Raw genomic sequence first — 59,129 nt, 5'->3', positions numbered from 1 at the left:
CATATTATGTATTTATACACAACAAAATGTAGTTATTTTAGGTTTAAAGCCCAGTCATTGGATGATGTGTTTGTCTCTTTACAGTATCCCTCTCCAATCTTTCTCATTAGACACTTAAAAAGAGTAAGACCCTTCTAAGTTTTAGTTCCAAGTTAAAAACCTTAGCATTGGAATTCCAGTGCCAAACAAAAGGGAAGAAGCTTAAGAATCCTTCTTAATTGTACACAATGAATGCAGTTTATATTTCTTCAAACCATTCAATTTCTCAATTTGGGAGACAAGGAGAACAAGTCAGTGTCTTAATGTGGATGTTGTACCTCGTATCGGCAAGAAGACAACATTGGAGAACACTATAAATGTGTTTGGATAGGAAATTTTACCGTTTTTAACACATTCAAACATATTAAATTTGAATTGATTTCATTTTTTAAATATTGTTTGGATACAGCAATTCAAATTTAGTGAATTTTAATTTTCTCATTTATTTCAATAACTACCAAATTCAATAAATTACTTAAATTTTAAACAACTGTTAAAAATTAAAAAAATATCAACGTTCATAATCTTTTGTAATTGATCTTGATTGATGTTGTTTTTTTGTCAAAGTTCTTAAAAGATTTTTTCATTTTATATTTGCAAATTTTGTTTTCAATTTATGTTGAACGAGAAAATTTTCAAGTTATGAAATCCTAAATTAGACTAGACCCAGTAAGATAACATTGGGTCATTTAAGGACAAGTCGAGTGAAATTAAGTCGACCTGAGTTCAGATAAAGTTGAGTTGATTTGGGTTCAACTTGAGCCAAGTAGACATTGACCTTGATCAAGCTCAGTTGGTCCTGTTCCAAGTTAAGTTGAGTTGACCTGAACCCACTTGATTCAAGTTGGCTTAGGCCCAAGTTAAGCTGAGTTGACTCAAACCCATGTCGAGTCGAGTTGGCTTGAACACATGTTGGGTTGAGTTGGTCCAAGTCGAGATTGAGCCAAGTTGGTCCAAGTCCAAATTAAGTTGAGTAAGCCTAGATTAGGGATGATAACGGGTCGAGTCAGACATGGATAGTGCCTACCCGCAATCCGACTTGCAAAAAAAATCCGTCCGCTACCCGCCGGGTATCCACTTAAAAAATATCCGCAGATATTTTTAAAACCCGCGAGTACCTATGGATTCCCGATACACGCAAATATTTAAAAATATATATATTTTATAAAACTTTTAATATAAAATTATAAAAATAAATTAAAATTTCAATTATAATTAAATTTGACATAATAAAATATACTGTTAATTTTAATTTTAATTAAATTTAACGTAATAAAATATAAATTAAATTTTAATTTTAATTTTTTGCAGGTAATGGTTACTAGCGGATACGGATAGTATAACACCCGCATCCAACTTGTTTATAAGCGAGTATTAAAATACTCGCTACTCGCAGGTAATAAATACCCACATGTACTAACTATCCGCCTTGGATTTTATCCGCGGACGCGAATATTTTTGTCATCCCTAGCCTGGATCTAGGTTGAGCTGAGTTGGTACAAACTCATGTTGAGTCAAGTTAAGGCATCCCACACTCACTTAAATTAAGTTTGGTCAACTTAAGAGTTATCTTTTGAAGGGATTGTACATGAGTTCTATGAACAATCCACCATGATTTGTATCTATTTTACCTTTATCCCTTAAAGAGTCAACATCAGTAAAATATTATCTAAAAGCTTGCAAACTTTATATTTATTTTTAGATCCACATTGTCAAAGTGTATTTTAAAACATTTTTTTTATGAGTAAGTTTTGTTTCTGATGCAGGTAATTTTTTGTGAAATTTCATTTAATCATTCCTGATTATAATATCTATGATATTCAAAATGTATAAATGTAACTTAATATAATATCATAAATTCATGATGTTATAAATAAAGATGTACACAATAAATAATATTCATAGATTAATTTAGCAATGTATTGAGTTCAAAGACCTTGAAAATGAACAATTCAATGAATAAATATGTCACACTTAGTCTTAAGATAAGTTAATATTGAATTCACTAACTCATAAAATGATGACTATTCAATTTTTGTTTTTTCTTCATGTTGGAATATGACATTTCTCATCTTTTCAATCAATAAATCATATATTTCACATACTAAATGAAAAATAGTTATATTTATATATGTTTTTCTAAGAATATCATAAATATAGGGACAATGAAAATAAATTATAATCAATCTTCATCTATATCAATAATAAAGTTTATTTCACAAATTATACACTATCCACATTGTAAGAAAATTATTCATAGTTAATAATCGTCATATGAGGTAATATTTTCAAAATTATTAAGCTCTTGAGCAGGTATTTTTGTTTATTTGAACTTATGCCAACAATATGGATATTATTTAGGTGTTTTAGAAGTACAATAACAATAATTCACACACCTTGATATTTGAAAGAATTAAATGAATATTATGTGCATCAGATCTTCAAAGGCAACTTATATGATCATATTTTTAAATATGCATGCTTTTATCACATGAGTTAAGATAATTAAATGAAAAAAAAAAAACAATGAAAGTATCTTTATGAAATTATTAACTATACATCAAAATAAGTTCAGGCAGGTCTCTATCATTAACACTCAAAGAATTAGATTTTATATTAGTATTTATAGTGACTAATTATTAAAATTAGAGACCTTTAGACAATAATTCCTTGTTAGCAAACAATTTAGAATCTAATTCACAAATTAATCATAATTTTATATTTATAATATATATTATTTTAGAATATCCAAATGAAAATAAAACATAAATATAACACAATAGTTTCCTTTAACGTTTTGTTATTTTCAATAAGATCAAAACCAAATACATTAACTATTTAAAAACAAATATTAAATACCATATTAATGTTTTGGAAAATTGACTTATGAAAACATATAAATATCTTCATTTCTTACTCAAATTATCTTGTTAAGTTATTTACTAATTATTTTTTGACAACTATATATTTTAATTTTTTTATTTAGTTTACTACCATTCATTTTTAGAATGGTATACAATAAGTTCTATTTTAACTAGAGTAAAAGTCAAATTTTATTTCCAAAAGATATATATTTATATTTATATATAAAGTGAATATTGTACATACTTTTATTTTTAATTTTACTATTTATTAAATAATCGTTTTTTTAAACTTAAAATAATTATTTTACTGTTTTTACCTTTTAAGTAATTATTTTGTTAAATTTAATTTTTTATTAAGTTAATTTTTTCTTTTAAATTAATATGTTTAAAATTAAAATAAGTACCTTTAATAAAAAAATCATCTACAAAATAAATAAAAATACATTTATATAAAATTTAAAAGATTATTTATATTTATTTTCAAAATTAAAAAAAGTGAACACATATGCACCAGCTTATGAAACAAAAACAAAAAGTAACTCAATTTTTAACCTTCTAAAAAATTTATTACAAAAAATTACATACTATTTATTCTCATAGTTCAAAACATTATAAAATACTACGATTCTTTAATTAACTCTATTTTACAATTATAATATTATATTATAATTATATAATATATATATATATATATTTTTTTTTCTCTTTAACCATATATGAATTATTAAAATATAAACTTCATCGCTATGGTGGTTTAAGAGAAGTGGTTAATCTTATCTCCTTCTCGTCACAACCTTCTAAAAATTAAATTAAATTTAAAAACTAAAAACTCAAATTGGTTTTAATTTTAAAATTCTTCAAAACTTTAAACTAAAAGCGATTTCAATTTTTCTTAATTTTTTTAATTACAATTGATTTGAAATGTATTAATGACAACTTCTATCATTCTTATTCAGGGAGTGCCTGAGTAATGTTCTATTTTTTCTTTTAAATATTTTGTTTTTCAATTCTTTTTGTTTGAGTTGTTCCTTTCTTCCTTAAGTATTTAAATAATATAAATCTCAATGGTCAAATATAAAAAAAAAACATAATAAAGTCTAAATTTTAACACAAATTCAATAAAGAAATGATTTTATTTTATAGATTCAACCTTATTAAAAATCTCCTCAATAATTAAAAAAAATCTGCTAAAGACAGGATATGCAATTTATGTATGTCAAAACAAAGAAACCACATAAATAAACACAAAATCTATATGATTGAATCCTTATTTAACACCTCCTTAAAAATTTCTGACAATTTTGCCCTCCTCAAACCACTTAAATAATGTACTGTGTAACGGTAATAATATCAAAACAGAAGGACATGAAAAGGAATTCAAAACACAAAAAAAAAAATCGTGATAATATATTAATAATTAATAATGATATTAATAATTAAGAACAAATATTTTAATAATAATAATAATTAGTAGATCCCTTCCTCTTCACCCTTTATTCCTATCAGAGGAAGCAACCAACAGAAGCATCGTCGTCATCACCACCCAAAATCTCAGTCAAAGCTTCACACCCTTATTCTTCTTCTTCTTCATCATATCTGCAATCTCTCTTTCTCTTTCAACCCTCTTTCTCAAAGTTCCAAAATTTCTATTCCGGCATGTCCCAGTTTCTCTTCTAACAACCTTCAATCCATTTTCAGTTATTTTTAAAAACCCCTTTTTTTCTTAATTTCAAATCGGAAACCCTAGCTCAAGAGACCCCAATTTTCGTCTCCACAATCGCCTTCTGAAGTTGGAGGGAAAAGCAAACAAATACAAAAGTTGGGGATTTACCCCCCAAACCCTAGTTCTGGATCTTGCTTCCGAGTTCAAATTTTCGCGCTTTTTCTTGCATTAGGTTCAGAATTTAGGATTTTGCAATTTCGCATTCGTCCGGCGTTTTTTCAGACGATTAAGCAGGTGAGTTGTCTTCAAGGTTGTATTTTGCATATGAAGAAGTTTCATCTAGTTAGTTCAGAGGGCAATATGAGCTGGTAGGTGTTTTGAGTGAGATTAAAAAAAGTTACTAGTGAAAGAGTATTTATTTGTTCTAGTTTTGGACTATGCTTATGGATCGGAATTAATTTACTAAGTTTGCGGCTTTCTGTTGTTACTTGTAATTTATTGCTACGGATATGGTATGGGACTAGAATTCTAACTAACATAAAATGATTGATCACAGCATATTTATACCCTAGTTTGGAATAGTCTTTATTGGAGAGAAGATCTACATTGATATCTAAGATTTTATCCCCTTATGTATGACTTTGGTTTTACCATTAGTATGGTAGAGAAGATCCTTTGGGAGGGTATGCTTGAAATTTTCTTATCTGCTTGGTTGTGTTATGTTTGCATTTGAGAAAGAGCTGTTTGGATTTGAATGATAACTCAGAATATAACGGTAAAGTTTTTCAAATCTTTACTCTTGCAGCCGGGTTGGGTTCAATCTTGTGAAAACCAGTCTTAGTGTTTAGAACCTAGTGTTTTATATTCTGTTGATTCCGGGAATATATATTTTTTTTTGTATCATTTATAAACAGTCTGTATCTATCGTATATTTGTAAAGTTACAAATCAAAATTCAGGGTGACAGTAATCTTTAGTGTCTTGGAGATTTCATTGCATAATACTTGTCCGTGCGTGTTAATCTTTTTTTTTTTTTTGTTTCAATTGTGCGTCCTGTTTCCTTTGTTTTTTGTAATGTAATTTTTTGTTTGCCTAATTGATATTGCAGTTTAGCTTTTACAGCTACTTGTGGTATGATGCCAAGGGCAGTATGCTGGTTATAGTTGGGGGAAATGCAAAGGTATCATGCTGGCAGCTGCACTAGTGCAGTTAATAACAGTGCAATAGGTGGACCATCTGCTAGGGACACCGGAAGATCTGATTCACCTTCTTTGCCTGCTAACTTCTCTGTAAGTTCAAGGTAAGGAACTTCCTCCTGACACTTTCCTCTTATTGCCATTTTCTTCTTATGAATGACTGCAAAAATGACATATGCTATCAAGGAACTACAAATTCCAAATAAATGTGGTATTGCTTTTATATATTTTCTTTTTCATTTATCTAGTAATTTGTGCCAATGATTTCTTTTTTTCTTTTCGCTTGATTAACATCCTTTTGAAAATTATGCAGTCATGTTAAAGAGTGGGGTTCATTTATTTCTTGAGTGATATGAATATTCCAAGTATTCATTATATCTTCATTTTTCAGTTCCTAGGCATTTGATCGCTTAAGAGTTTCCTCTGGTTTCAATGATCAATATTATTTTCCAGTTATTTTCCAGTTATTTTCTTTACTATTAATCTCTCTACTTTTGATAATCTGCTTTGATGGTTAAATGGGCAAGAAATATTAGGTTACATGTCCTTGCTTATAACCATAGATCTCAGATAGCAGGATAGTGGGTAGTGGAATATCTTCTAATATGATGTTTTGTGTTGCACATTAATTAAATTTATAATACGCACAGATAAATGCTGAAAAAAATAAACTGCCAAAACTAAATACATATTCATAGTAAACAATTAAAAGTTAGAATTTAAAGGCAAACACACCAAAGATTAAGATGAAGCATTTATGCATTGTAAACAATCAAAAGTCAGAACATCTGCTCGCATTTCTAAACCTCGGCTGGGTCAGGCTGGGTCAGACTGGTTGAACTGGTCTGTCCGAGATATGGAAGTATAATTGGTTTTTGTTGTTTTTTGGATTGGATGTGTTACCTACTTGGTATTATCATCATCAAACCGGTTAAGAATTGGATTTAACTGGTGTAAACAGGTCCTAAGTGGACCAATTTTAAGGAATTTGCACATGCCCCACTCTTCACCAGCCTGCTGCCCCTGCTTTGTTGAGTCCCACACCAACGCCATGCTGTTGAGTTGATCTTCTTGCTTTTCTTTTTTTCTAGCGGGGTCGGGTAGGGGGAAAATTGTGAAGTTTACAGGAAAAGTCATATATTCTATGAGAGATATGGAAAACTTTTCTTGGACCCAACTAAACTATATAAAACTGTGTTTTTAATTCTAAATGTTAAGTGGACTTTGAGTCCAACTCAACCTGACAAAATTGGCTCATAAGGTGACGTTTGCATCCACTTATATATTTTAAATTAGTCTTATCTTTAGTTGATGTAGGACTTCCAATTCATGTGGAGTCATATATATCTCAAGCCACTAGACATTAGTGGCTGGTCCAGGTGAAACAATAAATCCAACAAACAATAATTTTCGTTAGGATAGGCTCTCTAACCCATGATTCTAGTATCATGTTAAGAAGTGAACTTTAAATCTAATTTAACTTTACAAAATCGGCTTGTAATTTGAAGTTTGCACCTACTTATATTCTATAAATTGACCTTATCCTTAGTTGATATGAGACTTCCAACACTAAATATGGAGTGGTCATATATTTTTCATAATATAAATAAAGAACAGTGGCACTAATTTTGTAAACATTGGTATAAATTTTCGCCGCTCCCTGTATTTGTTTTATTTTTATTAATATAAGATTTCTCTTTTCCTTTTCCTTTTAAAGTTAGATTTGTTGTGGGGATGATTCTACCATATCAAACTTTCAAAATATTGTTAAGCATTTGAATAAGAGAGTACGACGTTGGTGGATTTTATTTTTATTTTAAAAAATTGATAGCTGTATGTAGTGGATTTGTTCTAAAAGTTCAGTCCAAATTTTGTTACAAAAGCTGCATAGTTTGTAAATCAATAACTTAAATTGCTGAGCGTGGGTTGGGACTTTTGTTTCGTTCCAACCATTTAGTTAATAATGACATTTAAAAAATTTATATTTCTTGCCTTTGAAACATTTTTTTTATTTGTTTGACTTAGTATTGCTAAATTTTCTTTTCTTATTGAGTTGTATTTTTTATGTTCACTAATAAAGTGGCATGTTATTTTCTTTGTATGCTAAATCGGATGCTGTTAATATTGAACACAATTTTATTTTTGTGTTTGCAGGCGACAACCCCCGTTAAACCCATTCAAGTTGAAGTGTGATAAAGAACCCTTGAACTCTAGGTAGTTCCTGGTCATAATATTGTGATTTTTAAAATTATTGTCCACTGTATTTCATGATTAACTTTGATTAACGAACAGTACCAGGCTCTATGGGGGCACATTTTCATATGCTGTTGTAATACAAAAAATTGCATGTATGATGTTTTCCCCTTCCCTGCATTGTTATCAGCTTATGCTTTTTCTTGTGTGGCTAAGAGACTAAGAGTAGTGAGTTTGAATAGTTAAATGGTTGGGCAGTTAAAGTTAGGAGGCCTTGGCTTAAATAGTGGGGGAGAGGGAAAGAAAGTGGGGATTCAGATTGTTATTTTTAGACATAGGGGTCTGGCATAGTTGTAGAAGGGGAGACTCATGGAAGGAGAATGCTCTTCTTTTTCGTAGGTGAAATTCCATTGGGGATTTGTTCTCTTTCTGTGTCAGCTCTAAATTTATCAGTTACTTTCTTATGGCTTTTGTAATGATTTGTCCAAATATTTTTATGCCATTTATTGGGCATGGCATAACTGAGCATACAAGCTCTGGATGATTTGGTTGAGTTCTTGAAGAGGATGATGGCCAACCAGTGTGCGATTTCATTCTCTGGTTGCTCATGTGGCAGTGACTTGAGGGGGATGGATTGCCCAGGGCTCAGGTAGAGAAGTGTATGAGGTGAACCTGAGGAAGCTGTCAATGAAGGTACAACTTGCATTTGTCAGCAGTTAAGGTGTGGCTAGTTTCAATTCTGGAGGAGTAAGATGGTAGATTTAATATAACCTGGGAAGGGTTGACAGTAACGTTGATACTAAGGTTTGCAGCTTGTTTGTTGTGTCAAACAGTATCTTTTGATGAGTATATACACATATTTTGAGGTCTTGGTGGTGCAGGCATTGGAGATACCTGACAAGCAATTCCTAGGGTATTTCTTAGGCGGATTGAGGTGTAGTTTGGTGGCAGATAGTTCAGATGCAGCTGTGCCTCCAAACTCATCTTTCAACCTCGGTCTTTTGCTCCAGAGGTGTACTTTAGGTATCTTCTTGGTGGAGGTGTTGTGTCGGTAGCAGGATCAGTTGTGTCAACTAGTGGGTTTACCCGATCTGTTGTAGTGAACACCATTGACAGGCCTTTTCAAGATATACACTGGGTCAAACATTGATTTGAGAAAAAGAGTGTGCAGGAAGGAAGTAAAGCAACAATGCAGTGAAACTGTCATACTGTGTTTTAAGGAGAAGGGAAGAGGGTTGATGTTTCCCGTAGGGCCAACTGATGTTCACAGTTCGGTTGCCAGGGAAAAGTAGGCTGATGGATAGTAGAGGTAGTAGACCAATTTGGAGTACTCAAAAGTTTTGGAATGGTTGAAGATGTCTGTGTTTTGCATATCTTCCTGTGTCTATCCTTTGATTGGTAATTATTCCTTGTAAGTTCCTTGTGATAGTCTGCCGAAGATCATGCTCAGTTGTTCCTTCTATGTTGTTTTAGGGATATTTTACCTGTCCAGTGAGCACTAATGACTGGGATCAGTACCTGGTAGGGGATTAGAAGGGAAGATTGTTGCCAAATCTCGGTTGTGCAATTTCATCCTTGCTGTCAAGGTTGAACATCAATAGGATGGTATTGATAGTGCTGAAAAGAGAGTATGTTTTTGGTTTAGTGGTTTCATTCAAAGCATCTTGGAGAAAAGTATGTCTCTAGTTGGATAGGGTTGAATGGACGTTTGAACACTTTCAATGTTAAACCACACATATCCCCTAATTAGTTAAACTAATGAAGTGGTTGGGTCATAGGTAGTTAAAGTTGTTAAGAGTGGGGGTCTTGATTTGGGATTAATTATATTTATTACTTTGGGAATGGAACGGTGGCTCAGTAGTTAATAGTAAAATGGAGAACCTTGAAGGGAGAAATCTCTTTTTTTCTTTTTTATAATTCAATAGACCTATGTAGCTTTGTTATTTAGATTTCTTACTACTCTTTCTTGTGAGGTTGTAATTCTACTCTAAGGCATTAAGCTTTGACCTTCTATTATCTTATATATTTACATGTGAAATCCTATTATTTCTCAGGCTTGGGGCACCAGACTTCCATCCCCAAACATCAAATTGTCCTGAGGAGACCTTGACCAGAGAATATTTGCAATCTGGATACAGGGACACAGTTGAGGGACTCGAGGTATGCCATTAGGTGCTTGTTGGGAATGCTCAAATTTTGAGAAGTAATTTTTTTTTTCTTTTCTTAAATATCTCATTAAGCTGACAAAAAACAATTATTTCATAAAAAAACTAGACAAAAGATGCATTAAAACTTACTTTAGTATTTATACCAAATCAAATATTATACTTCTGCAGTTATCCATTTTTTTCTCTAAGGTCTTAATATTTTATGCTGAACCCTTGTACTTTTTTGTGTAAATGGTTTTGGTAGTATGTGTCAAGGGTAACTGAAAATTTGGAACTGTAATCTGGCAGTTTCTTGTATTTTTCTTTCCTTTTTCTTTTTATCAAATTCTTCATCTATCTATAACATTAATAAACGGCATTCTTCTTTTTGGTGTTTACAAATTCTTAGGATTTTACACTTTATGTAACTACCTATAATAAAAAAAACTATCTACAAAATAAATAAAGAGTACCTACTATAAAATTATAAAAAGCCTTAAATACTCATTTGGTCCTTATTTTTGTCATGTTTATTTAATTTGGTCTTCTTTTTATTTACGTGATCAATTAAGTCATAATTTTGGTCAATTTTGTTTAATTAGGTCCATTCTTCTCACTGTGTCTAAATATTTAATAGAGCAGTAGACAAAATGAGTATTTAAACCTTATAAAAGTTATTCATATTGATGTTCATAATTATTTTTTATGAAACTTTTATAACTAATAATATTTTTTATTTTAATAATTATGATAGTAATTCTTTTTTATTTTTTATCATCTTAAAAAAAATTGGACGCATATGGAAGTAGTGCATGTGTTTCCACTTGGACTCTTTTTATAAAGGAAATAGGTTTATACTTACTTAACACCTTTCTTTTTCCATCTTAGTTAGGCTGCAGCAATCTTAACATATTCAAGTTTTGATGCTTTCCTTTTCTTTTCAGACATTTTTTTTCCCAAATAATTGATAAATAATTTTACTTTAAAACTATGGTACCAGCTATGGAGAATAATTACAAAACTTCATGATAAAAAGCAATCTAGTATTTGTCAAAAATGGGTTATTTATGTTGGCGGGTAGTATAATTACTATGTTGTGGTTGGTAGCTACTTGTAATAATTCTTACGTTGGTGTGATGATTCTGTTACATTTGGTTTATCTGCGTGTATCTTTGTCAGTGTCATTGATATGTATATCACAAATTCTCCCTTTAAATTACTCGTATGATTCTTATACTGTTCAAGGCAATTGATATAGTGATATGGTCACACGTGCATGCTTTAGAATCATAGCTCTCCTTGATGAGTAATGAAAATATAGAAGTCAATTTTGCTTGCATTAAAATACGATAGTTTCAATTCAACTGTTCTAACCTGCCCTTTTGTCTAGTATCTTCTATTTTCTGACATTGCCTTGCTCCTGTATCTGTCAGGAAGCCAGAGAAATTTCTCTGACACAGGTTCCACATTTTAACAAGAATGTTGTTCTTAATTGCAAAGAGGTGTGACTCTTTTCTCTTGTGTCTTTTTTGAGATATTTTTGCCCTCTTATTTTTGTTTATATGTCTGAGCTCTTAATTTACTGCAAATCTCCATATTTTTTGGTTTTCATTACAAGGCGATTGTGGATATAGATTAACTTGTAGTTTTTTCATCTAATTTCCAGGCTATTAGAAAACGTCTGAGGGCCATCAATGAATCTCGTGCTCAGAAGAGGAAGGTGATGATCTTTAATATGTCTTATGATCTATTTATCCTTGCTGAACATTACTTTTATATGTATGTATATAGTTGTGGTGCTTTTTCTAGCTTATTTTGGAATTAATGAACTCTACTTATCTTATTTTGTTATGAAGGTGTTTGATCTACATGTGTGTTTTGATTTGATAGGCTGGTCAAGTATATGGTGTAGCTCTTTCAGGATCTCAACTTGCCAGGTCTGGAATTTTCCCTGAACTAAGACCTTGTGGTGAGGACTTCCAGAAGAAATGGATTGAGGTATACTTGGTGATAGTCTTACTCCTACTGTTCTCTTCTCTGTGCAACTTGCTGTGGCACCTCACATTTGTTTCTAAAACAATTTTGGCAAATTTATATAAAGGAAGCACTGGGTTTTGAATGGCTAGTAACATAGTAGTAGATGGTTATATCTTGATGTGATTGGCTGCGTGATGTGAATATGGAGGGATCTGTAATTCTTATAAGCTGATATGACCAATTTATGAGAATTTTTATATGGCTTAATATGATCAATTTCTGAGGTTTTTGTTGTTAAAGCTGACAGGTTGTTATGGCTGTGAAGTCCTTGAATACTCTTTTTTGAACATTACTTGGTGGTTCAGTGTATATCGGTAACTCTTAAAAATTTTATTTACAGGGTTTATCTCAGCAGCACAAGCGGTTACGCTCTTTAGCTGATTATGTTCCTCATGGTTATAAAAGGGCATCACTTTTAGATGTTCTTATAAGGAATAACGTTCCATTGCTTAGGGCCACCTGGTTTATCAAGGTTACTTACCTCAATCAGGTAGGAATGTTTAAATGTTTGTATATGTACCTAGTTCCTTATACATTTTAATATGTGCTGATTATGATTGAGTTTTCCAGGTTCAACCTGGTTCTGTTGGTATTTCTTCTGGAACTGCTGACAAGATTCAACTGTCACGCTCTGATGTTTGGACCAAAGATGTTATCAATTACTTGCAAGCCCTTCTGGATGAATTTTTGTCAAAGAATGTTTCCCATTCTGCTTCTCATGGTCGAGAGCGATCACCACAAATACCTGGACCACTGCAGAACAAAAGTGATCCATTGTTATCTGTTTCTGATGGTGAAGGACCATCGTTACATTTTAGATGGTGGTATATTGTACGGCTTCTGCAATGGCATCATGCTGAAGGGCTGCTTCATCCATCTCTTGTCATTGATTGGGTGTTTACTCAACTACAGGTATTTACTTTCTACATTGTTTGTGTTTGATGAGTACAATGTGCTAATGAAACTAAAAATGTACTCTATATACCTTCCACTGATTTCAACTTTTGTGTTGATTTCTCACATTTCTGTTCCTTTCAGGAAAAAGATTTGCTTGAGGTTTGGCAGCTGTTATTGCCTATTATATATGGTTTTTTAGAAACTATTGTACAATCTCAAACTTATGTACGTACCCTTGCTGGACTAGCTCTTCGTGTCATTCGTGATCCTGCTCCAGGTGGTTCAGATCTAGTAGATAATTCCAGGAGGGCATACACAACTTGTGCTGTGATTGAGATGCTTCGGTATTTAATACTTGTGGTGCCAGATACTTTTGTTGCTTTGGATTGCTTTCCTTTACCTTCTTCTGTTATTTCACATACAATGAACGATGGGAATTTTGTACTAAAATCAACTGAAGCTGCAGGGAAGGTAAAAAATAGTTCAGATGATTTTGGTCGCATTATTTCACGCATTCAGAAACATACAGAGGATCTTGTTAAGGCTTCAATCCCAGGCTCTCCAGGCCATTGTCTGGCTAAAGTGGCAAAAGCCTTGGATAAAGCTCTTGTTCTGGGTGATTTGCATGTTGCATATAAATTTCTTTTTGATGATCTTTGTGGTGGAACTGTATCTGAAGGCTGGGTTGCAAAAGTCAGCCCTTGCTTAAGGTTATCTTTGAAATGGTTTGGGACTGTGAATACACCCCTTATATATTCTGTGTTTTTCCTTTGTGAGTGGGCAACATGTGATTTTAGGGATTTTCGTGGTTCCCCTCCTCATGACATTAAGTTTACTGGTAGGAAAGATCTTTCCCAGGTGCATATAGCTGTTAGGCTTTTAAAGATGAAGATTAAGGATGTGAAGATTTTGCTAAAACAAACAAACGAATATCGCAGAGCCAGTCGTTTTGCAAAGAATCTGGGTCAGCGGCCTAATTCGAATTATGTGGGCAAAGTATCCAGACTGAAATCTAGTTCAAAAAGCACAGGTTCTTCAGTTATATTTGAAAGCCCAGGACCACTGCATGATATTATAGTTTGTTGGATTGATCAGCATGTGGTACATAAGGGGGAAGGTTCCAAGCGCCTACAACTATTTATTGTGGAACTTATACGTGCTGGCATCTTTTATCCCTTGGCATATGTACGCCAGCTGATAGTCAGTGGGATCATGGATGCGAATGTAAATTTGGTTGACATGGAGCGACGGAGGAGACACTATTGCATCTTAAAGCAGCTACCTGGATGCTTTATCCATGATGTTTTGGAAGACTTAGGAATTGTTGATGGGGTGCATCTCAAAGAAGCATTGCAAATTTACTTGAACGAACGGCGCCTCATACTTCGGGGTCCTCTAAGTGAGTCCCATGATGATGCCAGTGGCACTGATTTATCTGCTCTAAAGAGAAAAAGATATCCTGCTTCAATAAAGGATGAAGCTTCCGGAATGACAGTTGATCAGAGAAATGTTATTTCTACCACAAAAAATGTAAAGGATAATGCTAACATTGAAGAACTAAAAACAGCTATTTCAGTACTGTTACAGCTACCTAATTGTTCATCTAATTTGAGTGCTACAGGATGTGATGAATCTGAAGGCACTGTTAAAAGATCTATTGGGTCTCAGAACAGCAAAATTGATCCAGTGGAGGGTACACCTGGGTGTGAAGAATGTAGCAGAACAAAGAGACAAAAGTTAAGTGAGGAAAGAAACTCATGTGTACAGGGGCATTCCCCAGTTCAATCTGATGATGACGATGCATGGTGGGTGAAAAAGGGAATGAAATCCCCAGAGCCTCTCAAAGTTGATCAACCACAAAAGTTAACCAAGCAGGTCACTAAGAGTCGGCAGAAGATTGTGCGTAAAACTCAGAGTCTTGCTCAACTGGCAGCTTCTAGAATTGAGGGTAGCCAAGGGGCATCAACTAGTCACGTTTGTGGAAGCAAAGTAAGCTGCCCTCACCATAAAACTGCTATGGATGTTGATGGGCAGAGGTCCGTGGATATCATCCCAACAAGTCATTTTGGAGATATAGTTTCCATTGGAAAAGCTCTAAAGCAGCTACGTTTTGTTGAGAAAAGGGCTATAGCCGTTTGGCTGCTGAGTGTTGTTAGGCAGGTAATTGAAGAGACGGATAAAAATATTGGTAAAGTTGGTCAGTTTGGCAGGCCTTCTTCTGGTGCTGACGATAGAAGCTCAATACGGTGGAAACTGGGTGAGGATGAACTTTCTGCAATACTGTATTTGATGGATATCTCCCATGATTTGGTATCAGCTGTCAAGTTCCTCCTTTGGTTGCTGCCGAGGGTTCTTAATAGCCCCAATTCCACAATTCATTCTGGGAGGAATGTGCTGATGCTAGCAAGGAATGCAGAAAACCAAGTTTGTGATGTGGGAGAGGCTATTCTGCTTTCATCACTGAGGAGGTTTGTAGCTCTGCAATCAATTATATTTTATATAGTTTTTGTTTGCTGTCTCTTGGAAAACAGAAATTTGCTCTCCCCCACATGATGTTTTCTTCCTTTTCAATGGCTTAGAACCTTTTAGATAAGTGGTACAAATACAATGCTTTATAAAGCACCTCGTAGTAGGCTGCTATATCTGTTTCTATTTCTTCTTATGCTCCCTTTTGTTGTCACCTTAATCAAGCCACTGTTTTAACATAATTATGCAAGTTTACTGAACGTTAAGTGATGTTTCTGTAATTTTTATGGTCCATCTCACTCTGAAATATTCATATTTTTGTAATTGAATCTGTGGTAGTGTTTTTGTTTTGTTTTTATGATCGTGTTGGTGAGTTTCTTTGTGGATTTTTTGAATGTTTTCCTTTTGTTGTTTATGCTTGTGTGGGACAATTTCTTTGTGGATTTTTGGAATGAGATTTTGACAAACTTTCCTCTGCAATTTATTTGATGTAGGTATGAGAACATTCTTGTTGCAGCAGATCTTATTCCAGAAGCCTTGTCATCTGCAATGCATCGAGCTGCCAAAATTGTTTCATCTAATGGAAGACTTTCAGGGTCAGGGGTCCTAGCTTTTGCTCGGTACTTGTTGAGAAAATACAGCAATGTGGCTAGTGTCATTGAGTGGGAGAAAACTTTTAAGGCTACATGTGACACGAGACTTTCCTCTGAACTTGACTCTTGTAGATCAGTGGATGGAGAGTTAGGGCTGCCCCTAGGTGTTCCAGCCGGAGTAGAAGACCATGATGATTTTTTCCGTCAGAAGATCAGTGGTGGTCGGTTGCAATCCAGAGTAGGTGCAGGCATGAGGGAGGTTGTGCAGCGTAATGTTGAAGAAGCATTCCACTTTCTTTTTGGAAAGGATAGAAAGCTCTTTGCTGCTGGTACTCTAAAAGGTCTTCCTCCTGTAGAAAAATGGGACAATGGATATCAAATTGCTCAACAAATTGTTATGGGTTTAATTGATTGCATAAGACAGACTGGGGGTGCTGCTCAAGAAGGAGATCCCTCTTTGGTCTCTTCTGCGGTTTCTGCAATTGTTGGCAGTGTTGGTCCAACTTTAGCAAAAATGCCTGATTTTTCATCTGGCAGCAATCATTCAAATATAACATCAACTTCAAATTTATTGAACTATGCCAGGTGCATTCTGCGAATGCATATAACCTGTCTAGGCCTGCTTAAGGAAGCCTTAGGAGAACGACAAAGCCGTGTATTTGATATTGCACTTGCTACTGAAGCTTCTACTGCTCTTGCTGGCGTTTTCACTCCTAGTAAAGCATCTCGTGCTCAGTTTCAAACATTTCCTGAAGTCCATGATTCTAGTAACACTATTTCAAATGATATGGGAAGCAACTCTAATAAAGTCGTGGTAGCAAAAACCACAAAAATTGCTGCTGCTGTTTCTGCGCTTTTTGTTGGTGCAATTATATATGGTGTTACCAGCCTGGAAAGAATGGTAACAGTTCTCAGATTGAAGGAGGGTCTCGATGCAGTACAATTTGTAAGAAGCACTAGATCCAATGCAAATGGAAATGCTCGTTCAGTTATGGCTTTTAATAAGATGGACAGTTCAATTGAAGTTCATGTCCATTGGTTTAGACTGCTAGTTGGAAACTGCAGAACAATATGTGAAGGGTTGGTGGTGGAACTCTTGGGCGAACCATTTATTATGGCTCTTTCAAGGATGCAACGGATGCTTCCTTTAAATTTGGTCTTTCCACCTGCTTATTCAATATTTGCCTTCATTAGGTGGCGGCCTTTCATTTTGAATGCTACAGTTCGTGAAGACATGAATCAAATTTATCAGTCTCTTATAGTGGCCATAACTGAAGCAATAAAGCATTTGCCATTTCGTGATGTATGTTTTAGAGATTGTCAAGGTCTTTATGATCTTATGTCCGCAGATAATAGTGATTCTGAATTTGCAAACCTGCTAGAGTTTAATGGTTCTGACATGCATTTAAAACTCACAGCATTTGTTCCTCTACGCTCTAGGCTTTTCCTTAACGCCATTATTGATTGTAAAATGCCACAATCTATTTATGCAAAGGATGATGGGAGCCGGATTTCTGGACCTGGTGAGTCTAAAGTTAAACCGACAGATAGTGGGTCTAAGCTTCAGGATATGCTTGTGCATGTTTTGGATACCTTGCAACCTGCCAAATTTCACTGGCAGTGGGTCCTCCTCAGGTTACTTTTAAATGAACAAGCCCTCATTGAAAAAGTGGAGAATCATGATGTGCCCTTGTCTGATGCTATAAAGTTGTCCTCACCTAGTCCTGAGAAGGCTGCTAGCGCTTCTGAGAATGAGAACAATTTTATTCAAATACTTCTCACTAGGTTACTGGTTAGACCTGATGCTGCACCCCTTTTTTCAGAATTGATTCATCTCTTTGGTAGGTCACTAGAGGATTCAATGTTGTTGCAAGCTAAATGGTTCCTTGGAGGCCAGGACGTCCTCTTTGGCCGGAAGGCCATTAGACAAAGGCTGCATAACATTGCTGTTAATAAAAAACTTTCTGTTAAGACCCAATTTTGGGAACCTTGGGGTTGGTGTAGTCCAACTACTGATTCATTGACTATCAAAGGGGATAACAAGAAGTTTGACAGCACCTCTCTTGAAGAAGGAGAAGTTGTTGAAGAGGGAACATATTTGAAAAGGTGCCAGCAGCAAGTGATTGAGAGGGCTCTTATTGAGTTGCTTCTTCCTTGCATAGATCAAAGCTCTGATGAAGCTCGCAATTCTTTTGCAACTGACTTGGTGAAACAGTTGAGTTATATCGAGACACACATAACTGCTATTACAGGTGGAAGTAAACCAGTGGGAAGTGCTCCTGCTGGAGTTGAAGGTCAGCCAAATAAAGTAAATAACCGCAAAAATTTGAGAACTGGAAACGCTACATTATCTAGACGACCAACAGTAGCAACAGATTCTTCTCCTCCTTCTCCTGCAGCCCTACGAGCTTCTATGTCATTACGGTTGCAGTTGCTCCTGAGATTTCTTCCTACTCTTTGCACTGACAGGTAAGAACGACGAGATATTGCATTGTCCAATTGGTTTTCGTTACAGGATTCTTGTCGCACTTGTTGAAGCGAAAGAAATTCTATGGTTTTTTGTTCTTAAAATGGATGAAAAAATGGAGTAAATTGCAATGCAATTTTCAGATTAAAAAAATACGGTTCTCTATAATACAATTTGGTATCATGTTTTTCCTTGCAACAATGGACTTGAGCTAAAATTAGGTGTTAAGTTAAATCAGTTAATTATGGCAGCTAGAAGTGAAATTATGGATATTTGTGCCATGAATCCAATGACTGTTTTTACTTTTATTTGTGCATGTGAAATGGAACTAGTACATCAATGTTAGTTGTGATTCTTAAGTTCCATATGTTCAATATTGTAGGGAGCCATCTGTGCGGAGCACGAGACAATTTCTTGCCTCTGTTATTTTTCGTCTCCTTGGTAGTCGGGTTGTGCATCAGGATGCAGACATTTCAGCAAATGCTGTGCCTCTGCCAACGAGGGAGGCAGAGTCATCTTCTGAAGTTGCTTCTGCTGCTTTTGTGGATTCTTCTTCTCAGAGTCTGTTTGATCGTTTGCTGTTGGTTTTGCATGGGTTGCTAAGTAGTTATCCTCCAAGTTGGCTCCGGCCAAAGCCTTCAAAGACAAGCAATGAACCTACAATTGATCGAGAGTTGTTGGAAACTTTGCAGGTTTGATCATTTAATCTATGAATGTATATAGTTTTATTTTCTGCGCTACCCCTTACATGGCTTTGCAGCCTTTTTAACACTAGTCTAATTTTCCTTGAGAAACTGGTTAGCAGATGAAATAGCCAACATAATATTCTTTTGAAGTGTATAATTATTTGTTTGTTCGGCTGTATGTATTGATTGTGTGCTTAAAAATTCTATACCATATTAGGTCTTAATTCAATGTGTAGTGTAATATCTTTTTTTTTTTATTGAGGTTTTTTATCAACATATTTGATAAACTCTAAATTTCTATCATCTCCAATAAATAATATTGGAACTATAGCCTCATTTTTCTTTGCTTTCACCCTGAAGTCATGGAATGACCCAACCCGTTATCTGTGCATCATGTTATACTGGAATTGTATTTACTCTACAAACTGTTATCCCATGTTGTACTGGTTTCATATCAGATATTGTGTTAGCCATATCCATGCTTCATAATGCTCTCCAATGGAAATATTTCTGTAACATACTTCTCAATCTGGAAATGTTATTACTTATCTAACGTCAACTGTCTGATGCAGAATGACTTGGATCGTATGCAACTACCAGATACTGTTCGGTGGCGAATCCAAGCTGCAATGCCGGTACTCATCCCTTCTATGCGGTGCTCTCTATCCTGCCAGCCACCATCTGTTTCAAATTCTGCTCTTATGTGCATTCAACCCGGCACTACAAATCCTGGGGTTAACTCCATTAGCTCAACTATCCCCCAGAGGGGTCCAGCTCTATCAAGGGTTGCATCTAATGTATCAGGGAAGCAAAAACGACAGGACAATGATTTGGAAATTGATCCTTGGACACTTTTAGAAGACGGCGCTGGCTCTGTCCCTCCGGCAGGTAACACCACTAGCATAGGAAGTGGTGATCATGTTAACATTCGAGCCGCTAGCTGGCTGAAAGGAGCTGTAAGGGTGAGACGAACAGACCTCACATATGTTGGTGCAGTAGATGACGATAGTTGATTAGCAATATTTTTTGTTGGTTTGGAGTATGCAACCCCACTGGCCAGTGCTTTTTGTGGTTTTTGATTTTTTATATTCAATACAAGAATGGCATGAAGATGCTGCCATTTTGTGCTTGCCCTTTGTTGGAAGCAGAAGGAGCATGGTTATGAAAGAAAATGGTTGTTGGAAGACAGCACATCCAATGGTTCTTTCTGGCTCTGGTTGACTACTAACCTGTGTTGATAATCACGCCCTTCTGGATTGTGCATTTGCTGGCGCAGTTCAGAGGTTTGTTGTACATATAGGAATGATTGTTTCTCTTTACCAATTGGTCTGAGTAATATAATCTCAAGTGATCAGTAGCTTTTTCATGCTCATTATATCTAATGAACGCTTGTGTGAGCACTGTCTATAGCTTTTTTAGGGTCACAAGCACACACAAGTGCAATCAATCATTGTTTCTTTTCTCATTCAAATTATCAAAGGTTATCTGGTTGATCTGGAGCATCACCATAGCATTCCATTATTTGCTTGCTAATCCAGAGATAGATTCATTTCTGTCTAAAATTTTACCAGTAAAAAAGTTGCTGTGTATGCATCATCAGCAGGGGAAAGAATATTATGTGTGTGTCTATACACGCCATAAATGTTATCTGAGCAAATTTTGTAGTGGACGACAAGGTTGCATTTTTTTTTTATTTAAGCAGGAGAAGGTTTTTTCTTTAGCAATTGTAATAATGTAGAATATGATGTCCATATTTTAAATATTATGACTTAGTTGTGATACCATGTCATTTCTTCGATTCTGGTTACGTCCTGTTTTTAAGTTGTTTCTTTTTAGGGTCCTAAAGTATGTAAAACATCGCATGATAACTAGTAAAATAACTGACACCGTCAATTCTTTAGTTACTCTCGGTTTATCTTTCCTGTTTTTTTTTTTTTTTAAATGTTGGCTTAATTACTAACATTTAATATAAATAATAATGTTATATTATCATTTATATTAAAAATTCTTACAAAATTATGACTCATAATGTAATGTTAAAAAGTTATTTTTAAAAATATGGCTAAATATATTTTTTGTTCTCTCAAATTTTATTAAATTTTGGAATTGATTTTTTTTTTTTTGAAATTTTATACTAATTTAATCCTTTATGTTTAAAAATGTGTGAATTTAATCTTTTTTACTAAATTTTATTAAATTTATTTGATATTTTAAACGTATTTTATGATAATATTTGAGTTAATATTATAATAAATCATAAAATGTGCTTGAAACGTCATGTAAAAACAAATTTGGTTAAAATGACTAAATTAAATTAATCAAAAATATTGAAAAAAAGACTAATTTTGAATTTTACTAAAATTTAGAGATAAAAACATATTTAATCTTTAAAAGTATTAGTATAATATTTATAGAAATAACAAATTTTACTTCAATTTGAGAAGGAATAACACTTTTAATTTGAAAAAATTGAGACGAAATGAATGTGCATGCTAATGAAAATTTGTTTTCAATATTTATTGTTATATATACACGTCGAAAATACATTTTCGTTATATTAACACTTGTCAAGAAATCACACTGAAATATAATCCGATGCAACTCAATAATCAATACCAAAGATGGGGAGAGAATTATGTTTTGTTTAGCGAGGAAGAAAAAGAGTGAACTTAGCTTGTTTAAGATCCAGTTTTCATATCTTACAATGAAAATATTTAAATTATATAATTCTTTTCATTCTTATGATTTTGTTAAACCAGACCTGAGCTAGCTACTAGGGCTGAGAAAGGAGTTTGAACGATAGTACAAGAAACCAGAAGGGAATAAAAAAACCAGTTTATTCTATAATAATGATGTAAACTAAAAAGAAAAACAGTTTCTGATCTTAAAATACAAACATGACATCCTTTAGCACACAAGCTGAATTGCAAACAATTCATATACTGTTCTTCAGGATGTTCCTAGTTCTCTGTTCAAGTAGTCAATGAACATTCTTTTTGCACTGTCTGCATCAGAAGGGGGTGGTGGCCCACTTAAACTTGTTTGCCCTGTCAATTTTATGAAGGTGCGTCGCATTCTACGTAGCTCCGGCAGCCCAACACACCTTGAAATGTTGATTACAGGCAAATCTTTTCCCACGGAAACACCGTTAAGTGGTCCTCCAAGCGCTTGAGATTGTGCTTCTACTATGGCATTTGTGACTTCTTGTGTTGCTTTGTCCAATTCATACAGAGAATTTGCATCAGAAAAACGTGAGGTTTGAGTGGCAATAGTTGGTTGCAGAATCTTAACATCCCTGGTTTTGGAGTCCACCTTTTTGGTTAAGTAGGAGACAGCATCTATAATGGCAGAGGAAGATTTCTCTGTCTCTTCTCTGTGTGGCCATAATTCAAACAATGGAGAATCCCACCTGTTTCTTCTTTCTGGTTTCTCAAACCTTCTCACCAAATCTTCAAAAATTGAATCCTCATAACTGGCTTCTCCTTTCTCCCTGCGCTCTTCATTCCATTTCCTACAAAAGGTTTCTTCTACGTCACAGTACACCACACAGTATCTGATTCCAGAAGCTCGAGCCAAGCACCATAGCTCGTATCTGTAACCCTTGATGCTATTCAAAGAATCTACTATGATGATGCTATCTTTGGACACAGACCTATCTACTTCTGACCTGAGCACCCCTCTTAAATTCTTCTCTGAAGGCATGTTTGCATAGCTTTGGTTTCGATCAAGATGAAAACAAGCTTCGTCTATGATTCTCACTTGATGTTTTGATTCTGATTCTTTTAGAGCTTCAACTAGACAGAGTGCAGCTTTGGACTTCCCACTACATGGCTGCCCACACATTACAACCAGTGCCATTTGAAAAAACAAATAGTCTGATGATACTGGTCTCTCTTTAAAGACACAACCTGCAATATATCAATGTAGGATAAGAAGTCAACAGCAGAAAAAACAACCCATCATGGACACACATCTCCACTGTAAATAATATGTAAGCTGATTATCATCACCCAATGAATATGGACATAATTCAAAAGAAAAAACCCAATGACAGTCAAAATGTGTAAAAAGAGTGACACACAACAATATGACCCAGTTTACATGAACTTGACGCAATGACCCAGTTTACATGAACTTGACGCAAGTACTAACAGAATAAGAAAATATGAAGAAATGAAATAAACTCCTCTTTACAATAAGCTTTTAGAGAAGTTATCAAAACAAGTTCCTCCGTAAGTTCTTTCTACAAGAGAAAAATAAGAAAAGTCGAAATTAGCTTCTACAAAAGTTAAAACTAGCTTGTGCGAGGGCTAATTTGTAGAAACTCTCCTGGTAAAGCTTTTCATTCTTTTAAATTTTACTAGCGTATAAGCTAATTTTCACTTACGAAGAAGTGAAGTTCATTTTTTTGTTCTTCTTGTGTTCTCTGGTAGAAGAGCTTATAGTGAAATTCATTCAAACAGGCGCAAGCTAATTCAAAATGAGCTAAGTTATGCATCCCAATGCCACTTCTATCAATCTACGTAAATCTCAAGAGAACCATGAGCGGTGGAGTTTTTTCTCAATTAACAAGAAAGAATTAATAATACCCAAATACTAACTCTACAATAATATACCTGCCACATTCACAGGTTCAAAACACAATCAAGTAACCAAGATTATCATCACATACAAACTACAATTTTTTTTTGTTTTATCTTTTAGATCAACAATTTGAGGCTTTTTTTCTCTTAATTAAAATAAAGGAATAAATAGCCACGTTGAACCCAAATGCAATTATTTTTATTTTGAGATGTGAAGATGGAAGCAAAGCTTATTCTCATTTCATATTACAACCAAGAGCTAAAAAAAAGGAATGACAGATTGAGATCCTAACATATAATCAGAAATAAAAGTGGTACCTTTGAATGAGAGATTCAGAAGTACACCGTCACCGTCAAACCCTCGCAACGTTTAACCTAGAGAGAGAATAACTATGTTGCTCCGACACGGACACACGTCGGAAGTGTGCACGGTGTCAGAGACAATTATTTGGGCCTGACACGGCCTTGTTTCTGGACGCGCAGAGAAGACACGCTATGAATGTAAAGAACGCTAGCGAAAGACACGGTGGCCTTGCACAGTTGCAGAGGGGAAGGGGGCGTGAAGGGAAGGAAGAATCAGAAACAAAAGACCTAACCTTTTTTTCTCATTAATTTAATACTTTAGTTATATTATATTTAATAAAGGAGTTTTTATTTTACGGATCTCAATTCAATCATCCTTTTCACCAATCACATCTTCATCTTATAAATCTTTCTTTCTTTTTTTCAATACAATATATTTTATGCAAAGAAATTTCGATTTATTTTATTATATAATTATTTAAATATCTAATAGTATTATTTTTAAATATAGTTATTTAAAATTTATAATTAATATAGTTTTTTTAATATTAATTAACATATTACTTATATTTATAATATTATGTAAATAAAAATATTAAAATATTTTTATCAATATAATTATTTAAATATTAATTAATGTATTATTTATATTTATATATTATTTAAATATAATTTATATATATATATATATATATATATATATATATATATATATATATATATATATATATATATATATATGTCATGCTATGCTTTGAAGGAAGGATATCGATACTAACACTTTAGAGTTCAGAATGGCAAAGTGGGTTAGCTCGGTCCGCTTTAGTCCGTTCTGCATTTTGATCCGCGGGAGTTAATCTGCCACGCAGTTTAATATCGGATTTACTTTTCTGGCCCGTCTCGTACCGTCGGTTGGTCCATGGGTCCGTGGGCTGGCTTGCATTTGTGATGATTGATTTTTTTTTTGTGTTGAGCAAAATATATATATATTTTTTTTCATAATAATTGACATTCATTTTCTATCCAAATAATTTTAATTAGTTTACCTAATCAAAAACAAGAAAAATAACAACGAACAGTGATGGACCTTGACCAATAATTTTTGGGAGCCAAAATAATATACTCAAAATTCAAAATTTATATATTTTAATTATTGTCATTTATACAATAAAAATAAAAATAAAATTAAATAAATAATTTAGTATAACCGTACATACACAAGAAATCACACATATACAAAGGATTGTCCTTCGTTCTTTCAGATTTTTAAACTCATCAATAATTGAATCAAAACTAAATTTTTCAACTATTTATTTTTCAATGCAAATATAAACACGTTCCAAAAAATTAATATAAAGCATGTTCCTCTAATTGAACAATATAATCATTTGTATCATGATTTAGGATACGTAAAGATAAGATATTGAATTTGAATTGTTTTCATCGTCACAAAAAACTTTCTTTTTATCACTTTAAAAATAAATATATTCTTCTATTCTTCATCAACATATCTATTTCTTTTTTAATTTTAAGATTAAAAAATAATTTATCATAATTTAATTAACATAAAAAATTAAGAGTCACTAAAAGAAAAAAAAAATCAATGGCAATCAAGTTTCAATTAAAAGATAGTTATGAAAAAACACATTGTACAATCTTTTTTCTCCCATAATCATAAAAAAAATGAATATAAGACTCATGTGGTAAATAGTAATGTTAACTATTGAACAAATATTTCAGTATTAAGTGATACAAGAGAATTACCTTTTTTCTTCATGAACGAAAAAAAACAAATAAATTTGTATTTAATTTTTTTTTCAAAACATATCAAAAAACATGTGAGAGTGTGAAATCATAATAAATTGTGAAAAACTTAAAAATAAAATGAGAAATAAAATAAAAAATATCTTAATAAATATTTTTATTCTTCATTACGTTTGATTTTATGTTTTATAATTTATTAACATTAAATATTATGTCTTATAAAATAAATAAAAAGATACCTAATTTAACTTCTATCAATTTTCAATGTTACATATAATTTAAAAAATTAAAAAAAATTTATATATATATATATATATATATATATATATATATATAATATAAAAAAAATAAAAATTAAGGAGGGGCCATGGCCCCTCCCTACCACACTAAAGCTCTGCCATTGATAACAAAGATTATAGCTAAAGTACAATAACAACATGTCACCTTACAAGAGATTTACCTAAAAATGCATAAAATGATATTCTATATTCAAGAACTAAAATCATTATCTTATATATAATGATTATAATAATAATAATAATAATAATAATAAAAGGAACTTAAAGAAACAATGTGATAAATAATATGAGAACTAAAAAAATGAGAACATATAATTTTGTAAGCGGGCCAGTCCGCTCTGCCCCGCCTTTAACCCGTGCAGGCTGTGGACCTATGCGAGACAGACCATTGTGGACCAGTGGGTTCAACATCCCAGTCCGCCGTCCTTTTTTTTGTGCAGGCCTAGCCGTCTGACACACCCCGAATTCCCATTCCTACTCAGAACTTCTCCAACAAAGTTAAATTCTATTTAGAGGTTATTTATTTGTATATAAAAATACTATTATCAAGATTGTTTAATTATCAAAATATATATTATTTTAAAATAAATATTTTTTTTAACAAAGATAATTAGAATGCCCTAAATGAGTAATTTGGGAGTGGAAATTGCAATTTTATATTGGAATAAAATTAATAGTTAAATCTTATACGAAAACATATTACTTATAAAAAATACATGGAAGATGCTAAATATAGAATATTTAAAAAGAAAATATATTTTGTTAACATATATTTTTAACATTGATATTGGTAAAAATTAATAATGTATGATAAATTTATTGGGTTTTACTATAATTATCTTTACAATTATAATAACGATTATTTATGATATGAAGAATGATGTGAAATTATTTTTTTTTTCTATTAAAATTCGACTCTCTTTTTATATATCAATTTTTGGTGGTTGAAATTAGTGCAATAAGATGTGATTAAGAAATTTAACTTTTTGAAAAATATATAAAGATTTAATTAATACTCAGATTAAATATTTAATTATTTTTTTAATTTTTTTATTTAATTATATCTCAATCTTCTTTCCAATCAATTGAATAATGTTATTGATTTCCTTACATTAACTTTAACCAAATTTAAATTGTGATGACTAGGCACACTAAACAAAATTACGAATAACATAAATATAATTAGAATTTTTTTTATTTTTATCATTGTTATTTTCTGTATATCACGGCACGGTACGAGTGAAATTCAATAAAGAACCTTCTCATTCTCTCCCGAAGTTTGGAAGAAAATTGGCACAAAAAACATGTAAGAACGGATGAAATTCCATCACACACGCGAAGCAACATCAAATGTTTTGCATTACCTTTACAAAGATGATCTATGTAAGAAACAATGATAATAAGAGACAAGGTGACAAGAAAAAAGTAACCTCAATTAATTACATATTTTAACTAACATATGTGAGCTGATTTTATTATCATCACCAGAATTTACTCGATGTAAAGACAATGTCTTTATAAAACATATTCAGTACCAAATAGCATTGCTCAAGCACAACTGTAAGATCAAATTGCAAATTTCAACTTGCACCTAATGAGTGAAAAACAAAACTGAATTTCTAAATGAATGCCACAGATATATTGAATAACACTAGCACATAAACTGATCCCAATATCAAGCATGACGCAGACACCCTAGTTCAAGTCTTAAAACCAATTCATAATGATAAGACATAAGGTTCCTCCTCGCTTCAAAAAACTGCGGGTTAAAGTGAACTGATAAGACTTGTTTAAACAACTTTTTCAGTGCTTAGGTCTTCTATCTAATCTTTTTCAAACCCATTTTTTAAATAATAGTTATAATTAAAAAAAAAATTAAAATAAAATTATTTTTACTACTGACTCATGATATTGACAATATATACACCATTATAATAATTGACAATAAATAAGAGGTATATAATTGACACACCTCTCTAATGATAATAGGTATATAATTGACAATAAAAATCTCAATTACATCCAATGAAAAAGAAAATTGAAAAGCTTATATCATTATAAAACATTGGAGAAAGACTCTTTTTTTAACCACAAAACTTACCGAAAGCACCATCTTTTATCATAATCTCTTAACAGCCCGACACAAATTCAAAGGGTCAAGAATCCAATATGGGTGAAAAAGGAGTGTTAAAAGAAGTTTCTCTTAAATTAGTTTTCTCTTTTAACGCAGTGCTCTTGTTACGTTCATCCCAAAATGCAGTGCTCTCGTCTCAACCGTGGCACCATGAAACAAAATCCAAGCATGAACAGGAAAAGAAATATTTAAAATTTAAGATTAGATTTATTTTTGGATGGTTATTCAAATCTTCGAATGAATCGCAAAGAAGAAGGAAAGAAGATTTAGGATTCTTGAAATTTTGAAATTTTGGGTGTTCAAATTGAATCGCAAAGTGGAAGGAAAGAAGATTTAGGATTCTTGAAATTTTGGGTGAAAGATAGAAGAAGCAAGGAGGAGAGAATTTAGGATGTCGAAATTTAAAATTAGATTCGAATTACTTTTTTATCTAAATATAATCTTATTTAAAATTTAGATTTTTAATTGTTAAATATATATATATATATATATATATATATAACTAAAAAAGTTATAAAATACAAATAGACAGAGAGTTTGATAGAAGTTGACAGATAAGTACGTTTACAAAATTTTTAATTCCGATATAAAATATTATATATGATCCAGTATGAAATATTATGCATTTTAAAAAATTATAGGATTATGAGACATGAAAGATATAAATTATATAACAAATATAAAAGATATATTAAATGAGAAATTTTTTATTTTATTTTATTCATGTAAAAAAATATAAAATATAAAATATAAAATATTTGTAATATTTTAATATTAATTTCTTAATTTAAAAATAATAATTAGTTTATAAAATTCAAAAATATTTTAAAAAAGAAAAATATTTTTAAAAATTAATTTAAATAAAAAAATATTAAAAAAATATTTTTAATAAGTCATATACTAAATTTTATAAGAGATTGAACACAAATAAAATAGTCTTTAAAAGTTTATTATTGAATCTTATTATAATGAATTTGAAATTAGTAAAGAGAAATTGGAATTAATTAACGTAATATTATTTTAAATCAGTTATCAAAACAGCTTGTCCATGTATCTTTTTAAATGATAAAAATAAAAAATAAGAAAAGTCAAATTAGTTTCTACAAAAGTTAAAATCAGCTTTTTTTTTTCTCTAACCAATATTCAACTAAAATAAAGGAATAAATAGTCACGTTGACCTGAAAAGGTTTCTTAGAAGAGGATACTTTCTACAACCCTACTGCAATTATTATTATTTTGAAATGGGAAGATGAAAGCAAAACTCATTCTCATTTCATGTTACAACCAAGTGCTCCAAAAAAGAATGACAAATTTGTTGGAAAAAAACTCACACATATTAAAAGAATAGAATATGCAATTCTGGTATTTTTTATTGACGAAGAATGAACTATTATATAATCAATTACAAACAAAATATTAACAAACCAAACTAAATCTTAATCTAATTTAATTTTATCTAATATGTCATATTATCAAACTAAATCTTAGATATTCCAACTAAAATAACAACTAATTTAAATTTAATTCACCAAATATAAAATACCCTATCACTTTGCTAAATAAAAACAACTCCCTAGTCTAACATATAATCTAAATATTATCTAATAAAATTAAAGATTATCTAACAAAATTAAAGATTATCCAACAAAACTCTCCTATAATCTTAATTTTTTTTTCTCTTATCCCGAACAATCTTCTATCTTCATAACCGACTTGCTTTTCTCTTTGACTAACTTTATCTCCTCTTTGTCCGACTTGATCTTTTCTTTGATCGACTTCATCTTAACCTTGACTGACTTACCCTTTGCTAGGTTCTTTATTGTGTTTGTGGCCGACTTGTCATCAACCAGGTTCCTCTGAATAGGCTGATATCTCTTTAAGAGATTGGACAATTTCCACGCCTTCTTCACACCAAACTCATCATCCGTTTCAAGTTGTTACTTCTCATATTGCATCTCTAGTACAACTCTCTGATCCTTCTCGGCACACAATTGCTCTTCTTGTTCAAGATTCGAGCTATCCACAATCCACACTAAGTTGTCCGAGCTAGCTAGACGCTCTATCAAGCTATCTAGGCTCTCTACCGAGCTATCTAGGCTCTCTGCTAAGCTTTTCAAGGTGATCACTTGCTCCCCCAAATGATATGGGCACTCCACTTGCTCCACCAACTTAATCAAGCTATTCGGACCCTCTAAGCTAACTGAGTTGACCTCATGCTCATTGGCAGAACTAGGTAATGACAAGGGGGAGCCACAACTCCCCCATTTTTTTTTTGAATTTTTGTACATATATTTATATATTTTTTAAAATTATATTATATATTATTTATATTAAGATTATATTATGAAAATTATAATAAAAGATAAATAAAATTTTTAATGGAGACATTAATTTATAAAAGAGATTAGGTTTTTTTTTTACTATAAAATCTTTCTATCATGTAAATTATCATGAAAGTGTGTGAAGAGAGATAAATACAAATTCTTGCATGATCTCTCACAGATCAAGGTTAGTATCTTATTATGATTTATGTATCGCTACCTATGGTAATTTTTTTTTAAGTTTTGAATTTATACAATATTACTTATTTAATTAAAGTAGTATGAGTTTTGTTATGTTTTGCATTGTGATAATTGTGATTTGTGAATATAAATTTTATTTTTTCTAAATAGGCGAGTGGTGATAAATTTATATTAGAAAGATTTTAATAAAGATGAAAAGAATGCATTTACGTTAACTAAACTTGAGAAATTTAATAAGAACCAAGAATTTAAGACGATAAAAACAAATCTCTAAAGTTCTCAGAAATCAAATTGATGAGATACGAATGATTTATCTAAAATGGTATTCATGGTTTGGTATAGTGATATAATAGCGAATGATAGTAATATTTTTTTGAATTCTACTATTATGTGTGTTTGTTTTAAGGAGAGGAAATGAAGAGAAAAAAATGAAGAGTTTTTCTTCTAAAGAAAAATTATATATAACAAATCTAATTTGGCCCCCCTACATTTTTAGTCCAAGTTCCACCACTGCTCATGCTCCACCGAGCTCTCCATATGCTCCATCGAGTTATCTTATATCTCCACACTCTTTGCTAAGCTTTCCAAGCTATCGGCACATCTTGACGACCTCTTCATGCTACTGGACTGATTTATGACACTCAACCTTCTTTCCGACTTCTCCACTTGTTTTTGCTCGTCCCCCGTGCTACATCCCATCATCAACAACACTGCTTCTTTTTCAACTTCTTCGAAAAGATTGGTTGTCTCTTCTCTTTCATTTTCAAATCACATTGCTTTAATTTGCTTACCGGACTCTTTCTCCACCACACCGTTCCAAACAGATCCCACACCGCCTTCACTGCCCACACGTTTCAAACACCATTTCTGCAAGATGCTCAACTCCAATTTGTACATCCGATTTTTCTTCTTTTCTACTTGGGCTGCTAGCCAACCGTGCTTGTCCTTAAGTACACTACCTGATTCTTTATCAAAATCGAGTTTCCTTTCTCCACTATCTGACCTATGCTTAAAATATTACTCTTCAGCTCAAGAACATAGTAGACATCCTTGATTTCTCGATCCCATCTATCCTTTTGCATGTGCCGTATTGTTCCATGCCCTTTAATCACCATCTTGGAATCATCTCCACTTGACACTAATTCGTCCTCCACCTTAGTGAGTTTGTTGAAGAAACTCTCATCTCCACACATGTGATTGCTTATTCCAGTGTCCAGATACCAAACTGAGTTGTTTAAACTAGAGCTGTCAAAACAGGTAACCCGACCCAACCTGGCTCGACCCACTATGGGTTGATCACTTAGTTAGCCAACCCAACCAGGCTCACTTATTAGCGAGCCAAAAAAATTCAAACTCGGCCTGGTCCACCACGGGTTAGTTAGTTAAACGGGTTGGCTCACGGGTTCACTTAATTAAAAAAAATACAATTTTTTATTTTTTTATTTAGTCAAAACTAAATTATAATTATAATTAAAATCTAAATAAACTTTAATACAATCCAAATACAAACCAAAATCACAAAAATACAAATTATCTATGTGTTGGCTAAAAAAAACAACCTAACATGCTCCAAATGCAAAACTCAACTTAATAAAAAACACTTGTGTGACCCTTTATTTGCGGGTTGGCTGGGTTGGTGCGCTAATGGCTTCAATTCGGGTGAGTCGGGTTCTAGATGAGTCAAGTCAAAAATCAACCCGTATTGAAATTTGTAAAAAAATTTAACCCAACCCGGCTTGAACCCGTGGTGAGCCGGGTTGGCTCGTAGGTTCTAACCCATTTTGACAGCTCTAGTTTAAACAACTTGGACTAAGCTCGTCACATGATCTCCTTTCCTTCACATAGTCCAAACGTAACTTGGCATCTGATTTACTGCTCTTGAGTTCGATATCTGAGTTTTGCATAATCGTTAAAATCCTTATCTCCTGCTCGTCGTCTTCCTTTGTGAGAAGATTTTTCTCCTTTTTTTCAGTTTGACAAAACTTCGCTATATGACCAACCTTGCCACAGTTGTAGCAACTTGCCGATCTGCATTCTCTTGCGTAGTGGTCGTACTTGCCACACCTGAAACATTTCACTTCTGACTTTGACAAATCTCTTTGGCCCCTTTCTTGAGCATGACCATGCCAATTTTGCTGCCTGGTTTGATATGTGCTCTCTTCAACATCATCTCTGTCACGTTCACCTCAACCTCGACCACCTCGTCCTCTACTTCTAGGACCTCGGCTCTGAGTATTTCGAGTTTCATTCAAATCAAATTATGCCTGTAGTGCTTGATCACGCGGTTCGTGCTTCTTCCCTCTCCTTTGTCACGGGCCTCCAATGACCCAGCAAGTTCTTCCACTAAGAGAATTGACAGGTCCTTCGACTCCTCGATGGCGCATACGATGCTCTCGAAATCATCTGTTAGTGATCTTACGATTTTCTCCACAACTCGACTTGCTGGCATTGGCTCTTCATTCCTGCCGAGTTGGTTGGCCACCTTCTCTACCCGAGTTATGTACTTGGTTACCTACTTTTTATCTTCCATCTTCAACCCTTCAAACTCTCCTCTGAGAGCTTGAAGCCGGACTTGTCTGACCCGGTCGTTCGCTCTGTATGCAACCTCCAGAATATCCCATGCTTCCTTTGAAGATGCAACGTTTGCAATATTCTCGAAGCACGACTCGTCCACAACATTGTACAAAAGATACAAAGTTGACTTGTCTCTCACTCGTGTCTTCTTTAGCGCGATAATCTGGGTGGTTGTCTGATTTGCATCATCTGCGGGTTCTTCGTACTTGGTCTCCACTATATCCCAAATATCTTGGGATCCCCGAAGAGTCTTCATTAGGGATGTCAAAAAAATCCGTACCCGCGGGTATGGGTATTTTTGATACCCGCATGCTAAACTTTACCTTATATATATATATATATATATATTAGTAAACAACATTTTGAATCTTCATCCAATAATGGTGGTCAGATTCTTACCCCACAAATGAGTAAATTACTTCCATATACTGTGGAGGTATTGATGTGTCTCTAAGACTGGTTATGGACCAACATGGAAGGTAATGAAATTAACACTTTTACTTAGATATTTTAATTAAGTGATTGTTAGAAATTTTTACTGAACTTCTTATGTTTTAAGGCTCTTCTAGATTAAAATTGGACAACATGAAACTTTATACAATGTTGCAAGAGGTGGACATTGATGAAGTTAGTAATTTCTTTAATATTTTATTCAAAAATAAACTACAGTATAAATTGGTAGTGATTTTTTATTTGTTTGTTTTTCTAGAATCAATCGGAGAAATGGGACTTGTTGATATAAGCACTAATTATGGTTAAATATTTATTTTTTAAAATATTTTTGTAAATACCCGCGGATACCCGTGGATACCCGCGGATATGAAAAAAATAAACGGGTACTCGCATAACGGATACCCGACGGATATGGGTACGGGTACAGGACAAATATTTATCCAGCGGGTAGTGTACGGGGGAGCTACTACCCGTACCCTACCCGCCCCGTTGACATCCCTAGTCTTCATCTACAAACACCAGTTATCATAATTGGTTTTCTTCATCAATTGCGACATCGTCATACCATTCACAACTTTAGTCATCTCTTACTTAGGTGCACTCCTTTTTTCCTTTCTCACACTATTTCACCCTCTCTTTCTTTCACTCGGTACTCAGAGCATAAAGCTCTTATACCACTTTGTTGAAAAAAACTCACACACACTAAAAGAATATGCAACGTAACTCACGGTGGTGTTTTTAATTGATGGAAAATGAGCTATTATATAGCTAATTACAAACAAAAAATTAACAAACCAAACTAAATCTTAATATAATCTAATCTTATCTAATATGCCATATTATCAAACTAAATTTTAGATATTCCAACTAACTAAAATAACAACTAATTAACTTAAATTTAATTCACAAAATATAAAATACCCTATCACTTTGTTAAATAAAAACAACTCCATAATCTAACACATAGTTTAAATATTATCTAACAAAATTAAAATTATTTAACAAAATTAAAGATTATCCAACAAAAATTGAGATCCTAATGTATAATAAAAAATAAAGTGGTACCTTTGCACATCAAGAATAAGTGCACCGTCACCATCAAACCCTGACAACTTTCAACATTCAACCCAGAGAGAGAATAAAATTTTGGAATGAAGAGAAAAGGGAGAAGGAAGAGAAAAGAGAGGAAAAGGAAGGAAATTTAGATTTTAGATCACCCTTCAATGGAGATTGATGCTAACACTCTTGGAACTTCTCCAACAAAGGTTAAATGTTTTTTACAGGTTATTAATTTGCATATAAATAACTATAAATAAGATTGTTTAATTATCAAATAAATATATATATATATATATATATATATATAATTTTAAAATAAATGCTTTTTAACAAAGATAATTAGAATGCCCTAAAAATATAATTTGGGGATCGAAATTACAATTATATATTGGAATAAAATTAATAGTTAAATCTTATACGAAAATATATGACTTACTAAGTTACAGAAAATACGTAAATGTTACATATCGAATATTTAAAAAGAAAAAATATTTTGTTAACATATATTTTTAACATTGATATTGATAAAAAATAATAATGTATGATAAATTTGTTGGCTTTTACTATAATTATCTTTACAATTATGATAACGATTATTTATGATATGAAGAATGATGTGAAATTATCATTTTTTTTTCTATTAAAATTTGACTCTCTTTTTATATATCAATCTTGGTGGTTGAAATTAGTGCTATAAAATGTAGTTAAGAAATTTAATTTTTGTAAAATATATAAAGATTTAATTGGTACTCAAATTAAATATTTAATTATATCTCAATTTTCTTTCCATTTGAATAATGTTGTTGTTTCCGTTACATTAGCTTTAACCAAATTTAAATTGTGATGACTAGACACACTAACAAAAAATACGATAACACAAATATAATTATAATTTTTTTTTACTATTTTTATTTTCTGTACATCACAGTAGGAATATATGAATAGAGAAGGAATTTAAATATTTTTGTTTCTGTTTTAAAATCAAATTTATAATTATGATGAAATTGTGTTTATTTTCATTATGTATACATTAAAATATTTGTCAAATGATTATTTCACAAAATAAAGAAAGTTAACTTTAAGTTTGATTTAATTTCACACTATCGAATTAGGAAAATAAGATTTAAATTTTATAATTTAAACATATTTGAGTTAATATAATTTTTTAATAAAAATACTAAATAAATAAAAAATATTATTATTTTAGGATAAGGATGAGTGTAAGAACAAAAACGAAATAACATATATGTATATCTTATAAGAAGTCATACATTATTCGTACTGATGCTAATATTTAATCAAATAAACCATTATTTGTTAATATCGAGACAGAAAAAACAAAATATTCTCTATATATATTCCTAATTATATTATAAAATAATTACTTTTATGTGAGAAAAAAAAAAGAGAACAAAGTTGGATGAAACATTACTTCATTATTTTTTAGATCTAGACACACCAATAAGTTGCCAATATGACTTAAGACAAATTGTTTTATAAAAAAATCCAGAAAATTATAAAGAAAAAATAAATTAGTTTTTTAAAGATAAAATTAATTTATGGACTAAATAAAAACTTAAAATTTAGAGGGTAATTATATGAAAAAATAATTTTTTTTATTCAATCTCCATCCCAGGATGACAATCTAACTAAATGGGAGAGTCATGTAAAAAAAATTATTATAATTTACACTTCTTAATAAAGAAAACAAGTTAATATTACTTTTGTATGTATAAATTTCCTCTGTTGAAATAATTTTATTTTATCATCCAAACAAAATTAATTACATATTATTTTTAAAATATCATTCTCTAAATTGTGATTGGTATTAGTACGCGAATATCAATAGACAAAAAGTACCAATAAAAAGACGAAATGATCATTTCTTTTTTAACCTAAAGTCTAACAAAATCTGAAATGGACATATTTTAATCTTCATAGACGAATACATTACATAACCAGTCTTTTCTTTTAAAATGCGGTATAATTAAAAAATTATTAATCATTTTAGAAGTATTATCTGAGACAAAATTAATTTTAATCTAATTAAAATTATCAGATAAATTTAAACTAATTTAAAAAATATGTCCAATGCATGTTTAAATGAAAATCCCGAGTATTTTTACTCCTCTTGCTGTAAGGTTAGACTCAAATTTGGATTATCATAAAAATCAATTTTAGTTTTAATTAACAACACTGATCCCCGAAAGTTCGAAAGAAACTCGAGAAAGACAGTCATCTTCAAACTACAGTAGTGAAAAATGATCTAAATTACATGGAACAACAATGTGATAACCTCTCAAAAACTCGAAAATATCACAATGCTGATCAAACCAAATGGAGATTTTCTAAGACAGATACATCTTTTCAATAATTTTCCTATGGACATGTCAGCATCACATTCCTTAATACTCTTGTGTAATTGTACTGCCACTTTTCACATATCAGAGACGGACCAAAGATAAGCTTCTCTATCTCTAGCTTGTCTCTCATTTGTTCTCTTAAACATATCCTTCTCGAACCCTGAAAATGATATAAGTCAATCATTTAAGGCTATTTACATCAGAAAAGGGAAGGAAAAATCAAACTACAAAAAGTACAGGGAATATGAACCAACCATTACTGCGATCAACACCATCCCAATGTCGTCCGGGTCTTATTCCATACCGATTTGGTGCGGCGTCTAAACCTCTTTTTAACCAGCTGTGATTTGGAATATCCTGTGGGACTACAAAGCCTAATTCTTTCATCTTCTCATTCTCCCCCAAGTTTGGAAGAACAGGCTCTGGATATTTTTTCTGCAAATGGCAATTGGCACAAAAACATGTAAGTACTGATGAAACTCCATCTCACGCACCAAGCAACATGAAATGTTTTGCATTACCTTTACTAGATGTGCCATGGGATCACCCCACCTTAATCTCTCCTTAAACATTTTGTCTAGTTCAGGATCATCTCTGTAAGAAACAAATGCAAATACAACATAAGAGACACGGAGACAATAAGGAAAAAGGAACCTTAATCGATGACATCAGCTCACACAGTTAAACATCAGCATTGCATCTCAATGACAGTCCAGAACTTGCTCTCGATGGGATTTTAACTAACAAATAATTTATAAATAAATTTCCAAGCTGGTACATGGTAAACTAAGTAATTATAAACAACACTGATTACCCCCTAAAAAAATGAAACTATGTTGAACATGTGTAAAAAGGACCATCTCATGATAATCCAGAAATGATGCAGGAATTACTTCCAAATATATACAATGATGGACATTAATTTCTATTTAACTCAGTCTAAATACATGAATGTGGACCAAAAGTAAAACTTTTATCTTCTGGATCCTAAAGTAAAATATGTATTGAAGAAGATGGATAATGACAAAGCTATTGGGCTCGATATTATAATCACTGAGGTGTTAAAGAGTCTAGGAGAGAGAGACACGAGTTGGCTCACAAAATTCTTTAACAAGATTACCAGGTTTAAGAAAATTTGAAACGAGTAGAGAAGTATTAAAATCCCTATTTATTACAAAGGAGATATATAACTTGCACAGATAAGGGGATTAATCTCATTGGGTATTAACACAAGCTAGGAGAAGTTTATTCGAGCCAACAATTGCTTGTTATGTTGCATTCATTTTAATAGCTGAATCAAGAATAATTTGATTCAAAATATGAAAGTTTTACTTGACGTGTCAAATTATTTATTCCATTATCCATATCAGCCTTAATCTAAGACTTATCAGATCTTAACATCCTTTTAGAAAGAAGAGCTTCAATAATTCACAGATAGTTTTCATGGAGAATCCAAGCATATCAATATTAAACATGTACTTGTTACGTGGGATGAGTGTGTTAGTGCTTCATGAGTTTGGAATTTTAGTTTTGCAAATATATTCATGTTTCATGAATTTTTTATGCATATTTATGTGTAATGTACACCTTATATCATTATAATTTTAAGAATAATTGTCACCAACTCAATGTATCCCTTTTATACATGGTATTTTTTATACCCCATATTATGTTTGTGCATCATAGGTTGCTATGATAAAAAATATAGAACAATCTAGAAATCATGTTTCTAAGTACTTTATATATATACATACCTGGTCCGTGCAAAAGGCTTCTCCTTTTCAAGTTCTAGTTCCTTCAGCCTAGCCTCAGCTTCACGCTTTTGAGCTAAGCCTTTGCCCCATTCTATTTCTATCTCCTGAAAATCACAAAGATACCTAAAAATTCAGCTTAGCAGTTTTTATCGGAAACATGAATAACATAACTGTTCTGACATACAGTTGAGATTTTAGAGAACTTAGTGAGTCTCTTGCCGATCACTTCTGTATACATTGTATTCATATATAAAAGGTAGCATACAAAAAAAAAAGAAAAAAGAGAAAAAGAGATAGGGGTCCGCCTATAACCCTTCAACATAATACATCAAAAAATAGCTTTGTAAAAAGCTGAACAGATAAGAGAGATTATTTTAACACATTTTAGAAGTAACATTCATCTTCAATCATAGGGACCAAATGACAACAAATATGACATGGTTTCTTGTCCTTTTGATGTAATTGTAATAGTAGTAGATATAATATCCTTATAAATCTAGAAACAATACAACAATGCTACAAAAATAACGCAGAGTACCAAATACCTTGGGTTTTTCTTCTACTTTCTGTTTTGATTTTAAGTATTCCTCCTTTGAAATGCGTACTCCTGCAAAATTCAGCATGATTCAAAATTTCTTTGCACACAAAGACAACAAATCAAATACATTGAACAGAAACATCAACAAACAACTGACTAAAATTCTGACCTCTTATTTTATCACGATATACAGGTTCAGCACCCCGTCCACTTATGGAAGGGTCCATCTGGTTAAATCTGCGCAAAACATAGTTATCAATGCCATGAAGCAATGTGAAGCAACTGACACCAAAACTTGCATAGAAAGACAGGGAATGACGAGCATTTATACTTGTATAAATGAAAGAAGGGTTTCAATTTCAAGAAAGGGGAATTGCAAGATTAACCCCGTCCCTCCTCTCCAAAACAAACCTTATACAATGAAAAAAAAAGGTGACAAATGGGATTTTTTTTTACTGCTTTTATGAATGACATCTGCAACTTTTGTGAGTTTAAATGTTTTTTGGTATGAGGAAACATGACATAATCAGGAAAAAATTATGGCCCAGAAATGCCACTCAGCCACAATAGATAATAACTATAGCATAACAGAAAGCATTTTTAGTCAGAATAAGGTTTACCAGGCATGTTAGTGACATAATAATAGTCCTGGGCTTCTTTGTAATATAGCTTAAGATTTTGGAAGAATTGGTCTTAGAAATGAAATATTTTATTAGTGACCTATATCTTGATAACTGAATTTTAATATTGATTGTTAAAAAGGCAAAAAATACATTAACACATACTAAAATTAATAGTAACAAACAGCTAACAGAAAAAGGAAACGAGCATTTCACTTAAATTTTGTAAATAAATAGGATAACAAAAAGATCACATGCTTGCTGCATTTAGTTTTAAGTGTTTAACTAAACCCTAAAACTAACAGACTAGAAAAAATTGATTGTGTATGCTGTTTCATGAGACTGATAACTTCTCCCAAGTCACATCAGAAAAACTCCTATTCAAGTGTAGCTATAGTCAATAAGAAATAAACAGCCCGTGTTTCTGATCATGGTGGTAACACTTTTGCGAAAGCCAAGTAGAACTATCTCAGTATTCCATACTTCCATAACCACACAAAAAACAAGCTTAGTACTACAACACCATGGCATTAAGCAAGGATAATAACAAATATCTATCAAGTAAACATTAACATGTGATTGGAAAACATTATAAAACAACTGAACAATTACCTCAACATATCATCCCTCTTCTTTTTCTCGATCTCGTCACTGATATCCTTACCAGAAATTAGACCTGTTTTACTAGCTGGATTTGATGATTCCTGAGTATTTCTCCTTGGTGGAGCTAGTTCAAGATCCAAAGATGGATGTGAACCAACTTTAACTGAAATACTAGATGAACCCTGTCTTCCAACATTCTTCTGAATTTTCCTTGGGGGTGAAAGGTCTGACACTTCAGATCCATGTAAAGCATCTTGAGAAGGAGAATCATGACGACTGCGTCGAGGAGGAGATAGATCTTGAGGTGAATGGCGCTGAGAATCAGAAAAACCAGGTCTTGCAACATTCTTCTTGATTTTCCTTGGAGGTGAAAGGTCGAGTGCCACAGATCCACGCAAAACATCTTGAGAGGGAGAATCATGACGACTTCGTCTAGGTGGAGAGATATCTTGCAAATCATAACTCTCAAAACCACGATGGCCTCGTCGAGGTGGAGAGAAATCTTCAGTTGAACGTCCACGAGAAATATCAGGCAGACTAGTTCTTGCAGCATTCTTCAGAATTTTCCTCGGAGGCGAAAGGTCCGATGCCACAGATCCATGCAAAGCATCTTGAGGGGGAGAATCATGACCTCGTCGAGGGGGAGAGATGTCTTGCAAACTAGAAGTCCTATAATCAGGTGATGGGGTGTCATTGCGTTTTGACCATTGACCAGGTGATAAATCAACACCTTTTCTTTTACGGGGAGGAGACATGTCATTGTTTGAGTCAAGTGAATTTTCAGGTTTAGAGGAAAGCGAAACCCAACCACTTCCATCTTCAGATATAGCATTATATGGACGTCTGGCCCTCAGCTGCTCAAGCCTCTTCATACGCTTCACATCAATGTCTTCATCAACTAGTGGTTTCTCTTCGTCTACATAAACCAATAAAATATGGCTATATGAGATAATAGTATACACAAAAATTACTAATGGTAAATTCATGGTAAATTCTCTTATATGAGTGAACAGTTATGTTTGTATTACACACCAGATGAGTTATCATTGTTTTCTTCTGCAAGTTCAACGGGTTTCTGCCACATGGGATCTTCATCCACGACTAATAAGCCAGTGGTTTGTGGTTGACTTCTCTTCTTCTGCTTCTTCTTTTTCTTCTTCTCTACTTCTGTGTTACTTTCATACCTTTTCAAATAATCCTTCAATGAATTGGACCCCATTTTTAAGACAACAATGTCCACAGTTCAGCCTCTATAGTTACCTACCATAATGTAATGTTCTATTAGATGATGCTTCAAATACTTTCAGTATGAAATAGCAAAACTCAAACTCTAATATATATATATATATATATATATATATATATATATATATATATATATATATATATAACATCCAATCAACTCATGAATGACTTCAAGCTAAGATTTAAAAACCACTTTCTACAATCGGAAGAGTATAAACATCACATTGTCACAACAAAGCAAGGTGTGAGATATCCACTTAAAGCTAATAAAGATAACATCAAGACAAAACTGAAGGTCTGGTTATTTGAAAATACGATGCAGGACTGAATAAGAGCTAGGATTCAATAGGCTAAGCTAAAGAGTCTAGTTGGTCAGTGAAATGCAGAAGTTGGTGAATTAAAGGCATGAATGAGAAATAGAGAATATTTATTAGAATCTTATGAATCATGGTTCAATCCTGCAACTTGGCTACCTAAATAATCATATTGTTGGAATACAGTGCAGAGGAACCAAACTTTGTGCAACAAACCTAATTCCTTACTCGAAATTGCAGTTCCCCTTCTTCCCAGTGCAGCAACCACACCCTCGCCAGTCCACGACCCAAATCGCAAATGCAGTTACCCTTCTTCCCGGTGCACGAACAAAACCCTAGCCAATGCACGAGCCAAATCGCAAATCCAGTGCACAAACCCTAAATCCAATTCCTTTGGAGAAAATGAATTCCCCTTCTCCCCAACACTACTCTTTGGAATAACTTCTTACGAAATCCCACCTTCCCGCTCTCTGTTTTGTAGTCTAAAAAGAAACCCCCAAAGCCCTCCAAAATTCAAGCAACACAGATAATAAGAGAATCTTTCGGTTTTCCCTCCGCGTAAAAACGCCTCAGCGTGCATCCACCATTGCTTTCTCTCTCTAAGTGGCGTCGATTTTCTCTCTCTCTATATATATAATCGCGAACGTGGACCGGGGAGAGAAATAGGAGTGAAACGAAGAAGTCGATGATGATTTAAGATGATGATGATGATACTGTTGCTGTTCTTGTTGTCCGAATCGGTGTGTGGGTCGCACGCGATTGTGCGATTTCGGGTCAAACCCTAACAATTTTTTATTTTTTTTATAAAAAAAAGTGTGTTGGGTGTAGGGATGTCAAAACGGGCCAGCCCGGCCCGTATTGACCCGGCCCGATTTTGGCCTGATTTATACGGGCCGGGCTGGGCTGGCCCGCAATGGTGAAACGGGCTACACTTTTGAATCCGGCCCGAAGACTGGCGGGCTGGCGGGCTGGCCTGCGGGCTTTTTCCATATGTTACTTTTTTAGTCCAAAATCAGATTTCAACAAAATTATCACAACAAAAACAACCCTGCAATATATAATATAACTGATCACAAAACAAACAACCCTACAATATATATAAATGTACCATTAGTGACTATAATAGTCTTGGTCTACATTAATACAATAGTCCATCAAAGTTCAAACAAATTGAAAAGATTAAAAACACATATAAATGACATTTTGCTCTCTGCAAGTCATCAAGGCACTGCTGCAGCATCAATAACAAGTCTGAATTAGAGTACTTTAGACATGGAGCATAACCAAAGTGCAAGCAAGTACATAAAAAAAAACAGAAGCATTAATCCCAGCTTAAGTTAATGCCAAACATCAAATATACTGCAGTGTCTACATCAAATATACTGCAGTGTATAAGCAAATTTCAGTTTAAGTTAATGCCAAACAACTCAATCCCAACTTTGCAAACACGACACATACAACTTTGCAACTTGGTACTTTCTATCATATAATTCAATCATTAATAAAGAAATTGGGAAATTGAAATCATATATTGAACATCACCACCACACCAAACCGGCAGCAACTTCAAAATTGAAATTGGGGGAAAATTTAACCAACAACAGCACAACAATTATGATTCACAGAATGGGTCCAATCCAAACAAGGGCAAATCGCAGCAACAACAACCACACATACACCATAACCTCCAATTACAGGAAACCAATTTTAGGGTTACGAAAATCATAAATTTAGGTTACAAATTGAAAGAAAATGGAACCAGAATGCAAATTACAAACAAACTTGTGTTCGTGGTGGTCGTGGCGGTCGGAATCGCCCGTCAATCGCAGTCCGATGGTGGTGCTGCGTTCTCTCGTTGCTGCCCCTGCCAGCGACGTGGTGGATGTCACGGTGGAGGAGAAAGGAGACGCCGTGAATGGCCTGCACTCTGCCTTCGTGTTTCTTGGCCAGCGACGTGGGTGTGTGTGTTTTTTTTTCTTTTTGGGTTAGGTTTTGTAGTTTACAGAGTGAGAGAAGGGTGTGTCGAGTGTGCGCCAAAAACAAGGTTTGTAGGGTCGTGTTCCCTGCGGTGACTCTTTTACGGAAGGTATCCCTTCAGATTGGCCCTTGCTTTTTCTCAAAACTACAACACAACCCTTTTGCTGCTTTCTTTGGATTTAAGTTTAAAAACTAATAATCTACTTATTTACTCTTTAAATTCTAAAGTGGTAGTACGTTTGGAAAATTTAATGAGGTAATTTCTAAGAAAGTAAAATTATAAATAAATTATAAAATGTGGTCAATCAAATTGTAGTTGACATAAAATATTAAACTTAGTATTTATCGTTGTTTCATAATATAATGAGATCTGTTGTTTATTTATGGATTAAATATGTTTTTGGTACCTCAAGTTTCAGTAAATTTTGAAATTAGTCCTTTATTAAAATTTTATACCAATTTAGTCATTCATTTATCAAAATACGTGAATTTAGTTCTTTGAACCAAATTTTGTTAAATTTATTTGTCGTTTCAAGCACATTTCATGATTGTATTTAAGTTAACATTGAAGCAAAAATGTGTCAAACAGTGTAAATAATTTAAATATTATCATGAAATGCGCTTGAAACGTCAACAAAATTTGGTTAAAAGGATTAAATTCATGCATTTTGAAAGATGAAGGACTAAATTGGTCAAAAGTTTTGATGAGGGACTAATTCCAAATTTAGCTAAAACTTGAGGGACCAAAAACATATTTAACCCTTTATTTATCTATATTAACCATCATTTAAAATGTAATAGTGTGTACTTCTTTACATAATAGGATGGGTACATGTTATTTTAGATAAGGGTTTGTTTTTGGTCCCTTAAGTTTTAGTGAAATTTGGAATTAGTCATTCTTCAAAATTTTTGACCAATTTAGTTTTTCATCTTTTAAAATGCGTGAATTTAATCCTTTTAACAAATTTTGGTTAAGTTTATTTGACGTTTCAAGCGCATTTCATGATAATATTTGAATTATTTACACCGTACATATTTTTGCTTCAATATTAATTCAAATATTATCCTAAAATACATTTAAAATGTCAAATAAACTTAACAAAAATTGGTAAGAATAACTAAATTCACGTATTTCTAAAAATGAATGACTAAATTGATATAAAGTTTCAAAGATAGACTAATTCCAAAATTCATTAAAACTTGAGGGACAAAAACATATTTAACCATTTAGATAATAAATATCATTTCAGACTTATGTAAGAGCGTGATTAAGATAATTATGGTTAATATTTAGGTTAAGACAACCAAAATAGTTTTAGAATTAATTTAATTTATTTTATTTGACAAATGTCTATTTAAGTAAAAATCATAAAACATGTATAAAAGAGTACATTATTTACGAGATTAAATTATTCAGTCATTTATTATTATTTTTATTTATTATATTTAGAAAACTATTTACTTAAACATTCGAATGTTTTTATAAGTAACTATCTCACAACTAAATCGAAGAAGAATGGATTATTTTATTTAGGTACAGCTTGGAGTTAAATCAACTACTTTTTCCTTTATGTAATTCTTATTTAGTTTCATAAAATAGTAATTTAGTTTCATAAAATAATAATATGGTTTAAAATGGCTCCCGTTAACCATTGCATCGAGGAGTAGAATCGGTTTCAAAACAAGTTAAAATTTTAAGGTGGAACTACATGATTTTGCTATTATAAATTTTAGGATTAAATATATTTTTAAATTAAGTTTGAACGTGAAATTAAAATCTATTTTTATGTAAAATTTTCATTATTTTGATCCTAACTTTAAAAAAAAAAATAGATATAATTTTTTTTAATAATTTTTTTTCTTCAAACTTGTAAAAGTATCAGCAGACAAAGTGCTACCAAACAAATGATTTTTTTCAAAAAAAAAAACTCACACTTAAACCTTTTTACTTTTCTTGAAAATATTTGAAAAGATAAAAAAACATTTTTTTCCAAGAAAAAGATTACATGTTTTTGTTCTACTTCATCTTAATCATTGAGTTCTCTAAAACTTTGATGTTTTGGTGCTAACTACTTTTACAACAAATATTTATTATATTTATTTTTTCCAAAAACTCTAAATATTATTTTCCTTATCCAAGCAATTACTTTAACTATTCTTATGACAATAGTATTTTTTAAACTTTATAAACTTTTAACAAATAATAAAAAAACTCTATAATCCAAAATATTTAAAATAAACAAGTATAAAATATGAGTTTAGGTCTCAAAGTCAAAACACTACAAAAGACAATTTTTCAAAGCTTAAATATTGAACAATGATATAGATAGGTAATTTCTATTATATGTGTTTCATAATGATAAGTGTTTATATATAATTATCTTCAAAAAAACAATTGTTACAAGATGTTATGATAGAGTATCATCTACTTCTCGATGAGGATATAAAATGTTACCGATATATATTGAAGGACATTAAATATATTTTATCAATTTATTTCCTTGTTTAGATATTTTTAACTTTATAAGTGAATTGATGAATAATATATATATATATATATATATATATATATATATATATATATATATATATATATATATATATATATAACACTACATTTGTCGAATTACATTTTCTCCTAATTTATCTTATTTTTCTGTTATCATTTGTCGAACTACATTTTATTCTAGACCGTGAGATAATATAATAAATATAAATTTTAATACATTTATTTTTATTTCATATTTTCCATAATATGAAATCACTTAACCACACACATACATATTTGAAGTTAAATTTAATAAATATACATCTCAACATACGTCATATGCATTCTCATTTAAAAAACAAATATGAGAAAATATATTTTGAACCACTTTTATTCAATATACATGAATATTTAACTACACATCAATGATTCAAAACAATTTGTCACATTTAACATCTTTCAAAAAGACTCATATTAAGTATAATACACTAAAGAGTTAATTTGATCCATTAGAATTACTATCGATGAAAATCAACCACAAAATCTCATGTTAAGGTGATTGCTTGCATCTATTATAATAAGTGTTGATATAAGAATTTTCTTTACTTTCTCACCATCTTATGTCTTATCTGTTAGAGATCTTACATCGACGAAAAATAAGGTCAGTTTACATTATAAGAGTGAGGGGAAATTTTTATCTTACAAATAATTTTTATGAAAACAAATTATACTTAAATTCATTTGGATTAAATATGTTTTTGGTCGCTACAGTTTCAGTAAATTTTGAAATTAGTCCCTCTTTGAAACTTTATACCAATTTAGTGATTCGTCATAATGAAACATAAATGCCTCCTTACAATCTTCTAATAAATATAAAAAGAAAAACTATCACTTTCATATTTTAAAAAAATGCAAAAAAGTTTGAGCGAAACAAATGTCTGGGTGAAGTTTATAATATAAATAGATGGTAAGTTAAGATATTATGATGTCTTGATTTTATATAAGAAAATAGTTATTATCTATCTCTCTATGTATAAATAAGTGTCAACTCATCATAGTGCAGGAAAGACAGTTCATTGGTAAAGCAGAGAGAAGAGTATAAGGTTTATAAAATACATAACATGTTCTTTTGAATAATTTATTGTCCTATGATTTCTGTCTTCACCTTTTATTTTCATGCAGGCCAAAACGAATGTTCTCAAACACAACTGTAACAAGAATGTTGACTTTCTTTAATAGTGGAGGAGCACTTCCATGGAAGTAGTGGAAGCTCATAAATTTGGCCATGTTATTTAGTGTTATACAGTGAGGTGTTTGGAGAAGACTAGTTTCAAAAATTTCTGCTGATTTTATGAATCTGAAAATTGACAAGTTATAATTATTTATCTTAAACAAAAACTTACTTTCAATCACATCCATTCAACACTACATACAATAGATTATTGACATAATTTAATTTTCACTTCTATCTAAAACACAATTATTTAATATTATTGCGTACAACATGCCTTTAGTTTCTCCACACTTCTGACAAAGCATTTGCCAGATTTAAAACCAGGCAATTACACTGATATGAAAATGTTTTTCTTTTATTTATGGAACAGAAGATTATATAAATCATGCTTGATCCTTCAGCTGAATGTGAAAACTCTTGCTGCAGCACAGTTAACTAGTAACAACTAACTTCTATCATCACTTCTCCTAAGGCCATATAGCATACAAAAAATTGCTGAATGGAAAGAACACCATTGTTAAGGGGCTTCAGTGTGCAACCCAGTTATGGTTTCTATACATTTTGGTTCCTCGTTGATTTATCTGCATGAAGAACATCTTCAATCCATGCTACAATGTTGAATGCTAATCCTTCTAACACTCTTGAGTAGCTCTCTAATATTGCTTTTCCTACATCCTGCAAAAGATAATATTCATTCTCAGTGCATGAGTTCACAATCTAAAACCCTACAAAATCGATTTATAAGATGAGATTTACACCCAATTATGTCAATGTGGAGTTTTCAACACTTTCTGATAACTTTCAACATTATTGTTGCATGAGATATGAATCTGCACAATGCTAAGCTTACCCTGTTATATTGAATCTTGCATGTGTCCAAGGATGTTTGAGAGAGCTCAGGATATCTTTGCTTCAAGCAGAACAACAAGGTTTCAGCTCTCTCAGCTAAGGTGTAGTTTTTGTCACTTCGGTCAGTGTCAGCCATGAGATCCTTAACTTTGTTCCATGATGTTTTTGAATGGCTCAGACAAGCTTTTCTCCTCCAAGTGAACATTGAAGACTCAACCTTGTCTGCCAGCTCAAGTGCTTCATGTTCAGAACTTATTTTGAGACAATCAAGAAGATAATCTGGTGAGAACTTGTCTGCAGAATACATATAGCGGTAAATTGTGTCCCCCAGACTTGTTCTTCCACTCTAATGTTAGACAAAGGAACAATATACAAAATTTTAGAAAACTGAAAACACTCTTGGTTTCACTTTCATGTCAAACACTTTTCCTCTTCCTTATCTTTCTTAATTCTTTTTGAATTTGACAGGTAGATTGGTTCTTTCGGTTAAGAAATTAACTTTAAACCTAACTCAGCCTTATAAAACCGGCTTGTAAGATGAGCTTTGCATCCACTTATATACTATAAACTTGTCTTATCTTTAGTCGGTGTGAGATCTCCAACACTTTCAACATTACATCTCTGGCAACAATAACTGGATATGAGGACTTACCTTGGGAAGATTTGCCATATATGTTTCTGGGATGTCCATCTCTGCAAGAACACTGCTATTTATGGCCATAGCTGCTTTATGAATCTGATTAGCACAGTCTCTTTTCTCGTTCAAGTGTTTTGTAGACTTATCAGAGAGGCCTCCAGGGTGAACACAAGGAACTGGAAGCCACCATTTCTCATCTTTTCTCTGAACAATCCTTCGAAATGAGCCTGCACGTGACCGTGTTGAGTTACCTGATAAGCTCCCTTGGTCTGCATACCAAAATTCAGTATCATGGAAACTGTCCAATATTTCCTGATAAAAAAAAACATGAAACAACATATGTAAGGCACAAAATCTTTGGATGAAAACAGAGTTGTCACAAACAAGAAGCAATTGAAGTTTGCCTTACTATAAGCATTGTGTCAAGCTTTTGAAGAGCTGGGAGGTTGATATAAATATCTGACCTTGGTCTACTTGTCATCATCTGATATGCAATTAATACAACATCAGATAACATATGAGACATTATGAGAGGAAGATCAAAAGGGGTTAAGTTACGCAATAGTTCACCTCCACAATTGTACCATCTTCTAAATATTGTGCAGTTGGGGCAAATTCTACTATGTAATCACACACAGATAAGAGACAATTCATTTCTCTTTTCCACATGGCCTTCTTCTCAGGCTTAAGAGGCTCCAACTTTAAATTTTGCCCAAAAACAGTTGCTGCAAATTCCCAATTCAAGTAAATTACACCACAGTGACATCATTGGACTAAATACTATTGAAAAAGATATTACCATAGAGGTTGGTGATTGAATTTGATATTGTAACTGCAGTGCTAACACCTTTCCCACCACCAGACATGTCTTCCCCCAATAGAAGCTTTGAAAATCTTTCCCTCATCATATCAAGCTCTATAAACACCCAAAAAATTGAGTGAGTTTCAAGATAATTCCACATTGTCACAGAAGAAAAACAAGAAAAACTCAGAGTCCAGATCTTCTGTCTTCTACTGTGCTTCATGATAGACTATGTTGGTATTTTAAGAATAGTTTTAAAATATTTAAAAACATTAAAATCAGTATTCATCAATGTATTTGAAGACATAACAGAGGGATAACACAGAAAACCCCAGAAGCTGAGGGTGCAAATCAACCTGACTCCAAGAGATCAAGGTCCTCAGATTTATCATCCATTGAGTGCCGGTGCTGCTGCTTCATTCCTAACCTTGAAAGAACAGCTTGGCTTGCTCCATGTTTCACAGGTGTCCATAGAGAAGGTGAGTGTTCACTTGCAAAGCTATTGTCATCAATAGGCTCAGAGAAGTTAGAAACCTCAGAGTTAGTCCTGCAATACGCAAAGGATTCGCCACTGAATGTGGAGTATCCAACAGTTTCAGTGATTGAGTGGTCATTTTGGTCCACAGAAGAATGTGAAGGTTGGTACCCCACATCAGAGTTTTCATCAAAGTTGGATGAATTGTCCATCTGAACTAACAACCAACGGTCAATCTCCTAAAAACCTGCACATATAATCATGGAAGTTGAGTCACAAATTGGGTTTTTGGGCTATAAATGTGAGTACTTAGTGGTACACAAGTACTCCATGATCACCTTTGAGCATTGTCACGTACAATGATTTCAAATTAGGATGTTGTTACATTGCTGAAATTGAAACTAGGGAAACGGGAAAAAGAAGGAAAACAACAAAGACAGATCAAAAGAAAAAGGCTGAAAACTTGAATGTTCTTGTCCTCCCTCAACAAAAAAGCAAAAGCTTCCAAAGGGTGTTGCTGCTATGGAGACCCGAAATAATTCACTGAAAAGGGTTGCTAACAAAGCACCCTTTATCCTCATTGTGAAAAAAAAAATGAAGTTTTCAAACACCAAAACAAACGGTTGTGAAAAAAAATAAAAAAAACGAAAAAGCAACGGTCCCAGCATTGTTTTCTATGTTACCTTTTTAATATGGCTTGGTTTGAATTTGAACAGTGGCTTGCTAAATTAACATCATTTGAAACAGTTCCCTCCTTAGCGTTCATATGCCTGTAGCTTCTTAAGACTATTCAGCCAAAGAAGAAGAAAAGAATGCAAAGAAAGGAAGAGAAAAAGAGAACAAAGTTTTCTTTGCAGAAAATCGCAGAAGGGAGTTATGAAAACTCAGTTGCAGAAATGGCTAAAACTTGGTGTTGGTTGGAGAAGAATACAATTATACATGCAAGGTGTGTGTGTCATAGATAGAAAAAGGAGTTAGAAAATTGAAGTCTTTAGATTGGAGTGGTTGTGTTGTACTATCTCTATGCATGATTGTGAGTACAAAACTGACACACTTAAATGATAAACTATACGAATAATGTAATTTTCTATATAACTTTTGACCGATGACAGATAATGCGAAATTCATATAAATTACTCCAACACACAAGTAATTTTGTGATGACAATATTTACCTCGTTTGATGTAAAATAACATGATGTTACTAAATATTTAGGATGATGATTTTGTTCGTCATATATGAAATCTACCAGAAGATGGTTTTCTTTGATATAATAATATGATGTTTGAACAAGAATTTATGGTTCACGGAAACAGCTCTGATCATTTATGGTCAATATTGATAAGGTTGCATGTGAAGTTGTGAACCATATGAAAAAAGAGAAAAGATGCTGAAGTTACACATGAATCAATGATTCCCTTTGATATTAACAATTTTAATATCTTTGGTTTTCACAAGTAGTTATATTTTATACATGTTGTGGTCAACTACTAAGGACATGAGGACAATACCTTCATCACATTCCTCATCTTTCTTAAAATACAAAGTATTATCTCCATCACGAGATCACATCCATTTTGGTAATCTAATTGTTGTATTGTATTATCTGAGGATTTGTAATTTTGTCCAAAAAAAATTGTATTAAAAAATATGTAATGAAAGAGATTATTTTTCTAAAACTTTTTCCTTTGTTGGTGGAAAATTGAATAGAAGTGATTAAAGAGTAGCTGGACTAGTTGAATGAGGTTAGTTAGAAAGGGAACATGTGAACAATAAATTAGTTAGTTTTATTGATAAGTCTTAATTTGTTAGTTTGGGGGAAAGACGTGCAGAGTGTATCTGATGGTATAATCTGGCAATGCTCTTCATTTGGTCATGCTTGCTTCATCAAGATCAAAGGGAATGTATGGTTCCTCTTTCCTTCCTAAAAAATCTAAAAAATTATAAGGATAATGATATTTTAACCCACATTTTTTTACCTATTTTTAACTCACTATTTCAATCACCATTAGATCATCTATTTTGATTTTGTTTTTTAATGATTTGATGTGATGATCTAATGGTAATTGAAGTAATAGGTTAAAAATGGATAAAAAAATTAGGTTAAAGTATCATTATCCAAATTATAATTAGAATAGCTATCTTTCTAAAAACTTATACATGTTATTTTCTTTTGTACCTTATTAAATGTGTACTTCATTTACATTTTTATTGGAATTGAGTATGACATATATTCATATCTGCTTATTTAGTTACTTAAATGTTTATTAAATGATTTTTTTTGGTACTATTAAAAATTTAATGTTAAAACTATTTTTCATAATAAAGTATAAATAAATTAATAATATTTTAATAATGAAATAAATATTTGGGTACTCATCTACTCACCCATATACATATTTAAAAAGTCATACAATGTAAAAGTTATCTATTTCATATTTAGTTAATTTGAGTATTCTCCCGTACTAAGACAAATATAAATATTTTGGATTAACATCAAAACCGAAATGTAAGTATTCTTCATCAATATTATCATAAATTTAGTTTATTTGTCATATATATTTAAGGGTTAAATATGTTTTTGGTCTCTCAAATTTCAGTAAAATTTGAAATTAGTTCATCTTCAAAATTTTGGATCAATTTAGTTTTCATCTTTAAAAATGCATGAATTTAGTCCTTTTAACCAAATTTTGTTAAGTTTATCTGACGTTTCAAGCGCATTTCATGATAGTATTTGTGTTGTTTACACGGTTTGACACATTTTTGCTTCAGTGTTAACTCAAATATTATCATAAAATGCATTTAAAATGTCAAATAAACCTAACAAAATTTAGTAAGAAGGACTAAACTCATATATTTCTAAAAATGAATGACTAAATTGGTATAAGATTTTGAAGAATGACTAATTCTAAAACTTACTAAAATTTAAGGGACCAAAAATATATTTAACCCTATATTTAATTATAAGTTCAAAAGTTATTCCTTTAGACCGACCAATAAGACTTTAAGATTATATATATATATATATATATATATATATATATATATATATATATATATATATATATATAATTTGTATATGAATTAAAGTTTATCAGTTAACCCAACAAAATTTGCTACTTTTAGTTCTTTAAAGTTTTAAAATTAAAAAAAAAAGATCCATATCACTACTTAATAGTGTGAGACGATAAAAAAATAATTTATTATATGAATAATTGCTCTAAAGTAGCGTATAATAATATAAGAAAAAGTTAATAGGAATTATTTAAAAATAACAACTTTATGGAAAAGTAAAAGTGTAGATAATGTATGTAAATTATAAGAGTGGTGGAAGAAAAGGGGAAATAATTTAAATAAAAACAAAAAATAACAGTAAAGATGATTTTGACTTTTAATTTTTATAATTAATTATCCATCTCAATGATAATCCTGATGACTTTTGGAAGTTTTGTGCTGATAGAAAAACAAGATTTTCCACAGTGATATTCTCCAAATCCATCCAAAAATTGAATTGGGTGATTCCTTCTTCTCATAACCCTTGAATTCATCTGGTTTCTCCATCAAGTACTCTTCATTCTGTTAACAAATTCACACTAACTAATTAGCATTTATTAGTTAATAATTGATTAATTAATTAATTAATTTGCAGGTGCTAGAAAAGATGAACCCTACATTATCAGCAATGAATTTAAATCCAATTTTTATTTGTCCTTTGTAAGTGTGATCTTGAAGAACCACATTATATGGAGCTGGTTGTATTTCTATGTATCCCTGATCACTTCCTTCCAATATTATTCCACCTATGAAAATTCTGCTTTATCACAAAAATATGTTAATTGTGCAAAAAATATATAAATAAACTAAACCTTTCCAAGAATAATCCTATCTTCACAAGATTGTTTCTTAAGCAAAAATGGAAAATGATATTTTAATCCACATTTTTTGATCCATTTTTAACCTATTACTTCAATCATCATTAGATCATCTTTTTTATTCTTTTTAGTGATGTAATGTGATGATCTAATGATGATTGAAGTGGTGGGTTAAAAGTGAGTCAAAAAAAGTGAGTTAAAGTATTATTGTCCAGCAAAAATACTTTTACAGATTAAATATATTTTTTATTCTCAAATTATTATAAAAAATGAAGATGGTATTTTGTCTTTAAATTAAATTATAAAATAGTTTATGTTTACATTTTATAAAAGTTATGTATTTTTTTCAACAATTGGTGTGTAAAAATAAATAAGAGATTACTTGGCTTCACCAACAAATCCACCATTTCTGAAGAGTTCTGTGTCCATGATTCTACATTTAAGATACGTTGAATTCTTGCAATCAGACTCCGACAAATCAAATATGAATTTCTCATTCCACCGAGGTTTCTCATGTTTTCCTGCATCACATACAATTATGTCAAAACAAGTAACATAAAAACAACGATGTTGCACTTTCATAAAAACGAGTTAAACCTAAATTTTATTACTTAAATATATTTTGGATAACGTAAGAAATTTGTGTATTGATACGATAATTTAACCTGATGAAACTTTTGTTATTCGAGTCTGAGTGCCACACTCAATAATCACATAGTAAGAAGGTGTTCCTGCAGTATTTTGTTCAAAGAGAAATGAACAATTTTCTGATAAAAAAATTAGTTTTGGATAAATTGAAATTGGGATGCAATAAACGAAATTAATATACCAACAAAATTTGTGTGTATAATTCCTTTTGCATTGACAACAAGTACTTCAAGAATTCCTCTCTTCATTCTGTGATTTTCTTCTAATAAGAAGTTCATATCTGTGTTTTTTATGGCTCTAAAACATGAAATTCTTAGAAATTATAAATTTAAGACAACATGTGTGAAGAGAGAGGTAACAGTTTCATTGCTTCACTAACGTACCAATTAATTAGTTGAGGTTACCATCTCTTCATGTTATTAATGGTGTATTAATCCTTTTCAGTTTTATTCACTAATATTATTCATTTCAATGTAATTTTACCAAATTACCTTTTTATATATATTTTGTTTAGGAGATGAATGACAATTTTAATATATTTTATTTTATATCTTAAATCTTAAGATATTTTTTAAGGATAGGGTAGTGATGTAGTTTTAAAACGGAGAATTCTTCAAATGTATTTAGGGTTAAATATGTTTTTGGTCCCTCATCAAAATTTTTGACCAATTTAGTCATTCATCTTTCAAACTGCGTGAATTTAGTCCTTTTAACCAAATTTTGTTAAGTTTATCTGACATTTCAAGCGCATTTCATGATAGTATTTAAGTTAACATTGAAGCAAAAATGTGTCAAACAGTATAAATAATTTAAATACTATCATGAAATGCGCTTGAAATGTCAGATAAACTTAACAAAATTTGGTTAAAAGGACTAAATTCACGCATTTTGGAAGATGAAGGACTAAATTGGTTAAAAGTTTTGATGAGGGACTAAACCCAAATTTCGCTCAAACTTGAAGGACCAAAAACATATTTAACCCAATGTATTTATTAATTTTGACGATTTTATATAAAAAGTAAAAAATGGTGATTTTAAAATAAATTTTCATTCCACCTTTAAATTGATTTTAAATACTCTAAGTGAATTTTAAGTTCAATTAAATTTTATAAAAGTTTATTCATGAAGTTTTTCACTCGTTATAGATTTGTCTCATATATGATCGATATTATATTTTCAACACATCTTTCTAACATTAATATATATATATATATATATATATATATATATATATATATATATATATATATATATATCATAAAACTAAATATTAATATATATGTCAATAATGATTTGATAGTATATGATATGATATTATCTAACAAAGAACAAATATTAATAAAATAAACTTCATATAATTTTGATATTATTGTAATAAATAAACTTTAAATTTCACTAAAATTTTAACCTATAATGAGATTTGTTTTAAATTACATCTTATAAATTCATCTTATTTATTGTTAGTATCAGATTTCCAATAAAAACTAAATGTATTCCCACTTTTAAATTTTTTGTATCTCCAAAAACTGAACAACAAAAAAAAAGTCATTTTTTCAATTTATTATAAAGCAATAAATCTTATGTAAGAAAACAGAAGAAGATCTGTAAACAAAATATTAATAAATAAATAAATCAGTGATTATAGTAGAGAGAATACGTACTACTTTGGGAATAAAATATTCCTCTTCTTTTATCAATTAAAATACCAATTAAAGAAAAGCAAGTACAAATGAATAAAGCAACATTAAAACACTATAAAAACAGAAATTAGAAAAGGAAAAAAATAATTAGAAATAGTAAATGATGGTACCATTTATGTGAGACACATACATCATGGTTGTGTTATTTGCTTGACCACTTTGCGTGTGTGATAGGGACGAGAAAGTTGTTGATAAAGAACCCTAAAAATTTGTCCCACCCAATTAGTCTACCCATCTTTTCGTGCAAGTAATAACATGTAAGAAAATTGCATTTATTTTTACGCCATCTTAATTGTTACTAGTACTTCTTGCATTTATTTTACACTATTATTATACTCAAATAAATTAAAAAGAAAATGGTCTTCTTACATAGTCTATTTTAATTAATACATTAAAGAAGTTCTAAGAAAATAAATCGCGACTCACTTTTGCAACCCTAATTAAACTCTACTAAATAGCGTTTTCTAGTGTACCAATAAAGTCTTCTAAATTTATCATGATAATACCATTTAGTGATAAAAATGTTATATCCAACCACAAGTATTAAAACTAATTTCTAGCAAGAAAAAATATTAAATAATATTATTGCATGCAAAATCTATTATTCCATAATGGAGGTGAAGTAATCAAATCACAATTAAATTAAATTGTTATATAAGGTAAGTGTTCAATCGAATATTAACTCCTCTCATATTAACAATGGATGGTAATTATATGAAGGACAAGTCAAGGTAATTTTAGAAAGAATTATAAGGGTGATTAGTGATCATATTTGTAATAATATATAAAGAGATATATTTTTTTTGTGTTCACATTTCATATTTTCACTTTTATCTTTAATTATTATTTTAAAAATTAATTATTTTATAAATAATTTATCTGTAACCGTTATTCTAAAAAAATATTCTTAACCGTTATTTGAAAAAATCTAATAATTATTTTAAAAATTAATTATATTTTTTATTAATCTTTAACTCAAATCTATATAAAAATAAATAAAAATTAAAAAATACGAACACACGCCGACCTATGTTTTTGCTACTATGCATTATAATAGTAGTGTGTATTGAGTGGAGAGACTATTAGGAGTTTAATCAGTAAAAGGAAATGGGCCTAATGGGTCCAATAGTAAGACATTCAGTTTGAATTGAAAAGGGAAGTATATAAGAAAGAGGTTACTACTTCCTGCACCCCTGCAATTACTAATTGTTTATCGAAATTGCATCATAAAAATCTTGATTCAAAATGCATTTCAAATATTCTGAAAATTATATTCCATAAATCTCTTTCTGAAAATCTTATTTTTGTAAAGCTTGGTCCAGAAAATAAAACACTATTTTCAAATTGGGGTTGCACGAAGAAATTGTGGGGGGTGCAGGAGGAAATTGTGGGGGTGCAGAAAATAAAATCCAAAGAAAGAACATGCACTCTTTGGTGTTGTTTTGGAGGGTTTCTTCTGGTAAGTGAAAGTTTTTGGTGTTGAACTGAAATGAATGAAAAATATATTTGAAAGTTGTAAAGTTGAGTACGCAGTAGACATGTCAGTTAAGCTTTTTCAGTGGTTGCATACTTTTATGGTGTAAAAAGGAGAGTAGAAACATCATTTGATATTGCAGTGAAAACGAAGAGATTAATTATGTTTGCAAACAGTACTTTTTCAAAGAGGACATGTGTGACCAACCTTTTGCTGATTCATCTCATTGTGATAATGTGTTTTTTTGACACTACAACAAGTGGTTCTGATGTTTTCGTACCACTTTATTAATCCAATTTTAACTAAGTAATATCTTATTATCAGTATTAGTTTTACAAGGATTTCTTAATTCAAATACAGCACCTATATTTCTGTTTTTAGAGTTTTATTTCACACATTGATTCCATATAAAAAGAAATTATTCTATCAATTAGAAGTCACCATGTAAATATAGTTTTAAAATAATTAGCTGTAAAAATAAATAATTTTAGGTTTACTTATGTCATAATGAAATACCGTTCGTGTTCAAATCATCTATTGATATTTAGAGTCACACACGATATATACTTTGACATAAGAAAATATATTATAAGTCTCT

General features: G+C 31.7%; 5 protein-coding genes across 8 annotated transcripts; 1 reads left to right on the top strand and 4 right to left on the bottom strand.

Moving 5' to 3' along the window:
- Positions 1–4,395: 4,395 nt before the first annotated feature.
- LOC114166757 (mediator of RNA polymerase II transcription subunit 12-like) lies at positions 4,396–21,031 on the top strand. Of its 2 annotated transcripts, none has more exons than XM_028051551.1 (13): positions 4,396–4,860; positions 5,679–5,865; positions 7,916–7,975; positions 10,009–10,114; positions 11,535–11,603; positions 11,768–11,821; positions 11,992–12,099; positions 12,479–12,628; positions 12,709–13,050; positions 13,177–15,503; positions 15,996–18,563; positions 18,944–19,253; positions 19,820–21,031. In XM_028051551.1, the coding sequence occupies exons 2-13, from the start codon at positions 5,738–5,740 to the stop codon at positions 20,258–20,260; spliced, it is 6,663 nt and encodes a 2,220-aa protein (XP_027907352.1). In that variant the 5' UTR covers positions 4,396–4,860; positions 5,679–5,737; the 3' UTR covers positions 20,261–21,031. The 2 variants fall into 2 exon arrangements, with proteins under 2 accessions (XP_027907352.1, XP_027907351.1); XM_028051550.1 differs by having other exon boundaries at positions 5,674–5,865.
- Positions 21,032–22,066: 1,035 nt separating this feature from the next.
- Positions 22,067–23,371, bottom strand: LOC114166359 (protein KTI12 homolog). Its single transcript, XM_028051079.1, has one exon. The coding sequence runs from the start codon at positions 23,103–23,105 to the stop codon at positions 22,197–22,199; it is 909 nt and encodes a 302-aa protein (XP_027906880.1). The 5' UTR covers positions 23,106–23,371; the 3' UTR covers positions 22,067–22,196.
- Positions 23,372–37,080: 13,709 nt separating this feature from the next.
- LOC114166796 (BUD13 homolog) lies at positions 37,081–44,428 on the bottom strand. 3 transcript variants are annotated; one of them, XM_028051633.1, is made up of 9 exons: positions 44,150–44,428; positions 41,849–42,076; positions 40,826–41,732; positions 39,763–39,830; positions 39,601–39,662; positions 39,056–39,159; positions 37,823–37,895; positions 37,556–37,736; positions 37,081–37,461 (listed from the first exon to the last, which is right to left on the bottom strand). In XM_028051633.1, the coding sequence occupies exons 2-9, from the start codon at positions 42,033–42,035 to the stop codon at positions 37,376–37,378; spliced, it is 1,668 nt and encodes a 555-aa protein (XP_027907434.1). In that variant the 5' UTR covers positions 42,036–42,076; positions 44,150–44,428; the 3' UTR covers positions 37,081–37,375. The 3 variants fall into 3 exon arrangements, with proteins under 3 accessions (XP_027907434.1, XP_027907433.1, XP_027907435.1); XM_028051632.1 differs by having other exon boundaries at positions 44,158–44,428; XM_028051634.1 differs by lacking the exon at positions 44,150–44,428 and adding an exon at positions 42,604–43,374.
- Positions 44,429–48,461: 4,033 nt separating this feature from the next.
- LOC114166245 (rop guanine nucleotide exchange factor 3-like) lies at positions 48,462–51,839 on the bottom strand. The gene is made up of 8 exons (XM_028050954.1): positions 51,521–51,839; positions 50,719–51,084; positions 50,360–50,476; positions 50,131–50,285; positions 49,970–50,044; positions 49,576–49,872; positions 48,925–49,269; positions 48,462–48,749 (listed from the first exon to the last, which is right to left on the bottom strand). Exons 2-8 carry the CDS (start codon positions 51,047–51,049, stop codon positions 48,627–48,629), a joined length of 1,443 nt encoding a protein of 480 aa, XP_027906755.1. The 5' UTR covers positions 51,050–51,084; positions 51,521–51,839; the 3' UTR covers positions 48,462–48,626.
- Positions 51,840–54,254: 2,415 nt separating this feature from the next.
- Positions 54,255–55,605, bottom strand: LOC114165578 (elicitor-responsive protein 3-like). The gene is made up of 5 exons (XM_028050165.1): positions 55,539–55,605; positions 55,375–55,440; positions 55,092–55,230; positions 54,510–54,648; positions 54,255–54,413 (listed from the first exon to the last, which is right to left on the bottom strand). The coding sequence occupies exons 1-5, from the start codon at positions 55,603–55,605 to the stop codon at positions 54,255–54,257; spliced, it is 570 nt and encodes a 189-aa protein (XP_027905966.1).
- Between the last annotated feature and the right edge of the window lie 3,524 nt (positions 55,606–59,129).

This window comes from Vigna unguiculata, chromosome 10 (genome assembly GCF_004118075.2).
Source record: "Vigna unguiculata cultivar IT97K-499-35 chromosome 10, ASM411807v1, whole genome shotgun sequence".
In the NCBI taxonomy this organism is placed as follows: Eukaryota; Viridiplantae; Streptophyta; class Magnoliopsida; order Fabales; family Fabaceae; genus Vigna; species Vigna unguiculata.
The sequence above is the reverse complement of the archived record's forward strand: the minus strand, read 5'-3'. Positions and strand labels throughout refer to the sequence as shown.

Excerpts from the sequence above, each read along its gene's own strand:
- LOC114166757 (XM_028051551.1), top strand. The coding sequence starts at position 5,738 with ATGCAAAGGTATCATGCTGGCAGCTGCACTAGTGCAGTTAATAACAGT. Across the intron at positions 10,115-11,534 it reads ACACAGTTGAGGGACTCGAG|GAAGCCAGAGAAATTTCTCT; the intron begins GTATGCCATTAG and ends TGTATCTGTCAG. Across the intron at positions 15,504-15,995 it reads CTGCTTTCATCACTGAGGAG|GTATGAGAACATTCTTGTTG; the intron begins GTTTGTAGCTCT and ends TATTTGATGTAG.
- LOC114166359 (XM_028051079.1), bottom strand. The coding sequence starts at position 23,105 with ATGGCACTGGTTGTAATGTGTGGGCAGCCATGTAGTGGGAAGTCCAAA.
- LOC114166796 (XM_028051633.1), bottom strand. The coding sequence starts at position 42,035 with ATGGGGTCCAATTCATTGAAGGATTATTTGAAAAGGTATGAAAGTAAC. Across the intron at positions 41,733-41,848 it reads AAACAATGATAACTCATCTG|ACGAAGAGAAACCACTAGTT; the intron begins GTGTGTAATACA and ends TGGTTTATGTAG. Across the intron at positions 39,831-40,825 it reads AAGAGGGATGATATGTTGAG|ATTTAACCAGATGGACCCTT; the intron begins GTAATTGTTCAG and ends TGTTTTGCGCAG.
- LOC114166245 (XM_028050954.1), bottom strand. The coding sequence starts at position 51,049 with ATGGACAATTCATCCAACTTTGATGAAAACTCTGATGTGGGGTACCAA. Across the intron at positions 49,873-49,969 it reads AGCTTGACACAATGCTTATA|GAAATATTGGACAGTTTCCA; the intron begins GTAAGGCAAACT and ends TTTTTTTATCAG. Across the intron at positions 49,270-49,575 it reads ATATGGCAAATCTTCCCAAG|AGTGGAAGAACAAGTCTGGG; the intron begins GTAAGTCCTCAT and ends GTCTAACATTAG.
- LOC114165578 (XM_028050165.1), bottom strand. The coding sequence starts at position 55,605 with ATGAAGAGAGGAATTCTTGAAGTACTTGTTGTCAATGCAAAAGGAATT. Across the intron at positions 55,231-55,374 it reads AATAACAAAAGTTTCATCAG|GAAAACATGAGAAACCTCGG; the intron begins GTTAAATTATCG and ends TATGTGATGCAG. Across the intron at positions 54,649-55,091 it reads GGATTTGTTGGTGAAGCCAA|AATTTTCATAGGTGGAATAA; the intron begins GTAATCTCTTAT and ends GTGATAAAGCAG.